Below are 72,089 nucleotides of genomic sequence, written 5' to 3' on the forward strand. Positions count from 1 at the left end.
TGCCACATCCTTCTATTTATTTATTTATTTTATTATTTTAAGATGGTCTCACTAAATTTCAGAAGCTAACCTCAAACTTGACATCCTCCCTTCTCAGCCTTCCAAATCATTGGGATTACAGGCATGCACCCCTGTGCCTACCTTGTACTTACTATAAAGACGAGGAAGAGTGGTAGAAGTTAGAATTTGTGCTGAATGTCTTCTGTTTACTCCTTCAGATCCGCTTGTCTCCACCCTGCTGTCTGCCTCAGGAGTTCAACCTGATGTTCTGCGTCAATGGCTCCCTACCCATCTGGTTTCTGGGTGAGTTCGGACAATCAGTAATCCCAAAAGGACAACTGAGGGAGGAAGGGGAGTGAGGTTCAGGGTGTCTGCTTCCCTTGAGTTCCTTCTGTGAGGCTGCCTTGAGTTGGCCACGTTCCTGGACCAAAGGTCCTTTTTCCTTCTGGAAACCTCTAATCTCCCTCGTCTCTTCAGACGAAAGAGTGGTGAGGGCTCTGTTGCTGTAGCCCAGGCACCTCCACCATCTCACGCTCAGCTCTCCCCTGTCCACACCTACAAGCTGTCTCTACACACAGCATTTGTGTCTGCCTCCCTACCTCCAGGCCCCCATCCTCACAGCTGCAGAGGACTCACAGAAAAGTGGGTGCTCCCGCTACAGAGCCGCACTCCTGCCTGTTACAGGATGTGGAGAAGCCAAAGGAAGGAGTCCCTAGAAAGCTAGAGGAGCTGTGGTCCCAGCAGCTGCCCCTCACCCACAGGATGAGTCCACAGATCCATGAAAATGTGCATCAGCTGTGGGAGGTGCTGGCCTCCACCGGTCTTCAGAGAGGAAACACGGCCACCTCCTGCCAATTTCCCCTGTGGCCCACCCTGACTAGAAACATCCTAGGAAGGGAAAATGTAGTTCAGCTTTGTCAAGTTGACACATAAAAACCACCTCAGGAATGCCACTGTTATTCTTGCAAGTTTCCTCATGATATTTCTGAGGTACCAAACTAAGTTGACCAATTATAGCTAGGAAAATATTTGGTTTTTAGCAAAATCATAGAATTGTGAATGTTCTGACCGGAAGATGCCAGCTCCAGAGGGAAAGCTCCTGGGATAATAACTTTTTGAGCCTCAGAGTTGAATCTGAATTTTACCTTAGGACAACAAAAAAGCCAATGCTTATTTGAAAAATGTCATCCACTGACTTGAGGAAGTTGTAAAGAAATTTACTATATGTGTGGGCACATGGGGAGGGGGGAATCACCCATGAAAAAATAAAAACTGTGCACATGATGTCTGAGTGTGTCTATTTGCACAGACTGTGAAATTCGAGCCAAGAAATGAAGAAGTACACTGAGCCAGGGCCCCTGAAACCACTGGAGTTCTTACTAAAATAGTGAAAGATTTTCTTAACCTAGTGCTTTGGGATTCCAATGGTGGGGGCAAATGATATTGACCAAACATAATTACAATTAAAAACTTGCTAGCCAAAAGAGGAAATCATTCTCTAAGAAGGAAACTGAGCAAATACCACAAATAGAAGACTAACATGTTGATAGTTTGAAAAGCAGGATCATCTGAAAGAAATTATAAAACAGGCAGTTATGGTGACTAATTCACTTTCAGAGGATTGTAAATTTTAGACTAGATTCTATGATAAAAGAGTTGAAAAGAATCAAATAGAATTTCTAGAAATAAAGTCATTAAAAACAAAAAAAATCAGGGCATGAATTAAACAGCATATTAGAAACAGCTGAAAAAAATGTAAGGTTAAAAATGAAAAAATCATCTTGAAGGTAGTACACCAAAATACATTAGGTGAAAAGATAAATGAAAGGTAGAACTAAAAAAGTGTTTACGAATTACATTTAGCAGGAATTCTATAAAAGCTTGGAGAAAATGGAGAAAAGCCATTGGCTAAGTTTTTTTTGAAAGAAATAGTATGTAGCCTCAATTTGAGGATGCATATTAAATTCTCAAGTACAATGAAACCAAATTCACACAAAACACATCATGGTGAAACTTCAGGCCGTCAAAGATGAAGAGGAAATAATAAACGCAATGAGAAGATACACAGGTTACAAAGGAACATGAATCACGTGGAGAACAGACTCGTGTTAACAACAGATCCAGAGGAGCAATGTTAAAGTGCTGAAGTGAATATAGCTATCAGCTGAGGAGTTGGGCATGGTGGCACATACTGGTAATTCCACTGATTTGGGAGGCTGAGGCAGGAGGATCACACGTTCAAGACCAAACTCAGTAACTTAGTAAGACCTTGTTTCAAAATTAAAAATAAAAGGTCTGGGGACTTAGTTTGATTGTAAAGTGCCCCTGGGTTCAATCCCCAGTAACAAAAATAAAAAAATAAAAATAAAAGGTTGCTAATCAGTTCACCTGAGATAGGGAGGTTACCAGTGACACCCATGTCAGACTTCAGACATCCCCAAGCTGGGCAGTGATAGTTGTGTTATTTTAATTCACTAATTTGTGGGGGGGTTTGTTTGTTTGTTTATTTTTTTTTAATGAGTGAGGGATTTTTAAAATTTTTTTTCCACAGCTTTCATTTTTTTTTATTTGTTTTGGGGGTACAACTTTTCATTTCTATGGTTGTACACAATGTAGATTCACACCATTCATGTAATCATACATGTACATAGGATAATACAGTCTGTTTCATTCTGTCTTTCTGTCCTCCACCCCCTCCCACCCCATTTTCCTCTACACCATCCAAAGTTCCTTCATTCTTTTCTTCCCCCAGCCACCCTCCCTCATTATATATTGTCATGCACTTATCGGAGAAAACATTCAGCCTTCGGTTTTTTGGGCTTGGCCTATTTCACTTAGCATATTTTCCAACTTCATCCTTTTTTCCAGCAAATGCCATGATTTTATTCTTTATGGCTAAGTAATTGATTTGTGGTTTTGTTACAGCAGCAGTAGGCAACAAATACACCTTCATTTGCACATTATCACTGCTTCGCTAGAATAGTGCTCCATCCTTTTGGAAGATACAGCTTTTTGAGGACACATCTTGCCATGGTATTCTTGCTCCTTTAGCACATGCTAGTCAAAGCAGGAAACCTGCTTATTTCTGGGGTGTAGTTTCTATTCTTTTCATCTGTTTTGGATGCAGCCAGGTCTGAGATAGGAATTTGGGGGTAGAGTAAAACAAAGACAGACTGAGTCTCAAAAGAGAAGCACCCTTGAGCCCTTAGAATGCAGCTTTGAAAGGGGACCCAAGCCTAGGGAGCAACCCAGTCTATGTCCTTATCCCACACCCTTGACCCATGCTCTTGCCTGCAAAAAGTAACAGGAGGGCAATGAATGAGTTCTAGAGAAACTGGCAAGAAATTGTGTAACTCCCCGGGACGACTACTAGGGTCCAGCCCCTGGCTACCCTCCCTCGATATATATCAACTCCCCAAACCAACCAGTTGCTGTCTCTCCCTCTGGAGATGAACCTTATTCTCCCTTGAATAAGTACTCCTTGCTTTACCCCACAAGTTTCTCACTCTCAAGATGACCCTCTTCTTGAATGTGCATCTGCTTTCCTAAGTAAATCTGTGTCTCTGGCACCCGCTGAAATTCTCTTTGGACAGTTAGGCCAAGGACCCCGCCTGCCCTGATTCGAGTTCCCTCTCTCTGGGAACTCCTCCAGTAATGAGTCCAAAACAATGGTTTGCATTTGGTGTCATTGCACATGGGAATTCCAATATTCTCTAAAATAGCTGGTAATCTGATTTTTTTTTTTTTTTTCTTTCACTCGATCACCACTTTTAGGTAGAGCCGTATTCTTTTCAGAAAGCACAGTCCTTCTGCGGTGTGCCAGAAAAGGGTAGAGGGACGAGTGACCCGAGGTGCCACGGAGCCTGGAGGTAGAGGCAGACGGTTTGTGGTCTGGGCTCTTCGCTACACCCAGCATCCGGTCTGATGCAACTCTGACGCGGTGTGAAAGGCACTGCGGCAGGAGGCGCCGCCTCTGGTGACCTGCTTCCTCATTCTGAGCTTAGTTAGGGGTGGGACCCTGGATGTACCATCAGCACATATAGTCTAAGTACATAGAAGCCTCAGCGCGCAGTGACACAATACCATGACGACCACTGGCCTTGAGTTTATGTTGAGAGGAGAAAAAGCGCAGTGGGGCTGAAACTAATTCTCCCGCACGCAGACCCACGTGCTTCGCGTCACTGCGTCTGTCTGTCGCTCTCAGCTTCTCTGGATCACATGCCTGAGCCTGAAGCTCTAGCTGAAAAGAAGAGGAAGGAACCGGGCAAACTTCTTTCTGGTTCCTCAGAGTAAAGAAGCTGTTCCTTTTTCTGGAACAAGCCATGAAAGTGCGGGAAAGCGGATACTTTTAGCTTTCTCTTTTTGAATGATTTTTTTTTTCTTTTCTTTCTTTTTTTTTAAGTGAAACAACCCAAGACCAATTTCAGATAAAATAATAAAGTGCTTATTCTTTATATTTAGAATCTGTGCCACATTTGCTCCCTTCCAAATTCAAAAGGATCACATAATTAAACCATCAGAAAAACAAGGAATTTAAAACAAAGAATTAAAATAATCACAATAAGATCCTATTTCCCTATCTTGAGTGAGTAGGTGTTGTGAAAGTTGATCTTTGACGTTTTTGTGAGTGTGGGGCAGTAAGGATGAAGATGTCACCTGCTGGGTATGTATCCTATTGGAAGCACAGTTTTCCCAGAATTTTTTTTAATTAATTAATTTATTTATTTTTTTGTTTTTGGAGGGTTAGGGGGAGCATTGGGGATTGAACTCAGAGGGGCTTAACCACTGAGCCACATCCTCAGCCCCTTTTTAATTTTATTTGGGCACAGGGTCTTGCTAATTTGCTTAAGGTCTCACTAAGTTGCTTAGGGCCTTACTTAGTTGCTGAGACTGGCCTTGAACTTGCGATCCTTCTGGAGGAAGTATTTCATAGAGTGATGTCAGAAATACGTGATGAACAACTAGCATACTGTGTGTGTGCTCAACAATTGTTAGGCACAATTATTGATGAAAAAATAAAAACCTTTCCAGACAAAACTTATTACAGCAATGTGGCATAGAAATATAGGGTTTTGGTAACTCCCTATGCTGGAGACAACCTAAAACCTATTTGGGGAAAAGAGCCTTGACTGTGTTTGAGCCTCCCCCCCCCACTCACTTCCATTCAGTTCTTGAATAGACCTGGAAGGATGTCTGGACTTATGTAAATTGGAGGTGATTATTTATTTCAAAGATACTGTCATAAAAAATTAAGAACTTCTTTGACATAAAACCACACAGTATTTTTCTGGAATAGTCTAAGGAACATTCAGTTACCTGGAGATGTGAGTGAAGTGTGGGTATCAATCTTCCAGTGTGTACTATTGTGGAACTAAGATCTGGATCCCTGAAGGATTTCAAAGGGCTTTGAAGGTGGAACCTCACTGATTTTGTGTGTGGGGATTAAACCTGGAAGCACTCAGTCACTGAATTATATCCCCAACTCCCTTTATATATACATATATATATATATATATAACATATTTTTTTTCTTTTGAGACAGAGTATCACTGAGTGACTCAGGGCCTCAAGTTGCTGAGGCTGGTTTTGAACTCCCAAGCCTCCTGCCTCAGCCTCCCAAGCCACTGGGATTACAGGTGTGCACCACCATGCCTGTTGACATTACAGGTTCTTGAGGGAAGAGGATCCAGCTGGCTACTGGCTGGCAGTGATTGGGCTGTGGTTTAGATGAGCAAGTGCTGCTGTGGGTGGGGAGAATACAGCTGTTGGAGAAGGTGGTAAACAGGGTGTGCAATAGGAGCCCACAGAGAAGAGAGAGGAAGGAGACCCAGTGACCTGGGATGTGACAGAATTGGAAGTGCAGACAGGGATCTGGACTGGGAGGTAAACTGACAGTTAATTTATGCAGGCTCCCTCCTCTGTGCCCAGAAGCTGCCTTGAATGGCCTGTCCATCACAGCATTCACACATGTGGGCACCTGCCTCCCTCCTCCTGCAATCTCTAGACAGGACCCACCTGGGCTTCACCTGACCCTGTGCCTCACAATCTGGGTGTCCAGCAGGGGTGACCCCTAGCAATGCCATGATGTTTCTGTACAGGTACCCAATATGGATAACTTGTCACAACTCTCCAGGATACCTGTAAACCTTAAAGTGGTGTGTATTCTGAGGGAGTCCTAGTATTCTTGGAGGAACTCTCTGTGCTGTGCCTGGGACAAGGGTCTTGTCAAATTGAGCAAAATCTAGACCCTTAGATAGTACTTAACAGCATCCCTTTATGTTTAAGTCATATTCTTTTCATGTTTCTTTTATGTTTATTTATCTTTAATTCTGTGTCCAGGGAGAATTATAAATATCTCTAACTCCATTTGCTCTGTATGAAGTGAGAGGCAAGGCTTTAGAGCCAATGGTTATGACGACAGACACCTCTGTTATGATAAAGGAATGAATTTAGGTGGAATCTAAATACAGGGATACTTTGAAATTTAACAACAACAACAAAAAAATACTGTTGATCATTTTGGATCTTTTTTCTTGGTGCATTGCCAAACAGGAAAGGAAAATGAAAGTGGGAAGTCCCAATTAGGCAATTCTTTTCTATGATGCATGATGTTACAAAGAAATGCCCTTGTCTGAAGCTATTTCAAGGACTATCTATTTTTTGCTTTCTGGGTGAAGAGAATGTTCAGTTGAGGTCAATATGAGATCTGGTGCCCTGGCAGAGATTTCCAATTAGATAATGACTTTTTGCGACTCTCTCTGTATCTGGTCTAGGCCTTATGGAGACTATCGATCGGCTTCTTGAGCCAAATTTTGCATTACTATAAATTACTTGGGTAATACTTGCATTTTAGTAGCATTTTAGTACCTCACTCAAATTAAAAGTGTATGACAAAAGAGTGACCTAGGGATCACAAAGAACAATTAGTGTGCATTTCTTTTTAGTAGAAAAAATTTATACCACCCATAAGCTATATGAAATTGAGCTAGAGAAAAGTAAAAGAAGGAAATAAAACTGACTATTATCTATTATTTTTACAGTTTCACATAAACCTATGGTTCTTATTAAACCTTTTGCAATTATGGTAAGTGGTTTGTCTGAGTTCCTGAGGAATATGACAGTTGACTCCATGAAGTTTTAACTTAAGGGAAATGTATTCATAATAGTATCCTGGAGACGTGTCTGGTTTCTGCAGAATTTTCTAACATCAGTTTTCTTTGTTCAAAAAACACAGTAAAAATTTAACTGGTTTAGATTTTTCCCAGTGATCCGAAAAATTCAGTGAGTTGCTTCTGACATGGTGTTGGCGGGGAGTGGGGAGACATTTCAAAGTTCATGTGGCAGAATGAATAGATCCTGATTCTTCTCATGCTGAAGGTATCAGGAAACATCCTTCTCAATTTTCAGGTATAGATGGTTGGAATTCTCTCAAGAGGGACAGGTGTTTCCAATACCCTGGGCTCATGTATTATCTGTAGGTCATAATGATCCTGGGGGGTGAAGGGAGTGTGGATGTTTTTTTTTGAGCAAGAAGGACCCAGAGAGTGCATGGAATAAGGTGGTTCTCTGCTGGTCTTTAATACCTCTTTCAAGATTTTGTGATCTGGCATTGTGCTATTTGGGCTAGGTGGATGTTCTGAGCAATTTCGTGGGTTTCTTGGAGAGTTTTGCACCCCCACAAAGAATCTTTCACTGCTGGCCCCACCATCAGGTGATGCTTTCCTGCATTCAGTGGAATCTCTAGTAGATCTATTGGGTCTCAGAGAACCAGACCCCTAAAATATGCTGTTTTGTTTTTTTTTTCTTGCTGTTATTCTTGTTTGCATGCTGCATAATTCAGTGGATGAAGAAAGGCTCTCTAGAATTTTCTTACCTGCATTAAAACCAGGCTGTAAAATGGAACACAACTGTCTCCTCTCTCTTTGTTTGGCCATCTTAGACCAATCACCAGTCTCTTCCATTACCATTTCTCTCAAAGTGGCCAGCACCAGTGCCCTTTGTACTGGACCCTGCTCAGCACAGTTTTCTTGCTCTGCTTCTCCTTTTTCTCCCTGTAAAAGTCCTTTGTGCCCCCAAGTTCCCTAGGATGGAGCTTTGAGAAGAATATCGCTTCATCTTCTCAGAGCCAGCCCTTGAATAAAACTGACTTCCTTCCCAACTCTTGTCTACTGAGTATTGGTTTTCGAGTGACGAGCAGCCTGGACCTTGGTTTAGCAACAGCTGTGATCAGCTGTACCTGTCATCCCCCACCCCTTTACCCTCGGTCCTTCTTTACTCACCCAGTGACTGGACACAGTTTCTGAGCGTTTCAGGGTGGTGCCCCAGAGGCAAAGAAGATTAGAGGAAACTGGCACAGTCTTGTGTCACTGGCATTTCATGATCTGGCATTGGGCCATTGGAGCTTAATAGATGCTCTAGGCAATTTTGTGGGTTTCTTGGTGGGTCATATACCCACTTGGAATATGCCATTTCAGCTCCCACTATCGGGTGATGCTTACTTTAATTGCTACTTTCCACCCCCTCTCTTAAGCCCTGCTCCTTCAGTAGATCCTGTTGCAGTCATTCAACCCCACTCCCAAGTACAGAGTCGAGCTCACCAAATAGAACCCTTTCACCAGAATCCCCAGCTCAAAGCTTTGTCCACCTGCCTCAAAGGAAAGCTCACACGTCTTTTTCCCTGTCTATGGTCTGTAATGTGCACCTGATCTGTTCTGCCTCCTTTCTCCACCTTAGATCAATAGCCAGTCTCTTCCCTTCCAGTTTTGAGAATCCCATTTTGCTACAGATGCTAGCCAGTACCAACGATAGCTTAGTAATCTGATCAGAGTTGGTATCAAATACATTTGTACAGTACTAACATGTAAATGTTATATTGACAAAGATTCAGAGGCAGGTCAGGGCCTAGAAGGCAAGAGTGTTAGGATTGATTAGGAATGTCTGCAGTGAGCTGAGCAGTATGCTAATGTGAGGCTAAAAATCTGCCATCCTAGTGGATGTTGGAAGACTCAGTAACAAACTGGATTTGACATGCTGTCCCCAGGTTTTCCTGGCTTGCTGATTTATGACCTTAAAAAAAATTGGTGTATACAGAGGTACAAAAAAGGAAAATAATCTGACTAGAAGTCATTGATTTTCCTGCCAGTGTGTCCTATAGAGCAGCTTTGGTGGTGAGGTGGGAGGACCTGGCTGTCTGCCTCTGAGTGGATAATAGGCAAATCAGTTTGCTTAGCCTTTTTCCCAGTGCTGCATACAAGCCTGACTAAATTTAAAAGGTAGTTAAGAAAATCTTTAAAAAGAAAAAGAAGTGAGCTAACTCCCTCTATTAGAGGGAATCTGATTCTTCCCTGGTACAGCTGATTAGCATCTACATCAAATTATGTTAATTAGGATGATTTGGATGGATATATTTTAAAAAAAATATTAGTGGCTAAGGCAAGCTCAGAATTTGATTTATTTCTCATATATAAGGTAGGCAATTCCTGATCCAGTTTTGGTTTCATAGCGTCATTGGGACCCAGGCTCCTACTTCTCTTTGCAAGGTAAACTCATGGCCCAAAATGGCTGCTGAAACTCTGGTCATCCTGTCTACATTCTAGGCAGAAGGGAAGATCAAAGACCACAAAGGTTTTCTCTCAAATCAGTCATCTCTTCAACAGCCTTCTTGGAGTTTACCCCAACACTTTTGTTCATGTCTTACTGACCAGATCTGTAGCTTCAAGAGAGCTCAAGAAAAGTAGCAACTCAGACAAGGGGGCAATTGTGCCTCTAGTATTAGCAAAATCAGGATTCTTCTCTTAAGGAGGAAAGAGAAAAAGGAGATATTGTGGGTAATAAGAGTTCTTTGCCACACAGGTAATGTTAGAAAAGCAATGGCTTTAGAAGTCCTCCTTTATGTTAGGAGAGGAAAGTGCTTTGCAAAATTTTAAAATGTGGGAATATAACCTGGTTTATACTGATATGTAAGAGTTTGAAGTGATGCAGCAATATACTATTTGATGACAGATTAAGTGAACAAAGAAAAAGTATTCAAATCCTCATGACTTTTTCTCCTAATAAACAAGTTTAACATTGTGACCATATACCTGAATGTATTTCACAAAATGAGAATAGACAGTCTGGCATCTTATCTGAATCTGACAATAGATCAGAATATTTGAAATTGGGAAGTCATTTATGCAATATATTATTGGAGTCACTTTCTGCTATTTTGAGAATTTAATCAATTAAATAAATATATAGAAGGTGCTTGCTATGTGCAAAACACTGTACTAGAAGATACCATATTAGTCAACAGAATAGAAAATACCATAACTTATCTTTAAAAAGGTAAAAGAAGGGGCAATCCATTAAAATGGAAATTCCATGTGGATAGGATTTTTTGTCTGTGTAATTTACTGCAGTTACTAAAGCATGTAAGACAGTCTGGCATAGAACAGGAAGTCAGTAAATATTTACTAACTGAATAAATTAATGAATTCTAGAAAATACTGACCTTCCTCTAAAATTTTTTGGGAAAAAAAAATAAACCAATTTGAAAGTATGTACATACTGATTTTAGAAAATAGATAAGTTTCTGTGGAGCAGGATATTAATTCATATTTCGAGCTGACAGTTTGAAGATGTCATATGAAGGTTTATTTCATAAAACAGAATCCTTTTTATAAAGAAAATTTTCTCTTTTTTGTTTGTTTGGCAAATCTTGATTTTTTTAAAAAAAAAGTCACATTTGCATAAAGTAGCCTCGACTCTACCTCAGTAGCCCCAAGAGAATGGAATGTGAATTAAAACCAACATACAATTTTGCAGTATGTAGTATAAACTACCTTTTTATGGTGATGATATAGGCTTGGTGAATTGATGCACAAATTTTTTTTTTCATATTTCTTCCTCCCATAAAATATGTATGGAGGGAATTATTCTAGAGGGAATTGTCCCCCTTCCCTCATGTTCAGCACCCAACTGGCCAAATTTATATTCCAATAATTTCTTGGAAATTCTCCTTACCACTACCATCATGCCTTAAACATCTTCTCTAAACTTCTTCTGTACATGTATCAGACCCGTCTATTTAGAGTATGTATGTTTTAGTCAGCTTTTTTGCTCTTTGACCAAAAGACCTGACAAGAACAATTAGAGGAGGAAAATTATATCTGGGAGCTTATGGTTTCAGAGCTCCCAGTCCAAAGGAGGCCAGCTCCATTTCTCAGGGCTTTGGATGGCAGAACATCATGGCGGAAGAGTGTGGCAGAGGAAAGCAGCTGAAGACATGGCACCAGGAAGCAGAGAGAGAGAGAGCAAGAACTCCTCCCCACTACAAAATATATACCCCTAGGGCAGGCCTCCAATGACCCGCCTCTTCCAGCCACCCTCTATGTGCTTTCAGTTACCACTGTTAATCCCTATCAAGGGATTAATTCACTGGTTAGGTTAAGGCTCTCATAACCCGATAAAGTCACCTCTAAACCTCCTTGCATGATCTCACACCTGAGCTTTTTAACAACATATCCATTGTATTATTCTTCTCTTAATCACCTTGTCCTGACTCCTTAACAGCTGATGACACTCTTCACCATGGCATGTGAGAATCCTATGTCCCTGGCCCTGTTTCTCTAGTTTTATCTCCTGCAATTCTCTGCATACATTTTATAACAGAAACACTTTTATTTGGTGGGAATAATGTGTCCTAGGAAGTCTTCCTTGAGTCCCCAGAATTGGCTCTGTGCTGTGGATCTGTGTCCTATGGCGTGATGGGCACACCTCTGTCATAGGACATTCCCCATGATAACTTTTCCAAAGGGCCTAGCATAGTGCCAGGCATTCAGTAGATGCTCAGTGATCACTGGTAAATTGAACTAAGCTGACAAAATGTGATCTCTGGGGAACACTAGTTTGAAAGTTTTACTCAATATGGTTATTATTTATGTTCTTTCTTCTACTACAAATCAACTAATCTCTTGGTATCCCCAGAGGTATGCAGCAAAAGGGCACCCTGAAGGAACCCTTTTGATACTGCTCTTGGAAATTGGGAACGGGTCCACTGTCCCCAGTGTTGAAGATAAAACACCTGAGAAATGCCAAGGCAATGGTAGAAAGCAAGTTTTACTTAAGAAAGGGACAGAGACAGACTTCTCCAGAGAGAAGTGGGCCTGGAGCTAGAGGCCTGCGGGAGGGGGGATATCTTGCTCTTTTATAAGCCCCCAGACTCCTGCATGTTTTCTTTCTTCTCCTGATGACTAGGGGCAGGAAGGAGCAGCACAGGGTAATTGCTTGTGTTGGGATGTACAGGAGGTTGAGCTGGGAAGTGTGATCCAGAGGTTAATGGTTAGAGACCCATTGTCTTTTCTTTGGTAACCAGCCCTCCTCTTCTCAACTCCCATCATTCAGTACCTTCCACCTCCTGCCTCAGTTTGTTGATGAATGTGACATTTCCTGTCCCCTCAGGCCTGGTGGGGCTGCAGGCAGATTGCAAAGAAAGCATGTGGGGAGTCAGTACAGGGCTCATTTTATAGAATTATTCTCTTAACCTTGTGTTCTCCCCATCCTCATCTATTTGTCCCCTTACATTTTGATTCCACTACACATATGTCACCAACAACTGTTTTCTGATCAAACACGTAGCATTTATTATTGGTGAAAAACAGAACTTGCTAATATGCTAGAAAAGAGGTAGTCAAGATGAATTGGCACTCCTGTGGATGTATGGATTTCTGAGATTAATTGCCTTTGCAACATTTGCATTGCTCGGTAGCCAAAGTAATCCTATTGAAAGATTAGAAGTGCTTAACTAAGCACAACTCGGAGAAAATAGAAAGAGGAATCAATTCTGCCAATGGTCACTACAGCCTTCCCCTTCCCCCCAAATGAAATGCAAACAATAAGTGAAAAAGTCACAGGGTCCTCAATGACATTCCATTATTGGGAAAGGTCTTTGTGTTATCATTTAAATAGAAAAAAATTGGAGAAATGTATGTCTAAAAATCTATTTAAAGAAACAAACCATAATGCCCTTGAAGACAGCTATCATAGTGTAGGAAAAGAGAGACTTGGCTTGGCCTGAGCAGACACCAGTCCTCATATTTAAAATAAGAGCTGCCATTTTGAGTCCCTGCTCTGAGACTAGCCTTGCACCAGGTGCTTTATCAGCCCTATAATGCTCTGAGGAACATTGTGCAAATCATCTGACCATTGTTTTTCTTTATTGGAAGTGAGGACCCTGGAAGTAAGGGTTCTGGGAGGGGAAAGAATCAACTCCCATCCCCTCTCCTCTGTATCCTGTGGCAACTGCTCAGGTTGAGTTGTCCACTCACTTAAAGAACTCCATGTGTATAAGTGACCTTGAATGAGGCTTTCCAACTGGGGGGTCAACCTACTCTGTTGAGAATCAAGAAGAGAGAAAAGTTTGGGAAGGATGGGGTCTCGCCGCACATCCCGTGTGGGTGAGGGAAAGGGTTCCTGTTGGAGGGATGGGCTGGCTGTAAATTAATCACTAAGAAATGTATTTAATAGAAAAAAAACACAAGAGACAATTATCTTTTGAATCAGGGGGCTAGACGAGTTGAGCCATGCTAAAGGATCTGGCTCTAACAACATGGAGGAGCCTGAGCCTGGTTTATTTATAGAGGTACAGATCAAAGGGGGACCAGGAGGAGCTTCTTGGGTGAGAAACAGGATGGGGGGGAGTTAAGCAGGCCATTTCGCTTTTGCAGGTCATGGACACATCTAGGGCCTGCAAATTCCAGTGGTGAGCCACTCTGCACAGAAACCACATACTCCAGGCAATCTGGAACAATATTTCATGATTGCCAGGTCCTGAGAACCAGATTCCCGTGTCTGATGGCTCAACCAAGCCTGGTTTTATTTGCAGCCCATGTATGGTGCTCCGCAATGGGGCACTAGTGGAGAAGAGTCATGGGCCCAGAGAGATCATGGTCAGTACTATGGAATGGGCAATTCATGTGGCCCTCTTGTGCAAGCAGACTGCAGGACTTAATGCCTGACCTCCTGAACTCACAGGAGCCTCATGGCTGCTGTGCCAGCCTGGGCTGGAGAATGTTCTGGTGGCCTTGGTTGAGGACTGGTTCTTCCCCATCCTTACTTGCCTATCTATGGTAGGCAGTGACACCAGATAATATCTTCAAATCATCTCTCTGGAAGTATAGTAGGAAAGGCAATTTGTGGGAATCAGATTGTCAGAGTAAAGGCTCAGGGTCAGGATGCATGAAGTCAGATATGTAAAAACAAAGCACTGTCTCTGTGGGTGGGTTAGAGTTCAACCATGACACCAGAGGGCTCCTCGTGGGTGCCTGCTGCCCATGTACAAGGGATGTTACCTAGTTCTTCCCTTAGGTTCCAAGCATGAAACAACAGTCCCTAGCAAAGAGGGCTTAGAATGAGATAGTGATTTAGGATAAAGACAGAGACATACTGAGTCTTAAAGAAAACATCCAAGAGCCATCGAGAGGCAGAAAGAAGCCCAGTTGTAAATCTTGAGCAATGGGCAACATGGCTTTGGCCCCTGCCCTTGTAAAATGAGGAAAATACAAAAGCACAGGGAAACTGGCATGAAATTGTGCAGCTCCACCCCAGTTCCACCTCCAGTCTGGCCCCTGACGACAACCTTCTATAAATATTGGACCCCAAACCCAAGGAGGGGCTTCTCACCCTCAAAATAGCCCACATTCTCCCTTGAACATGTATCTACTTCCTACTATGCCTTTTGTCTGGCTCATGATGAAATTCTGTCATGTATGCCAACCACCCAGCTGGTCCTGAGTTAGATTCTCCTTCCCCTCTGGGAATTCCTTGGATCCTCCTCTAGAAGCTTCTCTTCTCCAGGACAACACCCTACACCTCCATGCCTACTCCTTGCCTGCCACCACAGTCAGCTGAGAATGCTGATTCCATGGAGAAACCTGATGCTGGCCAAGAGAACAAAGCAGGGAGACAACAGAATGGCACCCAGCCTTCCAGAGCAAGGCACTAAGTTCTATGGAGCTGTACAGCACTTTTTGAGAAAGTGCCTAAGCAATTATATTCATAGTTATAACTCTGAAATAAGATGCAGACCAAAAACTGCTGACCATTGTTTTCACTGCAAACAGTCTGAATTATACAGAATGGAATGCCTTGCTGGCTGGATTATCACCATCATTTTTATTACACAAATGAAGTTGCACAGTGTGTTCCTGAATGGGAAGACTCCATCTTGTGGATGTCAACTCCCTTCGAACTAAAGTAGTTCTAACCAAAATCTAAAATAGTGAGCTTGTGGGGGAAAGAGAGATAAAGTAATTTCAAAGATGATAATGATTATTATAGGAAAAGAAAGGCATAAGAATAGTAAAAAAAGATTTGCACAAAAAAGCAATGAATTAGAATTGATAATCCAGATATTTTGAGGATGTAGTTTCTTTTAAAACAGAGCAGTATTGCCTATTAAATAGACAAGTTTATGGAACAGGATAGAAGGTGAAAGAAAAAAAAAGACCTAACCATGCAAGAATTTAATGTATCATAAATGCAGGTATCTCAAGTTGATGGTATAAAGATTGAGTAGATAATGACTGAGGGCACGACTTCCCAGCATTCTAGAAAGATTTGAATGCCTCACCATACTAAAAAATTCTGAGTGAGTCAATGCTTAAAATGCAAAGTACATGAAATACAGGTAAACATTTATGTAATCTGGGGAGTAAGGATGGACTTGCTAAGTTTAGTAATAAAAACTAAGAACATAAAGAATAACTGAATACATTTTATATCTTAAAGTTTAAGATCTTCTTCACATAAAAAAAAAAAATCCCACATCAAGCTGGGCTTGGTGGCTCATGCCTGTGATCCCAGCAACTCAGGAAGCTGAGACCAAAGGATTGCAAGTTCAAGACCAGCTTCAGCAACTAAGAAATAAAAAATAAAAAGGACTGGGGATGTAGCTCAGTGGTAAAGTGCCACTGGGTTTAATCTCCAGTACAAAAAAAAAAAAGTTAAAATTTCATTAGTTGTAAACTGTTGAAATAAACTGCATATGTTACTAAATGGAATAATATGCAGCTATAAAAAAACAAAAGCTAATAATGTACTGATAAGGAACTACCTCAATGACATAATGTTGAATGGAAAGGTACAGAGCAGAATATATTTTAGGATAATATTATATAAATAGGAAATAAATACATTTATATTAGCTTTCATGTACATAAGCTATCCTGAAAGAATACAAAAGAATTTATCTCAGTAGTTACCTCTGAGAGGGAAATAGAGGAAGGTTTTCAGTTAAAGAAAGAATTTTTATGTTATGCTCTTTTGCCCATTTTAAATTATGTGATTATATTACCTAGTAGATAATTTTCAAAACATACACATTTGATAGACATCTTTCCATGTCAGGAAAAACAGAGTAATATTTTTAGATGACTGAATGATATTGCTGTGTGTGGATTTACCATTTTTAACCCATTTTCTATTGATGAAAACTTAGTTTTCAGTTTTTCACTATGTAAATAATCTCATGGTGAATATCCTCGACTGTGTCTTTGCATACATGTGCAAGTATTTTTGAGAAGAAAATTCTTAGAATTGTTGTGATAAAAATACATTTAATTTTAGTCATTATAGCTATTTAAATATTTAATCTTTTAAAGTTCCTTTCATTACTTGTAACAGTTTATTGCATATTAAGGTTAAAAGTCTCTGACAGTTCTGGATTTTAGGGACCCCAAATACTTTTCCTTTCCCCAATTTTCATTTCCAGAACTCCTCTATCTTATGGAGAATCTATTTCTTTTGTTTGGGGAGGTGCTAATCCTGCCTTTCCCAGTTCCTGATATAGGCATGTGATTCAAGCCCAGTCAATCAGAGGGTTCCATCCATGAAGCTATAATGACTTGTTTATATGTGGTTATGTAACCCACGCTGAGCCAATGAAAATCGTCCCTAATATATTTTACGTTAACAGTTGTGATAGATGACGTGCTTTTCTCTGAGGTTCCTGAGATTCTGAGTACATGAACCTGGGATTATCAGTAGCCATCCTTATTATCTGGCTATGAGGGAAACTTGAAAATATTACAGGAGGATAGACTGATGAAAGGAGATAGAGTAGATAGAAAAATATATAATGCCTTGATGACACAGTTTGAACTCCTGAATCAGCTGTACCTGCAGACACGTGCACAAATGAATATATGTGATTTTTCTTATTTTGTTGTTTCAACCAGTTCAAGTGAGTTTCTGTAGTTTATAATCATGATTCTTTGGCTAATAGCCTACATCTTCTTGGTCATATATATTATAGTTATAGTCCCTAGTGTGGCTTGTCTTGTAATTTTATTTATGGTGGTTTTGGCCATACAGACATTTTATTTTATTTTTTACATAGTAAATCTGTTTGTCTTTTCATTGTAGTTTCAATTCCTGGTTAAAAAGTTACTTGTCATTCTGATTTTTTAAAGTTCCTATTTATTTCTTTATATTTATATTTTCAATTTGAACCTTTAGGTCTAGAATTGGAGATGTGGTATAAGGCAAGGTATCATTTCTCTCTCTCTCTCTCTCTCTCTCTCTCTCTGTCTCTGGTATTGGGGATTGAACCCAGGGGAACTCTATCACTGAGCCACATCCCCAGTTCTTTCTATTTTTAATTCTAAGACAGGGCCTTGATAAGATGCCCAGGCTAGACTCAAACCTCAAACTTGTGATCCTCCTGCCTCAGCCTTCTGATTTGCTGGGATTACAGGTTTATGCTACCAGGTCTGGCTAGGCAATCTCATTTTAAAAACAGCAATACATTTCATAAATGTAAGAATGCACACCAACACATGTCAAAATTACTGTCTGACTTTCACTTGGTGGTGGAGACTTTATGTTGAAATGTTGAAAATGTTGAAAATCACACTACAAGTACTTTTGTGGAAAGTATTGGGTATTGAACCCAGTGGCACGATACCACTTAGCTACATCCTCAGCCTTCTTTATTTTTTATCTTGAGACAGGGTCTTGCTAAGTTTCTTAGGACCTCACTAAGCTGATGAGACTGGTTTGGAAATTGCAGTCCTCCTGCCTCGACTTCCTGAGTGTCTAAGATTAAAAGCATACACCACCATGCCTGGTTGTATATGATGAGTTAATGAATTAATTTGTTATCATGGTATAAATATTCCCTTATGGATTACATGTGTGATATGGTATATATAATTTATTTTGCTGGAGAATGCAGTTTGTGCTCCTCAGGCAAAGTTTGCCTATTTTCTGCTTAAAATCAACTGAATTTCAAGGAAAAGAATATAGGCATCTCGATTTATTTAATTCAGTTGTCAGAAAAAATATTTTGCTTCATTAATTTACCTTTAATTTAAATAGTATTCAATGATATGCACAAACCCAACCTACTGTGTATTTTCTGACATTCTCTAATGATATCTGTATGAATTTAGATCATTTAGTGTCATTAAATTCAATGAACCATATTTTAGATTTAAATTAACTGCAGGTAAAAAACATGTCATACATGAAACAATTCAATGCCATATAAGATTGTTATATCAAAATGCTTTCCGAGTTTCCTCTTACCAAGAATTCTTAAAGCTTCAAGTTTTACCCTAGCTGTATGTTGCTTTGTAATGCAATCTTGTTTGTTCTCTTTTTATCTTGTCAGATTATCACTGAAAGCCTTGGTAGATGTAGGGCTGACCTGGGGAATTGGACCAATCTTAGCATCGCAAGAAAAGGTAACCATTGGAGATTGTACCAGTTTTCTAAGAGCTTGGGAAATGAATTCAAACAACTAAAAACCAGTCTAGAATTCATCCTTTATTCGAGAAAGCAAACCACAATTGAGATGATTGGCACTGGACAGATTTCCAAAGAAATACACAAACAATGAGAATTTGGGTTGCACAACATTGAAGCCATATGCAGCACAAACTTCAGGAATGCCTTTGAAACGCTACCTTATCACTTACTAAGGATGCATGAAATGACCAAATGCACAATTATTTTTGCAAAGCACAGGAGCATTTTTCTTTTTTATAGTAAACAGGCTATGAGAGAAATTTTCTAAGTCTTTGTTGAAATCCAAAGGCCTTTACTAATCTTTTTTGAGTAAAATTATTCTGCAACAATTTCCTAACAATCACTTACTTTGACAAGAAATTAGGATTACAGAGAGAATTCATCTGAGAAGACACTCCTGTCAGAACCTGGAATTTCTAATACATAAACTTTACCTGCCTTTACAGAGGGAATGGTAAACCACTGTATTATCCTTCTTGCTCACTCCAAATTTTAGTCTGTATTATCATAAACACTACTTTCCCAAACAAAACCGCTTTCCTTTATTTTCCGATAACAGGAAAGAGAACAGACATGAAACATGACAGGAAGCTCTGCTGCTCCAAAAATATTGTAGGATTGGATGATACGAAAACCTTCACCATACTTGGGACCAAGACACCATTCACACCTGGATGTGCTGAAATGGAGAAACATCAAGTCAACATGTAATAAATTTCTACCAAAGTAAACACACTTGATGCCTTGCGAGATCCAAAGTACTATAATATACAACCCTTCTCTTCATTGAGCTTACCATCTAGCAGTGACACTTATACTCAAGTGAGAAATTATATGCTGCAGGGTGCTATGACCCCTGCCTGTAATCCCAGTGGATTGGGAGGCTGAGGCAGCAGAATCACAAATTTGAGGCAAGTCTTAGCAACTTAGTGAGGCCTTAGGTAACTTAGCAAGACCCTGTCTCAAAATTAAAATAAATAAATAGGACTGTGACTGTGGCTCTGTGGTTAAGCATCCCTCGTTTCAATCCCTGGTACCAACAACAAAAAAAGTTAAATGCTAAAAGAGTCAAACAATGAAGTATATGCATGTGTAAAACAATATTACTTTTCTTAAATGAAAGTGTTATGTATAGTTTCTTAGACAACTTTCCAAATTGATATATTTTGTTTTACTTCATTCCAACTAGTAGCATCACCACTTTCGATAGTTTGGATAGGCCATAATTTATCTTACCACTCTCTTTGTGATGCACATTTAGGCTGCATCCCTGTAACAAACTTTGTGTCTGCAAGTAACTACTTCCATAAGGCAGAATCCTAAGATTTAAATTGCTGTTTAAGGGGTAAGTAATAAACTCTCAAATTGCTGTCCAAGAAGCTTTTAGCAGTTTACAGTTACCACCAATGGTACCCAACAGCCCTGTTTTCAGGCATAGAAAGCCAACACAATATCCATCTTTGAAATGTTGATGAGACAGGTAGGTTAAAAAAAAAAAACTATTGTTCCTATTTCACATTGTGATTCCTTGATTACTGTGAGCTTAACATTCTTATCTCCTATCTGTATCATTCAGGAATTAATTGCATATTCCCATTACTCACTTTTATCTGGGTTTTCTCTTTTCTTATTGATTTGTGGAAGATATACATGCTTCAACTTTTCATAAGCATTGACATATTTCAATACATGATTTGTTGTTTTAATTTCATTGATGGTATCTTGTATTTGTAGAAATAACTCTCTTAGATCAAATTCATGAAACTCTGCTTTACTGTTTGCATTTCTGTGGTTTGTTCAAAGTATCTTTTCCCATATGCCATGAAATCATAGGTAGTCTCCTGTACTTGCTTCTAAAAGCTTCAGAGTTTTGGTTGTCATACTTAAATTTTTAATGCTATTGGAAATGATCTTGGTAAATGATCTTTGTGAATGATGGTGACATATGCTAGCAGAAATCTAATTTTATACTTTTTCAGTGAAGATGAGCAAATGTCTCAGCAACATTTATTGAAAAGTCTCTCCTTTCCCTCTGGATCCACAGTACCATTTTGTCAAATACTGAGTTGTCACATATCTAGGAAAACAAAATGACTGGGCTACCCTTTCCCTTCCATCACTAAATGTGTCCTTTCTTGCACCTAATACCAACCTGTAGTGCTTTCTTTAACTCTGAATATAAAGTCTTGCAAGCCCAGTATGTTAGACTTCTTTTCCAGGTTTGTTTTGGCTACTTTGAAGCCTCTGCTTTTCCATGTACATTTTAGGATCAGATCATCAAGTTCCTGAGAGAATTCTATGAGGATTTTGACCAAAATTGCATTGGATTTACAGCTGTATTTGGGAACCTCTTATGTATCTTTAGTATTGAACTTGAATATATATCCCTCCCCTTAAATTCAGACTTCTTTACTTTTTCATTGAAAATATATTTTGCCCTTGGAGAATTTTAAAATTTTTTCTCATGTGCAATAAAATCTCATGAGCTTTGAAATATCAGTATATTAAAATTGAAAACTTCTTGGCTTGGTTCTTTTTTTTTTATAGACAGATATTTATTTCTTTTTGTTTTTTAAGTTTCTTTAATGGTTGCTGTGTTAGTTCAGCTTGATTACTGTGTTAGCTTTGCATCACCATAACAAAATGCCTGAGATAATCAACTTATAAAAAGAGAAAAGGTTTGTTTTGGCTCACAGTTTTGGAGATTCCTGTTCATCAATAGTCTCAGCCCTGATGATTAATACTTAAGTAAAAATGGTTTCATACCATCTGAAGGAAATAAGAAACAATCTCGAGTGGGCTATAAGTGGGTGGGGGTTTGAGAACACTAGTCCTGAGTAATGACCCCACGTCTGGTCATGGATACTGGAGGAGCACAGTCACTCCTGTGTGTCAGCTCTATCCAGGTCTCTACCATGGTAGAGCAAAACATTTTCCCTGGGTGAAGGAATTTTTTTTTTTTAAGAAACCACTTCTATGTACTTAATAACTCATAGAAAGGAATTTTTAAAAATTTTCTCATGTGCAATAAAATTTCATGAGCTTTGAAATCTCAATATATGTAACAGTTGTATAAATACTGTCAATACACCTCAGCAACCCACCCTTTATATTGGTTCTATGTAATAACTTGAGAATATTAGAAAATGGAACTGAATTCAGACTGTATTATTATCCCTGAAAAGCTGGAAGGGCAATTTGAAGAACTGCATATATACTTTTATGTGTGTGTGTGTGTGTGTGTGTGTGTGTGTGTGTGTGATTTACTAAAACTATTATTTGTTAGTTGTAGATGGACAGCATGCCTTTATTCTATTTGTTTATTTTTATGTGGTGCTAAGAATCAAACCCAGCGCCTCACACATGCTAGGCAATCGCTCTGCCACTAAGCAGCCCTTAATGACAACATTTTAGATACTGAAAGGTGTCCTTTGGTCAGAACTGCTTCAGAATTTACTCACCAGACCAGTAACCTTTGAACTTTGAGTGGGATCTCATCGTAAGGACTAAGTAGGTCATTTTTGACAATGAACAAAGCACATATGTGAGTAAGTCGCTGGGGACTATTCAGAGAATTCTCTGGCCAAAAACTACGATGAGTGAAAGTATTCTCAAACTGGATTTTTGTCAGGTTAAGCTTCAAAATTCCAGGTGGAAGAAAAAACAAGTAATTCCCATCAATAATCAGTTTGTCAAGTGATCTGCAAATAAAGAAAATCTCATTTTAAAGATATTTGTGCAATTTAAAATATTGATGTCAAATTCTGCCTCCATTGTTTTTATAAACTGGCAACAAACTTAGTAGCAAGAAAAAACACATGTGTATTTAAGTATTTCCTTAAAATCAAGAGAATTTACATATGAAATGACTGAACTAATATATTATTATGCAAATAAGTGCACTTTGTGTGCTCCCTTGTTGGAAGGTCTTTGAACGGAGTCATCATTGGTATGAAAAAAAGAAATAATGTCCACAATCACAGCAAGACTAACAAGTGTTCTATAATAGAGTATAATGACATACAGAAAAAATGTTATCATAGAAAAATTGAACATCAACACATATTTAGTCATTCAACCCTAAGGAAACCAGTGAAATTTATGCCATTTGAAATGTACCATGTGCAATGTTATGTTTTGACCTTGCCGATGCCCAAGTCCCCTTAGTTTTCACTGTGTTCATTGCTTTCAATAATCCTTGGTCCTTTATTCAGAGAACCAGCATGACTGATTTTCTCATTTTCACTTGTCTCAATAGTGTTTTCCACAGTCACTAATTTCCTTTCTAATTAGTGCTGGAAGCAGACATTAAGTATCTGTTCATAAGGGACATATAAAAATCAAAGTAAAAGGCCAACAACATTTCACATGCATTAAAGGTGAACAGGTTGAACAATGGAATTTAGGCAGTGAGCTAGGGGCTTCTGAATTGTCATTGACAGTCTAGTCTCACATTGTGACCCTTAATATCAGTATTAAAATGTGGTCAAAAGGTGGTATTTAAAACAAAAAGAGGCTAGGAAGATAGTGAACAGAATCCTTCCAGTTTGACCTTGTGCCTCCAGTGGTCTGATACAGGTGAGCGAGATTCCAGGCTGTTTTGGTCCTGAAGGAGTGTGGTCACTTTTTCCTCTGCATAGATTACAAGCCTAAGGGTGGGCCAGCAGCAGAGAATCTAGCTGTGATCTGAATGTTTATGTCACCCCTAATTCCTATGTTGAAATCTTTATCCCCAATGTGATGGTATTTGGAGGTAGACCTATTAGGAGGTGATTAGGTTGGGGTGGACAGCCCTCATAAGCAGGATTAGTACCATTATGAAAGAGTTTTCAGATGGCCCCTCTGTCATAGGAGGCAGAGGGAGAAGATGGCCCTATACAAGGCAGTACACCCTCCCCAGACTCCAAATTCACTTGCATCTTCATATTGGGCTTCTGGGCTTCCAGAACACAAGAAATGAATTTCTGTTATGTACATGGTACCTAGCCTACAGGATGTTGTTGTAGCAGCCCCAGCTGACCAGGACAAGTCCTATGTGGACAACCAGAATGAGTGCAGCACATACAAGGAAAAGGCCAGCAAATGTTCCCAGAGGACCAAGAAGTTTGGGGGCCCTCTTTCCTTCAATGGGTTTTGGGGAACTAAGCTGGCCAAACAATATTCAAAGCTGGAAGAGCCCCACATCCAGTTTCAAAGCTGAGTACTTTGTGGGGCAGAGGAGTCTCCTGAGGCATCACTGACATTCCTGCTGTCCTGAGTGGTGACATTCTCGACTGCCGTTGGGCAAGCAGAAGAGCTGCCAGAAGAGAAAAACAGACACATTGCACAGGACAGTGGTCCTGAGGTAAGCACACTCTGTGGAGAGACAGATAAGAAGTGGGTGGGAGCAGGAGAAACAATAAGAGTCAAATGGGTGCTCACTCAAACACCCAAATGCTTTCTTGACCCCAACTGCATGATTTGTGAAACAAAAAGATTAAGTGGATAAAGAGAAGAACATGACCTTTGTGGAGATCCAAATCAGAAGCAAAGTAGAAGGCATAATTCAGAACACAGCAAAAATATAAAGAAAAACCATGAGGAAAAACATAGGTGACATTGAAGATAGATCCAGTAGACCCAATATATAAATGATAGGCATTTCAGGAACAGAAAATGAAAAAGATGGAAAAGGCAATAATTTAGCATATTTTCTTAAAAAAAGAAAGAAAAGAAAAGAAAGAAGTGTGAGCTGACTGATTAAAAGAGTTCACCGAAAAAAAAAAAAAAAGAGTTCACTGAATCCCAGGAAAGACAGATTTTAAAAAAAGAACAATGATATCCTCTTAAGCATAATCTTATAGACTTGCTGAAGATCAAAGATAATGAGAGAATCTTAAGGCTACTCAGATGAAACAAAGAGCCACTTACAAAGAAAAAGTAAACTGTCATCAGATGCCTTCCTGGAAGCTGGGGAGGATGTACTAATGGAGAAGGTCTGCAAGACCAGATCTTCCACCGTTGAAGATGTCCTTTTTCTGTTAGCGTCAAGACTGGGAGAAAAACTACCCAACCAAGAAAAGATCTACAGGAAAACTCTAACCAGGCAATGACTTAAAACAGACACATTTCCAGATTCAGGAGGAGAGGAAAGAGGAGAGAAAACAGCAGCAAAAATGACTCTTGAAACACATACGGTTAAAAATCAATGGAGAATGCCTGAGAATATTGTGAGATTTTAAATATTCAACAAATGTTCTGAATTAAGAGAGATGTAATGCAAAGGAAAATACCAAGGAGTTTCTAAACCATCTCCATAAAATCTAGAGTTAGATAAGGGGCAGGTAATTTTGGAAGGAAAGTAGGAAAATAAAAGTTTTCTAAGTCTCAATTAGATGTCAAAGACAGCAGTAGGCAGACTAACTTATGTAAAATATTAAGGAAAATGTGTTTCAGTCTGAGTTTTGGGAAGGAATTAGCAAAGAACAGTAAAATGCCAAAATTAACAAGGGAGGTAAAAAGGAGAACAAATATTATGCTGACCAAATCAGAAGAAGGAGAAGGAAAAGAAGGGAAAAGGGGAGGAAACAGGAAATAAACTGTAAATACAAACTAAAACAGAAACAAAAAAATAAATACATCAGTCCTTAACAAATATAGACGGGTGGAATTCTCCTATTAAGATAAAGAGATTGACACAGAAAATTAAATAATTAGTATAAATATTTAAAAATCAGAGAAAAGAATAATCTCCTTTGCCAAAAATCATGCTCCTAGAGGACCAAAGGAAAGCAATCAGAACTAACGAGAACTTGATTTACATAGCTTGATTTTAAGTTAACATAAAGAATACATAGTTTTTCTATACTAGATATAGCTAAAAATAGAAATAAGAGAAGCATGACATTCATAGTAGCAACACAATTATAAAGCACTTAGAAGAGGCTAAGAAAGATACGAAGTGAGTCAGAAATTTGAAGAAGATCATCAAACAAGACCTGAAAAAAAAAAAAAAATATATATATATAATGTGTTTTGGAGTGGAAAATTTTATTACTATCAAAAACATAAATTCTTCAAAATTTTATGTAATATCAAGGTGATGGCAACTTAAATGCCAACTTTGTGTTTATGTATACTGAAGGAGAAGTTGGGAATTATGTAGAATGATTTAAAGAGAGTAGTTAAGAAATTATTATTGAAAAATAAGCTTCCTATGTTGTATTAGATTATTCTAAAGTAATAATCAAAACAGTATGATACTGACCTAGAAAGACACAGGAACTTCAGACTTCTTGTTTTATTAACATGAGAATCAGAGTTTAACATTAAAACTACATTGGGTATTATGAAGCATTTTGTAATGTGTACTTCCTTATAAAAATGAAGAAGAGTCACAGGTATTCACAGAAAAAATTAGCAAAAGTAGCTATTTTTTCTGTTAAGTAGTCCTTGTACTATCCTCCAAATAATTAATTAAAATGTTATATCTTAAAAATACTGTATGCCAATTATTCAAATGACATTTTCTGTGAACTTTGTAGCTCACACATCACAATTTACATTGCTTAACTACTAAATAAATGAAAGGACTCAAATTTCTCCATCACAATCATTATCAAACATCTTTAAGGGAAACATGACTTTCTTGTAACTACTCCCAAAATACCTGAGTCTCTGGATTTCATTCGGAATAGAAGTAATTTCATTGTAGGAAACATCAAGTTCCTCAAGATAGGCCAAGGAAAATAACCTAAAATAGACGGAGAAAACTAATTGTAAAGTTAGACTATCTCTTTGTCATATCTGGGAATAAAAGAATCAAATATTTACGTAAATAGATGGTAGTACAGAAACTGTACCTTGCTAATATCTTAACATTTATATAAACTTCTTTTCATTAGCTATAGGTCATTCCTAAAAATTATTCATCTATCCAGTAAGACTTGTGTGGGGTGTTTGGAGTGGGTAAAGCCCCATTTAGAAAAAGGCACCTGAGACATTTTTAAAAGCATTTAGAACTCTCTCTCTCTCTGTGTTTCTCTCTGTCTCTGTCTCTCTCTCTCTCTCTCTCTCTCTCTCTCTCTCTCTCTCTCTCTCTCTCTCTCTTATTTTTCTAGGTTGCTATATTAGTGTCCTCAGGCTGATTTAACAAATTAGCACAATCCACATGGTTCAAAATTACAGAAACTTATACTTCTGCAGTTCTGGAGGCCAGAAGGCCAAAATCCAAATGTCAGCAGGCTGATTCCTCCTGGAGGTTCTGAGGGAAAAACCATCCCTGGCATATCTCTCAGCTTCTAGTGGCTGCCTGCAGTCCTCGGTGTCCCTTGGCTTCTAACAGCAGAATTCCCAGCTTTGACTTTGCCTTTCTACAGGTATTAAGGTCATTGGATTTAGGGCCTACACTAATTCAGTATGACCTCATATTAATTTAACTAACTGCATCTGTGAAGACCCTATTTCAAATAAGGTCACATTCTGAGTTTCTGTATGGACATAGATTGTTCAGGGACACTATTCAACCCAATTGCTTTAAGACTTTCATGGTAAAATACCTTTGATCTTTCTTTCCATTGAGTTAAGTACCTACAAGTAAAAACCAAAGAATGCCAAGACTTTATAACACCACTATACAGTTATAAGAACTGAAGAATACTGTTATTCTGCCATAAGCCCTGTCTCTTGGGGTTTGGGAGTGGGAATCACTTCTTGAAGATTGGAATCAAATGGCTCAATACATGATATTCATCAGAACACCTAGTGAAAATCCCCCTTTCTATGTATACTATCCTCAAATGTCTTCATGTTTCTATACACTTAAAAAATATAAAGTGATTTGCATGATTATTAACTAAAGCATCCATGAACACATTGTTTCACTAACTTCCTACTATTTTAGCATAACATATCAAGGTCCTTAGAACCTGGCTCCAGATTACTTGTCTATCTCACCTTTCACTCTTCTCCATTGCTCCTGTGGTCCAGAATTTATTTGCTAAAATTCTCTGCATTAACTAGTTCTCACATATCTCCAAATACCACATGTAATTTCCCCCACACTTGACTCTTAAGATTATTATCTTTTCATGTTTTAAGTCTTGGCTCAGATACCAGCTCTTGCACTGAACTGCTTCTGAATCTTTCAGAGTGTGTAGCTTTCTCTTCCTTGTGTCTCTGCTTGCCTCTGTCATAGGACCTATAGCATTGTAAAATAAATACTTGCCTCCTAAACTCACAAGTTCCTGGAGGCCAGGGATTCCATTTTTGCATTTCTATATCTACTGCCTTGCACAGTGCCTAGTGTATTAGAAGGGCTGAGTAAATAACAATCAAATGAAAGGAATGGTGACTCCAGTTAATTTAAAATTAAATGCTCTGAGAAATTAAGATTGACTAGGAAACTGGGTATGGTGGTACTTGCCTGTAATTCTGGGAACTCAATAGACTTGGGCAGGAGAATTGCAAGTTTGAGACCAATGTGGGCAATTTAGCAAGACCCTGTCTCAAAATAAAAAGGGCTGGGGATGAAGTTCTGTGGTAGAGCTCTTGCCTAGTACGTACTAGGCCCTGGGTTCAAACCCTAGCACCATGAAACAGAACAAACAAGAAGATTGAATTTCTTATCACCTCTGTAAAGAATATGATAATAGGGGCATCTAAAATGGTGGACTAGAGGGAGGCTGTGTTCCTTGTCGCTCCGTAACTCCGGTTTCAAGCAGAGGATATCTGTTTCTTGGTGAGGCAGTTTTTGCGGCTTATCGATTCCCTGGTGTTTACCCCATTTGTCGGCTGTGATGACCTGCAGTCTGCCAGCATATTGATGCCTTTTTTGAGTGCAGATTACTCACTGTCAGGCGCCTATCATCTGCCATTTGCCTGCCTCTCACCTGTCCATCGCCTGCCTTACACCTATCCATCATCAAACGCATGAAGTTCACCTCCGGATCGTCTGACAACAGTCAGCAAACTGATCGCCAACCACCAGTGGAGCACCAGGTGCCTGCTGTTGTCTAGAACTTCTCTGTCACAGTACCTGCAGGTTTGATTACACGTGGCTGCCGCCATTTTGAGACAACAGCCAGACCCCGTAGGACCCCTGGTGGGACTGACTGAGCCCTGTCTCTAGGATCCCTCAGCCTGACTAAGCACTCCCTGCCTCTGGGGCCCTCACATCAACTGACTACTCCCTGCCGCCAGGACCCCCAGACCAACTGACTGCGCCCTATCACCTGGACCCCAGACTGACTGATTGCACCTGGCCTCCAGGATCCCATAACCACACAAAACACACCGGACCTCTAGGACCCCTGCCTGACCAACCGCATTCCGCCTTCAGGACCTCCTGCTGACCACGGCCACACCCTGAGCTGCAGCTCCCCATTTGCCAACACATTTGGAAGCCAGAGCGGCCATCTTGGATAACCCTGGAAGTCATAGCTCTGATCTCTAGGTGGGGCAAATCCCATCCTGAGATGCCTGCTGGAAACTTGAAGCTCATTGTCAGGTACCTCTCATGCATCAGACTACTGAACACTGGAGGGTTCATTACTGTATGACTGTTATACTGTAGATTTTCTTTTTTCTCCTTATAGAAAAAATTTAAGTTTTTATTTCCTTACTTTTCTTGCTCTCTTTTCCTTTTGCTTACCTGTTCCCTCAGAGTCTCTTTCTCCCTTTTTCGCATGCTAACATCCAATTTCTTTTCATTACACTCTCACCTTTTCTATTATCTAGAACTTCTGTATAATCTTTTCTTATCCCATTAACAGTCACATTCTACATCCCTCTGGATCCTCTTTATCCTCCATTAGAAACTGCAGAACTTATTGCAAATCTACTTGTTTTATTGAAGATAATATTTGAACTCATTCTGTTTATGATGACAATTTTGTTATTGTCCTCATAGGGGCTATTTGGTCTAGGATTGCATACTGTCTGAATTGGGCACTGCTAATATTGATCTCCCCTTAAAAAAAAGGACTTTGGAAACCTATAGGTCCACTATAAGCCTATAGGGGGAAATCTGCAATACCCCAGATCTACACTGCTAGAGGGGAAGATACATGAACAACATGAAAAAACAAGGGAAGAAAATGATCCAAACAAATCTAGATTCTATATTAATAAAATCCAATGACAGTATGTTAGAAGAAATGTCAGAAAAGGACTTCAGATTATACATGATTAAGATGATTCATGAAGCAAAGGATGAGATAAGAGAGCAAATGCAGACAATGAATGATAATACCAATAAGCTGAAAGAGCAACTGCAGGAAGCAAAAGATCATTTCAACACAGAGATAGAGATTCTCAAAAAAAACCAAACGGAAATCCTTGAAATGAAGGAAACAATAAACCAAATAAAAAACTCAATGGAAAGCGTCACCAAAAGACTAGAACACTTGGAAGACAGAACCTCGGACAATGAAAACAAAATATTTCATTTTGAAAATAAAGTTGTCCAAACAGAGAAGATGGTAAGAAATCATGAACAGAAACTCCAAGAACTATGGGACATCATGAAAAGATCAAATTTAAGAATTATTGGGATTGAGGAAGGCACAGAGATACAAACCAAAAGAATGAACAACCTATTCAATGAAATAATATCAGAAAATTTCCCAAGCCTGAAGAATGAAATGGAAAATCAAATACAAGAGGCTTACAGAACACCAAATGCACAAAATCACAACAGATCCATACCAAGGCACATTATAATGAAAATGCCTAACATTCAAAATAAAGATAGGATTTTGAAGACTGCGAGAGAAAAGCATCAGATTACATATAGGGGGAGACCAATACGAATAGCAGTCGACTTCTCAACCCAGACTCTAAAAGCTAGAAGGGCCTGGAACAACATATTTCAAGCTCTGAAAGAACATGGTTGTCAACCAAGAATCCTATACCCAGCAAAACTAACCTTCATATTTGAAGATGAAATAAAATCCTTCCATGATAAACAAAAGTTAAAAGAATTTACAAATAGAAAGCCTGCGCTACAGAATGTTCTCAACAAAATATTCCATGAGGAGGAAATGATAAACAACAATGTAGATCAGCAAAGGGAGGAATTACCTTAGAGAAAAACCACTCAAAGGAGAAACCAAGCCAACTTAAAAACCAAAAATAAGCCAAATGACTGGGAATACATATCATATCTCAATAATAAACTGAATATTAATGGCCTAAACTCATCAATCAAAAGACATAGACTGGCAGAATGGATTAAAAAGAAAGACCCAACAATATGCTGCCTGCAAGAGACTCATCTCATAGAAAAAGACATCCACAGACTAAAGGTGAAAGGATGGGAAAAAACTACCACACACATGGACTCAGTAAAAAAGCGGGGTTTCCATCATTATATCAGATAAAGTGGACGTCAAGCCAAAGTTAGTCAGAAGGGATAAAGAAGGACATTTCATACTGCTTAAGGGAACCATAAACCAGGAAGACATAACAATAGTAAATATTTATGCCCCAAACAATGGTGCATCCCTGTACATCAAACTAATCCTTCTCAATTTCAGGAATCACACAGACCACAACACAATAATTCTGGGTGACTTTAACACACCACTGTCACCACTAGGTAGATCTTCCAAGCAAAAACCAACCAAAGAAACCATAGAACTCAATAACACAATCAATAACCTAGACTTAATAGACATATATAGAATATTCCATCCATCAACGAGCAGATTCACTTTCTTCTCAGCAGCACATGGAACCTTCTCGAAAACAGACCATACGTTATGCCACAAAGCAGCCCTTAGGAAATGCAAAAAAATTGAGATACCGCCTTCTGTTCTATCAGATCATAATGGACTGAGAGTAGAAATCAATGACAAAATAAAAAACAGAAATTGTTCCAACACCTGGAGACTAAATAATATGCTATTGAATGAAACATGGATAACAGAAAACATCAAGGAGGACATAAAAAAATTCTTAGAGGTCAATGAGAATGACGATACAACATATCAAAATCTCTGGGACACTATGAAAGCGGTACTAAGAGGAAAATTCATTGCATGGAGCACATTCCAGAAAAGAATGAAAAGTCAGCAACTAAATGACCTAACATTACAGCTCAAAGCCCTAGAAATGGAAGAACAGAATAACAGCAAAAGTAGAAGACAGGAAATAATTAAAATCAGAGCTGAAATCAATGAAATTGAAACAAAGAAACAATTCAAAAAATTGACAAAACAAAAAGTTGGTTCTTTGAAAAAGTAAACAAAATAGACAAATCCTTAGCCACACTAACAAAGAGAAGGAGAGAGATAACTCAAATTACTAAAATTCGTGATGAAAAAGGAAATATCATGACAGACACCACTGAGATACAGAACATAATGAGAAGCTACTTTGAAAATCTGTATTCCAACAAAATAGAATCTACCAAAGACATTGACAAATTTCTAGAGACATATGCTCCTCCCAAACTGAACCAGGAGGACATACACAATTTAAACAGATCAATATCAAGCAATGAAATAGAAGAAGCCATTAAAAACCTACCATCCAAGAAAAGCCCAGGACCAGACGGATTCTCAGCCGAGTTCTATAAGACCTTCAAAGAAGATCTTATTCCAATACTTCTCAAAGTATTCCAGGAAATAGAAAAAGAGGGTACCCTACCAAACTCATTCTATGAAGCTAATATCACCCTCATACCCAAACTAGGAAAAGACACATCAAGGAAAGAAAATTTTAGACCAATATCCTTGATAAATATAGATGCAAAGATCCTTAACAAAATTTTGACAAACCGTATTCAAAAGCATATTAAGAAAATCGTGCACCACAATCAAGTGGGGTTCATCCCTGGAATGCAAGGATGGTTTAACATCCGTAAATCAATAAACGTAATCCATCATGTCAATAGACTTAAGGATAAGAATCATATGGTTATTTCAATGATGCAGAAAAAGCATTGGACAAAATACAACACCCATTCATGCTCAAAACACTAGAAAAAATAGGGATAGTAGGAACATACCTGAACATTGTAAAGGCTATTTATTGCTAAGCCCATGGCCAACATCATTCTTAATGGAGAAAAACTAAACCATTTCCTTTAAAAACTGGAACAAGACAGGGGTGTCCTCTTTCACCACTTCTATTGAACATTGTCCTCGAAACTCTAGCCAGAGCAATTCAGCAGACTAAAGAAATTAAAGGGAATGAATAGGAAAAGAGGAACTTAAGCTGTCACTATTTGCTGATGACATGATTCTATATTTAGAGGATCCAAAAAACTCCTCCAGAAAACTTCTAGACCTCATCAATGAATTTTGCAAAATAGCCGGCTATAAAATCAACACGCATAAATCTAAAGCATTTTTATACGCAAGTGACGAAACAGCTAAAAGGGAAATGAGGAAAACAACTCCATTTGCAATAGCCTCAAAAAAAATAAAATACTTGGGAATCAATCTAACCAAAGAGGTAAAAGATCTCTAAAATGAAAACTACAAAACAGTGAAGAAAGAAATTGAGGAAGACCTTAGAAGTTCGAAAGATCTCCCATGTTCTTGGATAGGCAGAATTAATATTGTCAAAATGGCCATACTACCAAAAGTGCTATACAGATTCAATGCAATTCCAATTAAAATCCCAATGATGTACCTTACAGAAATAGAGCAAGCAATCATGAAATTCATCTGGAAGAATAAGAAACCCAGAATAGCTAAAACAACCGTTAGCAGGAAGAATGAAGCAGGGGTATCACAATAGCAGAACTTCAACTATACTACAAAGCAATAGTAACAAAAACGGCATGGTATTGGTACCAAAATAGAAAGGTAGATCAATAGAGGTACAGAACAGAGGACATGGACACAAACCCAAATAAATACTATTTTCTCATACTAGACAATGGTGCCAAAAATATGCAATGGAGAAAAGATAGCATCTTCAACAAATGGTGCTGGGAAAACTGGAAATCCATATGCAACAGAATGAAACTAAACCCATATCTCTCAACCTGCACAAAAATCAACTCACAATGGATCAAGGACCTCGAAATCAGACCAGAGACCTTACATCTTATAGAAGAAAAAGTAGGTCCAAATCCTCACCTTGTTGGCTTAGGATCAGACTTCCTTAACAGGACTCCCATAGCACAAGAAATAAAAGCAAGAATCAACAACTGGGAGAGATTCAAACTAAAAAGCTTTCTCTCCACAAAGGAAACTATCAGAAATGCGAACAGAGAGCCTACAGAGTGGGAGAATATCTTTGCCACTCATACTTCAGATAGAGTGCTAATTTCCAGGATCTATAAAGAACTCAAAAACTCTACACCAAGAATACAAATAACCCAATCAACAAATGGGCTAAGGATATGAACAGACGCTTCACAGAAGAAGATCTACAAGCAATCAACAAACATATGAAAAAATGTTCACCATCTTTAGTAATAAGAGAAATGCAAATCAAAACTACACTAAGATTCCATCTCACCCCAATTAGAATGGTGATTATCAAGAATACAAGCAACAATAGGTGTTGGAGAGGATGTGGGGAAAAAGGTACACTCATACATTGCTGGTGGGGCTGCAAATTAGTGCAGCCACTCTGGAAAGCAGTGTGGAGATTCTTTAGAAAACTTGGAATGGACCCACCATTTGACCCAGCTATCCCACTCCTTGGCCTATACCCAAAGGACTTAAAATCAGCATACCACAGAGATACAGCCACATCAATGTTCATAGCTGCTCAATTCACGATAGCCAGACTGTGGAACCAACCTAGATGTCCTTCAATTGATGAATGGATAAAGAAACTGTGGTATATATATACAATGGAATATTACTCAGCTATAAAGAATAATAAAATTATGACCTTTGTAGGCAAATGGATGAAATTGGAGAATATCATGCTAAGTGAGATAAGCCAATCTCAAAAATCCAAAAGGCGAATGATCTCGCTGATAAGCGGATGATGACACATAATGGGGGATGGGAGGGGGGCAAGAATGGAGGAAGGAGGGACTGTATAGAGGGAAAAGAGGGGTGGGAGGGGTTCGGGGGAAGGAAAAAATAACAGAATGAATCAAACATCATTTCCCTATGTAAATGTATGACTACGCAAATGGTATGCTGTTAGTCCATGTACAATCAGAAACAACATGTATCCCATTTGTTTATAATAAAAATAAATTAAAATAAAAAAGAATATGATAATATAATTTGATAAAATATGCAATTCAAAATATATTTTATTTTCTTGCCTCAGGCAGTTTCTTAACTCATCTTGTCCTTCCCCTTATCCTAGTTTCAGGCTTTTAGGGGGATGATATGTCCTGATGACTGGGAAGTCCAATAAGGCTTGTAGGCAGTCATTGAGGAAGCAGCTTAGGTTTCAGAGTGGGATTGACCTCATCTGTATGTGATTTTGGAAAGCAAATAAGGTCTAGACAGCCTCATTTTGATCAGGTACTCTACGCACCATTAGCACCAACTCTGTCACTTTTTTTTTCTTTAAGATGTATTTAGTTTTTAACACTTATTTCATTGCTTTATTTACCAGCACATTATTGGGCAACAGCTGCTTAGAGCCCTGCTGCTAGCTTGGAGGAATAGGTTATTAATAATTGCATGTTGTAATGCTGATGATCAAATAATAAATATCATTTGCTAATAACATACTGTATGTTCATGCCAATTTAGAATGATCTTTCCCCATATCACTGCGAGATTGTTATTGTTTTTAAAAGATTTTTTTTTAAACGGAAACTACATCTAGTAACACATTTAAGATGAACCTAGCTATAGCTATCCCTTATCTTCAGCTATGTAGAAACAAAGAAACTTAATCCCCCTTTTTAATCAATAACAGTATGGGAAAACAAATGTATGCAACTTCAGTTGTTAACACAGAAAAACCAGCTGTTAATACAGGCTCTCAAGTTAGTTGTCAGGTATTTTGCTCTAAATAAGCTTCTCTTTCCCAGAGAAACTGCCTGTTCATTGAAGCAAACTGTATCAGACAAGGAAGGCAAACATTTGATTCTGGTAGTTAAAAGTTGCAATTTTCTATGTCACTTTTCTTCTCTATTCACTGAGAAAAAGATAAGGACTTTTTTTTTTTCTTTCTTGAACCTTTGTCATAGTTATTTCTGCATAACCTCAGGGTTTGAGTCCCAAAAGTTGTTTTTGTAGCACGTAGTGTTTATTTATGAAATATGTGTTTTTCTCTGTTCACCTAAGGTTGTAATGACATCACCAAAACATGCCTCTTTCCTTTTTTTCTTTCCTTTTCTCTCTTTCTTTTCTTCTCTATCTAAAAGTTTGGGGGAAAGAAAAAAAAAAACAACTTTGGATTTCCAAAGTGATTTATTAATCTTTATTTTATAAACCTTTCGAAAAGACAAATCAAAGAGCTTCTTATGGTTACAGTATTTCAAACATGACATGGGAGAATTGATTATACATTGATAGTCTCTAAGGGGCATGGCTGAGAGGGCAGCCAGGTTCTTTCTGGCTCCAAAACGTGGGCCTTCCTCCCTCCATGTTGCCGCATACCAGATGCCCTAACCAGGTCACAGCAAAACTTCAGAAACAAAAATCCAGATCTCCGTGAATTGGTGCTTTTGCCAAACAGACTTTTTTTCCTCATTCACTTTTAATCTGCCTACATTGAAACAGTGAGCTGTTATATAATTTTTAAAATGTTGGATAGTTTTGATTTAGAAACTTAGGTCAAGGGAAAAAGAAAAATCTGTCAAAATAACTGAGAGAATTTAAAAAGTAATTTACAAGATTTCCTTATTTTCTAACTTCCAGATAGAAACTAAAGTTAAGGTTAAGGGGCAAAACTCGCCTCTGAGAGTCCCTTGCTTTTTTAATGGTGTCATGATGTCATGTTGAGTCTCATGAAAGCAGAAAGACCTCGTGAGGACTAGAAAGACAATAGTGAAAGAACTCCATCACAGTTCTACAAAGAGTTTAAGTGACTTAAATAATATATCTGAGAAAAATGTTGTTTAACATACCGAAATCATAAGAAAACTTAGACAATGATGAAAAGACTAGAAAAAGGTAATCTAAATATTTTTTGTTGTTGTTAATTTTTGGTTTTGTTTTTTTTGTTTGTTTGTTTGGTACTGGGGACTTAACCCAGGGATACTTAACCACTGAGACACATCCCCAGCCCTTTTTATTATTTATTGTGAGACAGGGTCAGGCTAAGTTACCTTGGTCCTGGCTAAATGGCTGAGGCTGGCTTTAAACTTGTGATACCGCCACAGCCTCCCAAGTTGCTGGGCCTACAAGTATGTGCCACCAAGTCTGATGTTAAACATATTTTATATTAGATAAATATAGAAAAAGTATATGTCTTTTCTTTTTGGGGCGGGGGGCAGACTGGGGTTGGAACTCAAGGGCACTTTACCACAGCCCTTTTTACTTTTTATTTTGAGACAGCATCTCACTAAGTTGCTGAGGCTGGTCTCAAACTGAAAATCCTCCTGCCTAGCCTCACATGTCACTGGGATTACAGACATGAGCCACCTAGCCTGGTGAAAATGTTTACATCTTAACTTAAATCCTAATGCTGTGGCTTCAAATTAGGTAACAAGTATTTTATTTAATAAAGTACTTTTAAATTTTACTTGAACTGCTAAATATACACTACTAACCCTACACTTTGTTCAAATGCCCTTTTTAAATAAGGCCTACCCGAATGTTCCATTTAAAATTTCACTCACTTCCTTATGCCATTCTATTTTTTTTTTCATATCACTTACTACCTTCTAAGTTACTCCGTTTATTACCTACTAAGTAATTTACTTACTACATGTATTACTTATTGCCTGTCTTCCTCTATGAATATGTGATCCAAGTGGTTTTGTATTAGCTTTCTATAGCTGTCATTTAAATTGCAACATCAACTTAGTGCCTTAAAGCAACATAGATTGATTTGTTTTACAGTTACATAGGTCAGAAGTCTGGCAGAGTCTCACCAGACTAAATGAAGGCTTCAGCCAGCTGTATTCCTCTCTGGAGAATCTGTGTCTTGCTCATTCAGGTTGTTGGCAGAATTCTGTTCCTTCTGGCTATAGCACAGAGGTCCTTGTTCTCCTGCTGGCTGTAAGTTAATGGTCCTTCCCAGGTTTTATAAGCCACCACATTCCTTGATTCATGGCCTCCTTCTTCCACTTTCAAAGCAGCAAGAGCAAAGCTGCTTCCCTTCCATTTTTAAGCATTTATGGGATTAGGCTGGGTCCATTTGGATAATCCAGTATAATCTCCCCACTTTTTAAGATCAGTGTTTAGAAACCTTTTCATCTGTAGTCTAAGTTCCCCGTCTACGCCTTGTAACATGTCTATGTTTTGTGGGGATTAGGATGCAGACATCTCTAGGAACAATTATTCTGCTGATCATAGTCCATCCTAGATTCACCTCTACCCCACATACAGAATATCTTCAATGATCCCAAACTCCCCTAGGTTTTATCCCATTACAGCGTCAACTCAAAGTTCAACATCTCATCTAAAACGCAAACTCAAACTTCATCATTTAAAGAAGTTGGAGGTGAGGCGCCAAACATAATCCATCCAGGGACATAATATTTTCTCTATTGGTGGCCTATGAAACTAAGGCAATGTTATCTTCCTCTAAGATACAATGGTGGGGCAGGCACCAAATACCAGTTTGAGACATTCTGGTTCAAAAGGGAGAAAATGAAAAGTTAATAAGCAGTTACCACACCCAAGCAATTTTGGGATCCAGCTGGGTAAATTCCATTTGCTTTCAAGGCAGGGAATAATCATCTGCAACTCACAGCTCAACCCTCTGGCTTCAAGGTCCTTCCCTCCTGGCTCCTGGCTCTGCCCTCAGGAAGCAGCGTTGCTCTGTTTTCCATTATCTCAATTATCTCAATAGCAATACTCAATCATTAAAAGTGTCTTCAATTGTCACTCTTCATACACTCAAAGATGGTCTTAACTCAAGTCATTTCAGAGTAATCTCTCTCAAGTGACACATAATGGGAGCTAAATTTTTTTGTTGTTGTTAATAAATGAGTTTTCTGATTTCGCACCCCAGGACTACATGCGTTCCACATTCGTTCTTAGGGCCTGCATCCAGTTTCAGGAGGTAAGGATCGTTCCTCCTGTTCAAGGCCAGGGTCTCCACCTGTGCCTGTGACTCCTTTCCCTTCCACCTCCTTTCCACGTTCTGTACCATCAGGCCTCCTTCCATATCACCAGGCTATTTTCTACTGGTTCCTTTCCCTCATCCTGTGAATATGCCTGAATCTTTAAAAAGAAAAAATACTAACAAAAATGTTTCTAAGATCCCATATTCTTTCTATCTTTTATTGAATTTCTCTCTTCCCATTGCATCCAAATTTCTCCAAAAGGTGGTCTTGATACTCATTAGTACCAATTTCTTCCCTCTCCTCTCTCTTACCCCAGTGCAAACTGGCTTTTGTTCCTACCATTCCACTGAAACTGTTCTCAACTTTAACCTGAGTTTTTCTGTTGTACTTGATATCATTGATCATTCTTCTTTTCTGAAATAATCTGACTGCCATGATACTCCTGGTTTTCTTTGGGAAGTTTGAGAGTTTTTTTCCCCTTCCATCTTCAGAATTTCCTCATCTGTCTTTAGCTGAAATCCTGATGTTTCTCCAGCCATGTCTCTTCAGATAATTCTTCTATACAATCTCACGGCCTTCAATTAGTATGTACTATTAAATGAAAATATCTCCAGCACAAAACTCTTCTGTGGTTCACTATGTCTAAGTCCAATGTTGGGATGGAAAACAACCTAAGACCAACATGCTAATCTAAAGCTAAACACATTATTTTCCACCCTTCAAAACTCCTTTGCTTTAATCTGGCCATTGTTTTGTTGAAAACTAATTAAGGGCTTCTCATGGCACTTCAATTATACACTTCTTCAAGTGACCTCCAAAACTTCAGGGGATGTAGCCATGGTCAAACTCTTGGCCACACTCTCATGATCCCTGAAGCCAGCCTGGCTTCCTGGTAGACTCGCAGGGTCAGTCTCTCACCTACCTTATTCCCACTGCATGAATATTCTTTTCTCTGTTCTTGGCCTGAACTCTGCTTAATGCCATTTCCTCAAATAATGTTTTCTTAGCAACTCAATTTAACTCATATCCTTCTTCCTGTTCTTTTCATTCATAACCCTTAGAATATTTATTTATTTATTGCAGTATCTATTAAAATTTCCATGTCCTCCTTCAAATTCTAAGCACCTAAGGGAAGGGATCATGTCCCTTTTGGTCTACTAATCTAAATCCAACTATTAGGACAGAGCCCACTATTTAGTATACTTAATAAATAAATTTCACATGATTAATTTATTCCACTCAAGGTATTTGGGAGTCACATTTCATTTTTTTTTAACCTTGATTCCTCAGTTTCTTCCATGCTGAGTGTCTCATCAGTACCAAATCTTGCAAATTATACTTTATTTCTCAATAATATATTCCTTCTCTGCGCACACTACCATTTCCCTTGTCCAAATTTTCTTTATCTTTTGCCTGAACTATTGTGATAGCCCTAAAACTGGTCACCTTGAATTCTGCTTTGTCCCTCATATCCATCCCTCTGTACTGCCACCAGTGTGACCTGAAATAGACTCCACATTCCCCTGTAATGTATTCTCATTGCATACAACATAAAGTATAATTTTTTAAAATCTTGAATCACAAGGCCCCTGGATAATCTGTTTCCCATTATCACACTAGGTTAATTTCTCACCTCTTGACTTTTCTTTAAAAATAGCTTACTCCTTGTATTTCCCATCCCATATTTTATATGTTGCTTCATATCTCTTTTCCTTAAGCAAATATCCATCCTATCATTGGACCAACTCTCCCTGGCTCTCTCCAGACCCTGTAACCCCATGCTCATGACCATCCTTGGATCAAACATCATCTCTTCCAGGGAGTCATCTCTCATCCTCCAGCATGAGTTGCATGCCACTCTATGGAATTCACAAATCTTATGATTCATATCTCTATTATTGTATCCAACTGTCTGCCTTCCTTATAGGCAGTGAGCTCCTGGGAGCACACAGTAGATGCTTCCTGAACATCTGCTGAAATACGTACAAGAACAAAAACAGCATGCCAAATGCATCAGGGTAATTACTTTTGACAGTAATAACATTCAAAATTCAAAATTTATATGGAACTGGAACTATCTCTAATATGTTGCATAACTTTGACTCACTGCATTTCACTCCATTTTATTCAGTTAATGCTCCCTAAATCCTACCACTCGACAGCAGGTCATTTTTGCTCAGCAAGTTAGGATTCTGATGACAATAGTTCCTGAGTAGATACAGTTCAGCCCTTTCCCTCACTGTGCAAGCACTCTCTTGGTGAGTTTTCATTTAACAACCCTGCAAATAAACATATCCACTTATGTCAGATGCTGTTCTAAATCTTCTCTGAGGTTAATAGAGTTTGCCCATTATGTTTTTCATTCTTGGCTTCATTATGCTGTCAATCTTTTCTTGATGTGTTTAACCAAGAGTTCATACTAATGTGCCCAATCTCTTAACAATGAACAAAATGTTGAATCTTTAGTTATGATCAAAGTTTTGTTGCTTTAAAGATTTTTACATTTTTAAAATGATGGTTAGGATTATCTACAATATGTAATTATGATTACAGGTTATCCAGCACAAATTCATGTCTAGATGGTGCATATGTAGTTGCAAATGTACACAAATATTCCTATATATTTCTCTGTATATATACAAATATATGCAATTATGTGCATATGCCTATATAAAAAATATAACACGTATATTTTTATATATAATGTCTTTAACCTACATTCAATCTGTTAAACTGGAATCAATAGAAGCATCTTGTTTGGGCATTTGGTTAAGGTTTTGGTTCACAACTTTAATTAAGAGCTAAATAAGTTCAGCCAGGTGGGCACTGTGGCACACACCTGAAATCCCAGCAACTGAGGAGGCTGAGGCAAGAGGATCACAAGTTCAAAGTCAGCCTCAGCAACTTAGAGAGGCCCTAAGCAACTTAGCAAGATCCTGTCTCAAAATAAAAAGAATAAAAAGGGTTGGGAATGCAGCTCAGTGGTTAATAAGCACCCTGGGTTAAATCCTCAGAACCAAAAAAGAAAAAAATAATTAACAAGTCTTATGTAGAAAGAAGTCCATCTCTATATACCCAAATATCAGCAGTATTATTAGAGTTAAAAAGATCTTAGATAGCACATAGACCAATCTATTTAGTTTATACATTAGAAAATTGAGACCAAGAATGGTCAAATTACTTCCTGCAGATAAAATGGAAAATTACCATCAGCTTAAAAATTAGAGGTGTAGATTTCCAAATCCAAGTTCAGCTCTTCCCATATCCAAAAGGTTATGAAAGGTCGGGTGCAAGGTTCTTACCTGAATTGTGTTAGAGGACTCGAGTTCATTTACTCCATAGTCAGTAACAGATCTCTAGATGAGTATTCACTACACTCATATTAATTGCCATTTACGCAGCTGGTAGGATTAGTTTTAATACCATAATAAGAAACAAATCAGTTAAATAGAAAAGATTACTAAATAGCAAAAAAGCTTCTAGCTGCTTCCAAAAGAGAAGCTGATTCCTTACTAAATTATAAAATAATTTTCTATGTTTATAAATTCCAGATAATCAACCTTACCCATATGGAAGAACATGAATATAATTAAAAGCAATGCTGAAAATTCGGAGGTACTTAAGGTACTGGATTTCAGAAGGAATTTCTTTGATGGGATTATTTCTCATTTTCAGTATTTGTAAATTTTTAAGACAAAGTATCTGGGGAATAGAAAAGAGAAACAAACATGAACAGAATAATAAAGTATGCAAACTCCTGTTTGTTATCTTTTATAAACTCTTTGAACTAATATAATAAAATCAGTATGACAACACAACTTGGCTTATATCTTTCAATAAATACTTTTAATAAACCTTTAAAACAAGTGACCAGCATTAATATGTAAGATCTAGGGAGACAGAGCAACTAGTATATTCACATGTCCTTGACTCAAGAATAGTCTTTTCGGGCTGGCATTGTGGCGCAGTGGTAGAGCACTTGCCTGGCATGTGTGAGGTTCAATCCTCAGCACCACGTAAAAATAAATAAATAAAGCTATTATGTCCACCTACAAATAAAAACATATTTAAAAATAAGAAGAGTCCTTTTCTAAATGGGAAGGTCATCCTTCTTGATCAAGCTGAGGGTTTCATGTGAGGCAATCATGGCAAGATGAGGGCCGGAGGAGACGGCTGCAGAACTGGAATGGTAAGTGGACCCAACCTCTTGGGGGACAGTGGATCAGCAATATTCAGATATCAGAGCAAGACTGTTTCACTGAGATATAACAGTAATTTCATTTTAATACCAAAGTTAAAGACATACCATTTAACTCCATGATCTTTACTTAATATAAATTTTGCTTTCTGCTCTCTCTAATGAAGCTTGTTTTTGTTTTTTCTTGTTTCATTTTTTGGTTCTAAGGATTGTTCCCAAGGATGCTCTATTACTGAGAGACATCCGCAGTCCTTGTTTTATTTTATTTTTTTTATTTTGAGACAGTGTCTCACTAAGTTGTCAAAGCTGGCCTTGAACTTGTAATCCTCTTGCCTTCACCTGCCCAGTGTCTGGGATTACAAGAATGTGCCACCATGCCGGGCTTTCTAGTGAACATTAAAAATCACTTTAAATTAGTCCTTTTTAATATTATATGGAGCCTTTAATTGTTATAAAATAACTGATAGAGTGGAGAATACTAAATCTTGCAGCCAATTTATTTATAGTATTCTCTTAAAATCTCTTTTTATAAAAAAAAATATGTAAGGTCAGGAGTGACCTTTCATTCTTGATTATAGTAACCTGCGTCTTCTGCTTTTTTATTCCTCCATCAGTCTATGCAGGTTTGGGAACTTCATGGATCTCTTCAAAGTAATAACTTTTGGACTTGTTGACTTTATTTCTATTTTTTTTCTACTCTATTTCACCAATTATGGTACTAGTTTTTATTATTTCCTTCTTTTCATTTTCATTCTTCTCAAATTTTTTTTTGTAATTTCTCTTTTGGTTTCTTCTTTGACTCATTGGTTAACAATGAGTTGCTTAATTTTCACATGAGTGAATTTTCAAATCACAGCTTTTGATTTCTAATGTCATTCCACTATAATAAAAAAATAAACTTTTATGATTTTTAATCCTTTTAAATTTGTTCAGACTTCTTTGCGGCCTAACATATGATCTATCCTGGAAAATGAAAATTTGAGAATTTTTTTCCCTGTGGCTATTGGTTGGACTGTTTCACAGATGTCTTTGAAGTCTAACTGGTTTACAGTGTTATCCAAGACTTCTATTTACCTGTTGATTTTCTGCCTAGTGGTTCTATGAATTATTGAAAGTGCATTATTACAGTGTCCAATAATAATCATTGAATTTCTTATTTCTTCCTTTCTTTCAGTTTTTGCTTCATGAACTTTGGTGTTTTGTTGTAAAATGCATGTATGTTCACATCATCCTGATATACTGAAAAAATATCCCTCTGTCTCTAGTAACATTTTTTGTTTTAAAATCTGTTTTGTTTAATACTATTACAGTCACTCCAGCTTTTTTTACAGGGGTTATTTGCATGATATATCTTTTCTCATGCTTTTACTTTCAATTACTTTTCAGCTTTCAAGCTTAGGTGTGTCTCCTATAGACAGCATATCACTGGACCTTGTGTATTTTTTAAAGCCCAGCCTAACAATCTGGGTGTTTTGAATGGATCACTTAATGTATTCATACTTAATGTTATGACAGACACGACTGGATTTACATTTGCTATTTTACTTTTAGTCAAATTAATAAAACTGGTTTCATGAATTAGAAAAAAGCAGTTTTTCCTGTTAAAACTAAAAACCCAGTATTATAGCTCCCTTTCCCTTCTACTTTATTTTTCCTCAAAGTTCTTATCTCCATAGGACAGATCACTCATGAAAATGTATATGCACATATGCTCTCATCCCACTAAAGTATGTGCTCCATGAAATAGGCATTTTGTTTGTTTTTCTGGAAAAGATGTATTTTTAATACTGTATATTTGAAATAGGAAGCAGGTCAGTTTGCTAAAAATAGATTAACTAAAAGTCAATATTCTGAAAGTCAATTCACAAAAGGATCAATTACTCAGTCATTGGTGAGGCATTGACTAAAGACACTATAAAAAAAAAATCTGCCCTAATTGTTAAATCTTCCCTAATGTCTTGTTTATTTAAAACAGCATTAAATTAGGTCAGCCCGTATATGATTATCCTTCATATATTTCATTGAGTAGCCTGTGGTAATTAAACTTGCTAAAACATCACCTGATCACTAACTTTGCTTTCAGCATGGGGACGTGTTTATTATAGAATTTATTAAGAATTAGAGGAAATCTCTTTTATGCATTGAACAAATTTTCTACATTGAACATATTGGAGAGCCTGACCGTAGCCTTGCCTTGAGGATTATGTCAAGGGCTTCCCAAGAGAAGTGTACCATACTTTTTGTATGTGTACAAATAAGTCTTTTCAGATGCAATCCAAAATGTTTTTACTTTATAGTAACTTCAGGGCATCGTGTCTATTTTTATTACAATTATTCACAATAATAAATTTTAACAATATATATATACACAACAGTTACATATATACAAGAATTAAATGGACTCACTTCTAAGGGAAATTGACGGAAGTCATTATATGATAAATTAAGATATATCAATTGGAAAGCCAAAGATGACAAGTCTGGACAGTGCAGGAGAAAAAATCCCTAAAAGAAAGTGAAGAGGTAAGATATTAATTCTTAACAAATAAATTCTCCCCATGACAGTGTTCCATTTTTAATTTCTAATGGCAATACCATAACCTCACTAACACTGTCACACTTTTTCCAATCTGTGAGGGGAGAAATTGTTTCTCTTTGTAGTTTTAAATTGCATTGTTTTTATTTTGAGTGAGGTCAAGAACTTTTCATATTTAGGAGGGTAATTTGTTTCAGTGAACTATTTGTTCATTTGTTTTCCCCTTTTTTTCTGTTGGATGCTTATCATATCATAAATGGAATTACTGTCTTAATTTCCTTTACTGGTACACAGAAACACAGGTGATTTTTTGGTGTTGATCTACTCTGTAGCTTTGCTGAATTTGTTGATAAGCTCTAGTAGCTTACTTATCAATGCTGATCATAACTCCAAGCCATAATCTAAAATGTTGAAATGCCCAAAGATAAATTCCCCAAAGTTCAAATTCTCTAAGGATCAAAATCCCTCAAATCAGGATCCTGAAAGATTAAAATCCTAAATGTTGTAACCCTGAGAACTGAAATCCCCAAATCCCAAATTTCCTTTGAAAAGAAGTCTATATAAGAGGGCCAGAAAGCTGAATTCTTGGGAAGGGATTGGTGTGTTTTTTGTTGTATGAAGTAGAGTTGCCAATTTATTCCATTAGGTACTACTTCCCATTGACACATAATGCCATGTTTGTCTTCAAGTAACTCAGAGCACAAGAAGAATTTGAGGAGTTCAGTGACCTTCTGAAGCAGATACTTACTGATTCAGAGGTTTCTCCAGGGTTACAAAACGCATTGTGTGGTGAGTTCTTCTTGGACAGAACTTCTTATATTTACCACTAAATCTGACAGAAAAACTAGTGCATACTTCCCTTTGGCTAATGAGTGGCACTTTAAAAGTGGCACTTTGTTGTTGATGTTTTTATCAAATATATAGATTTTTTAGGCCAAAGAATTCTGGGTTTGAATCCAAGCTTGCTTACTCTGTAGTTTTGTGCAAGTTACTTTCATTGAACCTTGGTGTTTTCATATGTAAGATAAAGATTATAATACCTACTTCGCAGAATGCTAAATTTTAAGAGTAGCATGTGCTTGGAACGTAGTGCTTAATAAATGGTAACAAGTATTACTGTTACTCATCATATTGGGTTTGTGTTTGTTGAAAAGCATTTGATTTGACCCAAGGTCCAAAGATTGCTGATAACTTAAAAATCTGATAATTCTGAGTTCCACTTCTCTTATCATGCCACATAATGCAAAAGACACTCTTACTGTTAGGATCTGAGCAGCTTTTCGAACTTAGTTGGGGACTGAAGGCAAATGAGGACAGATAGGTTTAGAGATACGATTTGACTATGTTCCTGGGAAATCTCTATTGCAATAGGAAAGATTCCTTTAATTCCAAGAAAACTAACCTCCCTCAGGAGACTGAAAGTAAAAACGATTGATAAGACATTGTTATTAAAAAAGATCTAGGATACCTTAAGGTTAAGTGCATTTCTTCCATGTACTTGGCAAATTACTACAGCCATGTTGGCCATTGCTACTATTGTTTCGTATTGTGTTGCCTCAACAGTCTTAAAACCTTCACCACGTAAAATGTTCTCTGATTCTGTTCTTTTATATCTAGAACCACCTAAATAAAGAAAGCAAAATATAACATGAAATTTAAATGTTATTTTTTTAGAGTGAAAGCTGAAGAGTGTTTATGCTATAAGACTGAGTCACCACGGGGGCAAGTTGTCCACATCTTCTGGAAGGAATGCCCCCTATCTTTCTTCTACCCAACCTTGGTTGATTCCTCTTTTCCAGATGGGTGCTGTTTTGTTTTTTAAAAGTGAATAGCAGAATTATTTTTCAAACAAAATGATATGCTCATAGATTTTTACCTGGATAAGTTAAGTTCCATCAAGCTCAGTCTTTTCATATTATACCTAAAATATTTATAAAAATTTTACTACAAATCACAGAAACAACCTTTTGATCCACAAAATTAAAAGGCATCATAACTCAGATATCACCTCCCAAGGGGCATCTCACTTTCCCCCTAACATCACCTTGATGCATGATTCAAGTGCTCTACATAACTTAACTCTTTCCTGAGGTTGTAAATTTCACAGAGGAAAGGAAAGAAGACAAACCTTCATCCCAGGAGTTAGCCTAGCAAAGATCATCTACATTTAAATTTATTTTATCATGACCATTCTGGGGGTCACTTTCCATCAAAAATGGCCTATGAAAATACACACCAAAGTGCAGCCAGAAAATATTTTGAAATTTTGCAAAATGTATTCTATATTTGCAGACATTTCTTGCAGTATTATTTGCAGGAACACATTTTACAACTGCAATATTTGAACCAGTTGTGCAGCTGCTTCTATTGCCTAGTTTCTTTCTACTGGTTTTCAGACATTTTATCTTGTTTTTTAGAATATTTTGTGACTTAATGCTGGACTTTGTGGAGGAGTGATTTTAAGGGCTCTGGATAATTCTATCTCTACCAAGTGTTAGGTTTTCTTCATTAGGCAGAAAGTATCACTTTGGTTTATCAAGGATTGGGTTTGAATTTTTTAACACTAGTGTATTTTTGTTTTGTCCTCTCTCCCAGAACATCATCCTTAGTTCTAAGTCCATAGGTCCTCCACATCTTCAACCAGAAGCCCTACACATGGCCAGAGCTCGAACTCCATTATCTGTTTCTTATGCAACTGCAAAAATCTTCGCTTACTTCCTTGGCTTTTTAGATGATGTTCTCTGCTGTGTTTCTAGGTCCTCTCCTGCATATGCACGGCTTAGAAATCAGCCAGTGACCCCAAGGGAGTTTGTGTACAGATTCTTTTATTCATTTCTCTTCACTTTTCTCCTCTCCAAGATTTTGCTTAAGTCCCAACGACACTGGCAACTCTGAGGTCTGACTTCTATCACCTCAATCGGTGAAAAATACCAATTTCTACCTGTATGTATTCTCCCACACCACAAATGTCCACAAGTGAAGAATTAACGTAAGGGTAGAGCTAACTCAAGAACTGCCCATCTAGAGATTGTAGTCACTCAGGTTGTGTCTGCATTGGTTGCTTTCCAGTGCCTTTAATAGTTATTTTATGTACATTTGGCAGCTTCAATAGTTGGTTTTGGGAGGAAGATTTGTCCAATAGAAGCTACCCAATCATGGACGGAGCGGGAAGTCATCAGATTATTTAAAAATCTGTGCCTGATCATTCTTATACCTAATGCTTTTAGGGGTTTGTTTCTACTGCTTGTTCTTCCTGCTAGTTCTTAATCATTTTGACTTCCTTCTTTTTTGCCTGATAATTATAAACCATTTGCCCTACACTCTATTTGTGAGATTGTTGGTAGAGATGAATGCAAGGTCTAGAACGGTGTAATCTTTGTTTAGAGGTTTTTCCATTTGTTTCTGCTAGGCCAAAGCACTAGCAGAATTGCACACACACATACACAAACACAAAAAATCACCAATACTTTTACAGAGAGATAATCATGTATAGTTTCTAAAAGAATGGTAATAGGCTTAGCATTTACCTTCAAGTAGCCTTGGAACACTTTCTTTCTTTCCACTTTCTAATGCAAGATTTTCTAGAAAAAAAAAATGGGAGAGCTTTTGGATACTTGCAAAAATTAATTTGAGGATGTTACAACTTCATTATAGTTGTTCATTTAATGACCTGTTTTTATCCATTGGAATACATCTATGAAGCCATCCATTGGCATTGGTGTTCTATTTCTGGAGTGTGTTTATATCACTTTCTAAATCATCGTTCATTCTTTTTTTTTTTTTTTTTAAGGAAGTTGCTAAAACCGTGGTAAGGTAGAAGCATCAGAACCCCAGAGCTCCAAAAAGAAGCCTGAGGAGATAAGGGAAGCAACTCTTCATTTCAGGAAGAAAAATACACAATGAATTTAACCCAGAGAAAGTGTCAACTTGTAAATTCACAGAGCTAAGGAGGCAATATCAACAACATCCACCTTTCACAAAGTCTTAAGCAGACAGGGCTGTGGGTGGGCATAAGAAAGGGGTAGGGCGGTGGTCAAGGAGGAGGTGTGGAAAACCGGACAAAATGTCCATTTCGCCAACCCAGCAGGCTAGATAAAACAGGTACTTGAGTTATTCCTCCTTGAAGCCATTTTGAGAGTCTCTCGTCGTTCATTCTTGATGCTCCTTTACATTAATTTTTCTGATCCTTCGAATTTCCCTACTGGTTCCCACCACTACCATTGGAGGAAGTACCCCTTTGGGGCTTGGAGGATCTGCAAGGTCAGGATTTCTGGTTTTGCCCTCTGGCTCAGGTATTAAATGTAAACACAATAAATAGTTGAACACCCAGGGGAAGGGGTACCATTTATGTTTCTTTACTCCCCTTTGCTCTAACTGACCCCATTACTAGAGACCATGTTCTGATTATACCTACCTATGAGAGATTGTTTTTGAGGTTTTCTTGGTAAAATCGGTGTTGGTAGAACAATGTTACTTGGAAACTGAGTAATGCTTAGCATCACTTTACTAAGGGTTGCAACCTTGCTTGAGGCACTGGCTAGACGCCTTGGAAATACTGCACTTCTTGTAGTGGATTCTGAACTTCTTGGAAAATGATGATGCGAGTGTTTGGAATCCAAGAGAGGAATGCTTGATTGAGAGAACTTTGAAGAAAGAATTAAAATATCTTCTAATTTTTTATCCATAAAAATATCTTCTACTTTGGGTAGTTTAGTTGTGGACTTTTCTGAACTTTTTTTAATTTTTCCTATATTTTTCTTGAAAATTCGAGCTGAAAGTAAAACATAACTTGGAATAAATAAGGATCTAACATCTTTAGTAGATTTTTGGGATGTTGAAATTTCAGTGACTCTTTCTTGTACATTATGATCCAAAGAGATGGTTTGGATGTTGATAGGTGCTTGTGATTGTTCTTCTGCAGAAACATCAGGTAAATTAGTTTTTTTTTTAACTGGAGTGGTTTCACCTTGAGTGAACTTTACATGGAGTGGCTCAATTTCCCGAGTCTTAGCTATACAAGGAAAAAAAAAAAAAAGAGCAAAGTTGAAAGACAATTATCACAATGTCACAGATGAAACTATAATGTCTTAACATTCATATTTTTTTCTTTACCACTCACCCTTCTCTCACCTAAAAAAGTCTCTATTTATGTTTGCTCAGCTACCAGGACTTTTGTCAAGCTGATGTGGATAAAGTTTGAGCAAACAATTGAAGTAGACAGGCTAAACTGTATTAAACTTAGAAAGGTAGAAAGTTATTCTTGGAAAAACAGAACTGATGGGAAAAGAGTAAGATAAAGGAGAAATTTCTTTATTATTATTTCTTTTTGATTCATTGTACACAAATGGGGTACAACTTACATTTCTCTGATTGTACACAAAAGAGTAATCATAATCATACATGTACTTAGGGTAATGAGGTTTGTCTCATTCTATTATCTTTCCTCCCCCCATCCACCCCCCTCCCCACCCCACATTTCCCTCTACACAAAAAAAGAAGAGATTTATGAGCAGCTGCTAATAAAACTCTGGTAATACTAATGGATAAATGGTTTTGATGAAGTTTTGCTATTTCATCATTAACTTTTTCCTCATCTGAAATTTTCTGAGCAAAGCTTTGCATTTCTTTTCAATGTTAGGTGAAAAGAATCATTGTGTCTTTGGACATGAGAACATTCTGATACCAGCCACAAGGTGCCAAAAGTTTATTCAGGTTACAACAATAAGCATTCTCCTAGTTCTAGAAATACACTAAGCCTGCATTCTTAGGCACTTCACTGTATCAAATATGCCTTTTTTTTTAAGTGACAGAATATCACATAATGTAATTATGTGATAATGTGATTAATGTAACATTTTATGTGACATTTTTCTGTGGTCTGAGCTGAGTAGAATATATAGCGAGGACTTCTATATTCGAATGAGGAGATAATTAGAATATTATGCATGTACCTACCATCATTAATAGCATACAAAGAAAAGTTATCACACCTAAAACCACCACAAGTTTATTCAGGTTACAACACTGGGCTTCATCTATTCATTCTTTCCCCTCTCCTTGAAATCTTGGCAACCATGGATATTTTTCTTGTCTTTCTGGTTTTTCCTTTTCCAAATGTCATTAGAATTACAAAATATGCATTTTTTTTTTCAGACTGGCTTCCTCACTTAGCAATATGTAGCTAAATTTCCTCCATGTCTTTACATGGCTTGGTAGCTCATTTCCTTTTAGTGCTAAGCAATATTTTATTGTCTGGAAGAACTAGTTTGTTTATTCATTCACCTGTGACACTGCTTCCCATTGGGGAGATTATGAATAAAACTGATATACACATACATGTGCAGGTTTTTGTGTGCATTTTTTTTTTTTAAATTTCAATTGGGTGAATACCTAGGAGTACAAATGCTACACTGCTGGCTAGAGTGTACTTAGCCTTTTGCAAAATGACCAAACTGTTTTCAAAAGCGATTGTATGATTTTGCATTCTCACCAGCAACAAGTGACAGTTCCCATTGCTCTTCTTCAGAATTTAGCGTAGTCAGTATTTAGAACTTTAGTCATTCTAATATGTCTGCTATGATATCTCATAGTTTTAATTTGCAATTTTCTAATGACATTTAATATTGACCAGCTTATCATGCTTATTTGACATTTGGATTTCTTCTTTGGTGAGGGGTCTGCTCTGGTCTACTCATTGTAAAAACTGGGTTGTTTTGTTGTTGTTGAGTTTGAGTCCTTTATCTGTTTTGGATACAGGTCCTTTATCAGATATGTTTTGCAGATATGTTATCCCAGTCTGTGACTTGTCTTCTCATTATTTTAACAATGCCTTTCACACAGAAGTTTTCAATTTTAATGAAGTTCAACTTATTCTTTTTTTCTTAGGTTGTTCTTTTGGTGTCATATGTAAAAAGTCATCACCAAACCCAAAATCACCCAAATTTTCTCATATGTTATATTGTAGAACTTTTGTAGTTTTGCATTTGTACATTTAGGTCTAAGATTCATTTCATGTTAATTTTTTTTAAAGTTGTAAGGTCTGGTCTAGATTCATATTTGTTGTTTCAATTCCTTCCCTCCCTCCCTCCATCCCTCTCTCCTTCCTTCTTTCCTTCCTTCTGTCCTTCCTCCCTCCCTTTCTCCCTCCCTCCCTTCCTTCCTTTCTTCCTTTTTTTCTTTTTGAGCTAGGGTCTCACTCTGTTACCCAGGCTAACCTCAACCCTCCTGTCTCAGCCCTCCTGACTAATAGGGACTACAAGTGCCCAACACCATGTCTAATTTACATTCATTTTTTTTTCTGCATGTGAATGCCCTGTTGTTCAGTACCATTTGTTGAAAAGATTATCTTTTCTTCACTAAATTGCCTTTGCTCCTTTCTCAAAGATTAGTTGACTGTATTTCTGTGCATCTATTTCTTGGTTCTCTATTCTTGCTATTGATCTGTGACTACTCTTTTGCCAACACTGTACTGTCTTAATTACTGTAGTTTTACTACTAGAGTCTTAAAGTTGGGTATGACAATCCTCATACTTCCTTCTTATTCTTCAATATCATGTTGGCCATTTTAATTGTTTGCCTTTTCACATAAACTTTAGAATCATTTTGTACTACCCACAAAGTAACTTTGGAATTACTGGAATTACACTGAATCTGTAGAGAAAGTTGAGAAGAATCGACATGTTAACAATATTGAATCTTCCTATTCATGAACATGGAATATCTCTCCATTTATTTAGATTTTGTTGGATTTCTTTCTTCACAATTTTGTATGTTTTCCTCATACAGATCCTATAAAAAACATGAACTGATTTATGCCTAAATATGTCATTTTTAGAACAGTGTAAATTGTTGTGTTTTAAATTTCAAATTCTAACTGCTCACTGTTTGTATACAGAAAAAGAATTGATTCATGTATTAAGGATGATGTTAGCTGTAGTTTTTTGGTAGATATTCTTTATCAAGTTGAAAAAGTGTCCCTTTATTCCAGTTGGCTGAGAATTTTTTCATGACTATTTAAAACTGACAAATGCTTTTTTTACCTCTATTGATATGATAACATTACTTTTCTTCTTGAATCTACTGATGATGGATTAACTGATTTTGAATGTTGAACCAGCTTTGCATATCTAGAATAAATCTCCCTTGCCTTGCGGATTATAATTATTTTTGTACATTGTTGGATTCAATTTACTAATATTTTGAGGAAGAATTTTTTGCATCTATGTTCATGAGAAATATTGGTCTATCAGTTCTTCTTCTTCTCTTCTTCTTCTTCTCCTCCTCCCCCTCCTCCTCTCCTTTTCCCTCCTCCTCCTTCTCCTCCTCTTCTTCCTTCTCCTCCTCCTCCTATCTTTTGTTTTTGTGTTAAGATATGCTGCTCTCATAGAATGAGCTGGGAAGTGTTCCCTTTGTTTTTGTTTTCTAGAAGAAACTGTACATAATTGATATAATTTCTTCCCTAATTCATGCAAACCTAGAGTTGTTCATAACATTCTTTTTTTTATTAAAATATTTTTTATAAACACATTTTGATTCCTTTTTAATATCCATGGTATCAGAAGAGATGACCCCTTTTACATTTCTTTTTTTTTTTTCTTTTTTTTTTTTTTTGTGGTACTGGGGATCGAACTCAGGGCTCTGTGCTTGTGAGGCAAGCACTCTACCAGCTGAGCAATCTCCCCAGCCCCCCTTTTACATTTCTGACAATAATTTATTTCTTCTCCTCTTCCTTGGTTAATCTGTTGAAGTTTTAATGATTTTATTAATATTTTCAAAGAACCAACTTTTGGTTCATTGATTTTTCTCAAATGATTACTTCAATTTCAATGATTTTTAATGTAATCTTTACTTTCTTCCATTTATTTTAGATTTATATTGTTCTTCTTTTTCTAGTTTTCCAAGGTAAAACCTTATTTACTTTAGTTCATTCTTCCTTTTTAAAGATATGATTTCTATGCCAGATAGACCTTCTAAACCCTTCTTTGGCTGTTTGCCACAAATTTCAATAGGTTATATTTTCATTTTCACTTATTTAAAATACTTCCAAATATCTCTTGTGACTTCTTTGATCTGTGATTTAATAATTTGTTTAACCTCCAAATATTCTGGGGCTTTCATCTATTTTGTTAGTGATTTTTAGTTCAACTTCATTGTGTTCTGAGCACATAGTTTGTTTGATGTTTATTCTTTTAAATGTTAATATTTGTTTTATGTTCCAGAATGTACTCTATCTGGTGAATGTTCCATGGGGTTTGAAAAGAATGTGTATTCTGCTGTTGGTGGAGAAAATATTCTACAAATATCAATTACGCAGTTGATTGATGGTGTTCAGTTCAACTATATTATTACTGATTTTTCTGCCTGATGGATATGTCACTTACTGATGAAGGGGTGTTTCTTTATCAGTACTATAACAATAGACTCATTTCCCCTTTTAATTTCATCAGTTTTTGTTTCATATGTTTTGACCTTCTCTTAGATGCATAATAGTTAAGGACTATTATGTCTCCTTGAAGAATTGCCCCTTTATCATTATATATTGTCTCAGATTTTCCTTGACAAAATTTTCTTGTTCTGAAGTTAGCTATTTCTGAAATTAATATAGGTACTTCAGCTTTCTTTTCATTAGTGTTAGCATGGTATATCTTTCTCTGTCCCATTACTTTTAATTTGCCAGAAGTTCAAAATCAGTATAACTGAGCCAAAATTAAGGTGTCAGGGGGGCCATGCTCCCTCTGGAATCTTTTGTAAAAGAGCCATTTCCTTGCCTCTTCTGGCTTCTGGTGACTGCTAGTGACCATAATCACTCCAGTATTTAAGGTCATTGTCTTCAAATCTCTCTTTGCTTCATCTTCTTATCACCTTCTCTTTTGTGTGTGTGTAATCTCACTCTGTCTTCCTCTCATAAGGATACATGTGATTGCATTAGGGCCCACTGGATAATCCAGAATAATCTCTCCATTTCAAAATCAGTGATTTAATCATATCTGAAGCTCCATATAGCCTTCCCTCTCCCCTAAAAGATGACATTCATAGGTTTCAGGGATTAAGGAGTTGATATATTTGAGGGTGGAGTCATTTGTCAACCTGTTCGCATCACAGTGAACAACATATTCAACAAGAAAAAACTTATAGGAGGAAAAGTTTATTTTAGGCTCATGGTTTCAGAGAGCTCAGTCCATAGAAGGCCGACTCCATTGCTCTGGGCCCAAGGTGAGGTAGCACATCATGGAGGAAGGGCACAGCAGAAAACTGCTCAGTTCCTCCAGTCACACCTCACCTGCTTACAGTTACCATCCAGTGAATCCCCTCAAACTAGGACGGATGGATTAGGTTACAGCTCTTGTAATCTAATCATTTAATTTCTGAACATTCTTCCTGCATTAATGGGAACTTTTGAGTGACTCCTCATATCCAAATCACAATACACATCTCCCATGTGCATTCTTCACATTTAACACATCCAATATAGCTCTGACCTCAGGGCTTTATTCAAACAATGTAACAACTGTAGAGTTTCTAATTCCCAAATTCTAATGCTCCCCCACCAGCTCATGTACACCTCAAGGGAGCATACTCTCCTTCTATCTCCACCATAAGAATCACTTAAAAGTTGAGCTTTTCTTCTGATGGATTTATATCCTATTCTTATCTGGGTTAGAATAAAAAACTAAAAAAAATTGAAAACCAAAGATGAAATTGAGTTCTGCTGTTTCAGAATAGAAAGATAAATTTCATTGACTAAATGACATAAAATGTTTACTAAAGCCATACATTACTTTAGTTAGAATTGAGACCAGAATTTAGATCCCTGGACTCCTGCTGTAGAGCATTTTGCACTGTTCACAGTTGCTGCAAACAGGAAATTATTATGGACCAAGTGAGAGTATTACAAATAACATCTTAAAAGTAGACAGTAATTTTATAAAGTGCTTTTATACGGGTATTTGAAACTTGATCCCTTCTCATTCTCTCTGCCATCCTCCTACTCTACAATGGCTTAACTTTCTCCTGAGTTTCCTGAGAGTGCCAATGTTTTCACTGACTTAATCAGAATCTTCATTGTGATAACTGAGATATAAGAATCTATGTAGTTGGGCATGGTGGTGCATGACTATAAGCCCAAGGACTTGGGAGGCTGAGTCAGGAGGATTGCAAGTTCAAAGTCAGCCTCAGCAATTTAGTCCCAAAGTAACTTAGAAAGACCCTGTTTCAAAATAAAAAATAAAAAGGGTTTGGGATGTGGCTCAGTGGTTAAGTGCCCCTGGGTGCACTCCCTAGTACAAAAAATAAAATAAATAAATAAAAGAGAAGAAAAAGAAGAAGAATCCCTGTGATCTGGATTCATGAATTTCATGGACTCACTTCAGGCTTACCATGTCATGACTTATATTTTCCAATGAGAATCCTCAGTTAAGTTAATTACTACTGATAACCACAAAGGCCAGGCTGCTCATTAATAATTTCATTCATAGGTTGATCACACTGCAGGGAATACCTTCTCTTAACTAACCAATTTAAATTGTTTTCTTCTTTCAAAGTTGACCTTATATAATGATCTTTCTTTGACAACTACAACTTGACTTACTATTCTCATCAATTCATTGAACGCACATTAACACCTACAATATGTGATGCCAGTTATACACACAGTGCTGAGGGTACAACAGTACAAACTTTACTATCAGCAAGGATCTCACAAATTAGTATAGAGACCAGACAGGAAAACAGCAACAATGGAAAATTATAAGTGCTTGGCAGGAGTAAGTATAGGCTACTGTGGAGAAGAGGGGAAGGTAGTCTAACTGGATGAAAAGAAAAGAGATGCTTCAAGAAGTCTTCCCAAACAAGATGGTGTGTCTTCTCAATTCTGTACTTCCCTAGTTTTTTGTCACATCTCACCATGATTCCTGATTATTTTCTAGTATGTATATTTATTCTAGTATTCTAGTATATATATTCTTAAATTTCTACTTTTCAAGTACTTTATCATCAAAACTACCCAGGGTCTCCTCTATAATTAAATAATTTCATTTCACTTTAATCCCTCAAATATTAGTTCAAGTCCTATACTAATCCCAATGCGCTCTCGCTCTCTCTCTCTCTCTCTTTCTCTCTCTCTCTCTCTCTCCCTTTCTCTCTTGATACTGAGAATTAAACCCAAAGGTACTACCACTGAGCAACATCCCCACCCCTTTTTATTCTTTTATTTTGAGACAAGGTCTTGCTAAGCTGCTGAGGCTGGGCTAGAACTTAACATTCTTCTGCCTCAGCCCCTCACAAATAAAAATATATTAAACATTGTTACAGTTTGGTTATATCTCATGTGTGAGACAATGCAAAAATGTTAAATGATGAAATGATAATTGAGTGGTAGCTGTTGACAGGTAGGATGTAACTGGAGAAAGTAGGTCCTTTGGGGCATGACTTTGGGTTTATTTTTTTCATGGTGAGAGGAGCTCTCTACTTCCTGGTTGTCATGTCCAGAACTGCTTTCCTCTGCTATGCCCTTCTGCCAGGATGTTCTGCCTCACCTCAGGCCCAGAGCTATGGAGTTCACCAACCATGATCTGAACCTCTGAAACTGTGAACCAAAATAAACTTTTCCTCCTCCACATTGTTCTTGTCAGGTCTTTTGGTCACAGTGATAAAAAACCAGACTAAAACGAACATTTATTAATATACATCATTAATTCATTACCATTGAACTTACAGCCAACAGTGCTGTACATGAAGGAAGAGGCTTACCTAACACATTGATTGCTCTGTGTGAGGCATATCACAGCCTTCTTGTGCTTAGGAACATTAGAATGCATTTATGCATTATGCTTAGGGTCATTTTAAATGGTGACATTACCAACAAAAAGCACAAAAATTCAAGAAGCCTGGCACTAAATAAACCAGGAAAGGGGCACTTATTTACAGTACGGGAGCAGAAAGTAGAAGGCAGAGATAGCCCTCTTCCATTTCAGCTGGGCGCACTGTGTGTTGCACAGTTCATATTTTCACTGATCCACAAATGACTGGGAAAGTGCTAAATTACACAAATAAATATTACCAATGAGTAAATTCATACTTACCAAATTCACAAATGAGGAACAATGTCTACGCTTATACAACGTTACCTGGATGTTATCATCTTACAACAAACATCTGTAAGTTATTATTAGTGTCCTTAACTAATATTATTCTGAGCTATGCAAGACAGAGAAATTCAATGAAAAATACCTAAAGGCTGATACAAATATCTGATTAATACACATACCTGTATGGATTTTCTTTTTATATAAAGGCAGCTTAGGGAGTTTGGGAGGTAAGGGTCTTCGAAGGAGTTGTGGATATTGTTGCATTTTGGTGATTAGTAAACCTTGTTTTTTCATAACTATTGGTTAAGGGAGAATGAAAAGTTTTTAAGCATGTTGCTGAAAAGCAATTTATTAGAATTTAGATTACATCTTAAGGAAACTCACTCAATGATACTATACTGAGTCCAAGTAGAATTTCTTTATAAGAAAATGAGATTAAGAAAATAATTCTTTAAAACTTCTATGCTAAATATTTAGGTTTATAATTAATGTACAATTTAAAAATACATATACAATTATCAATAAAGCTCAACCTAAAATTTCCCAAGTTAGTACAAAAATCTGCAATAAATGATTTTTCCAAACTGTAGAAATGACTTTTCTTTCACTATAAAATGTCATCAGTTTATATGGAAGAATCTTTCAAAATACAAACCTCTGAAGACGCACCACATCTAACTATTCACTAATTCATAGTTTTCTTTCTATAACAATGACATTTTAAATTCCAACTACTACAGTTGGGTCATAACTACAAAATCCAAAAATAACATGGGCTTTCCCAGGATTGCTGGTAATCCCAATTAGTACTGTTTAGGAATGATGGGAGAAGATTCACACCCCTCCTACTCCCGCAAATGTGCGTCTAGTTTGCAGAGCAACATCAAGAATGCCTGACATGCCACTACTTTCGTTGACAGCCTAGAAGGGAACCTGCAGCTGCGCAATTGGGCTGTTTACCCTTAAAAGATAATTCTGCACACAAGCTCTCAAGGTTTGCTCGCTGGCGGTAAGTCCAACTCGATGCTGGAAAACTTCCTTTGTAGTAGCCGAAGAGATTGCGAGAAGAGTTGAACTCCTACACTGTTCAGCTGCTTCTTAAATCAACTGACTTTTGGTCTTCCGTCTCCTTTTCCTGGGTCTCTAGCCAGTCAGGTAGAAGTATAGTGAGGTCGCCAGTCCTTCGGTAGGATGCTGTTCCCAAAGAAGCATCGAGACTAGCAAAACGCGTTCAGAGGCCGCAGAGAGAACGACCCCCTAGCCACCAGCCACCACCTGAGACGGGTAGAGCCCGCCCCGCCCGCAGGATGCGCAGGCGCCGGAGGGCAGGGCGGGTGGGAGTGGCGGCTGGGCGGGGCCGGACGCGGGCGGGGCCGGATGCGGGCGGGGCGCAGCGCGGCTCCCGCAGAGCCCCGCGGAGGCGGCCCCGCCCCTGGCGCAGCGCGCGGTGGCCGCTCGCTCTGCTGGGGTGTGGTGTGGGCTTGCTGGGGAGGCTGCGGGCGGTTGGGCAAGAGGAGAAGCCGCTCCACGTGCAGCTGCTGTACGGAACCCCGTGGTGACATTGTTATTACTATTCTTATTCTTAATGACAGTGACCACTGTTATCTATTTACTTTTCTCGTTGACACGTTGCTTAACTTGGGTGGAAGAGTTTGGACTTGTATTCTTTAACGATGGACTTTTGCGCAGCGGGGTCCCCTTGATTATTTGGTAGTGTCCTGAAAAGGAGACATTCTGCTTTTCTTCTCTTTGATGCAACCTGTTTTGTCTTTCTGATCCTTTAAAGTTCCAGGGAGGAGGAGCTGTGTAGGAATAGGAGCATTAGGGAGGAATTCAAGCGGGCTTTAAAAGAAACCCATTTCTCACTGTTGTATGGTAACTTGTCTCTTATTCAGTCATGGTGTTGATGAACCTGTTTGTGTAGCGGTAGATGCATCGTGTATTTGCATGTTGTTTCTCTGGAACTTAGAGGGAGAAAGCACCAGAAAGAACTCACTATGTAGATGGGGAAATCCCAACTCAGAAAGTAAAGTAGATGGAGTTTCCTTCCAGGTTGATTAAGTACAGGTGCAGGAAACTTAGGAACAGGTTTTGAAAAATGAGAAACTTTCATATAAACACCTTTCTGGCTTTGGGAAGCTTTCAAGATTTATTCCCTAGTCAAGTCTTCCTTACTCTGCCTAGGAGCAAGCCTATATTTTAACACAATGAAAAAAGTGGAAAAGTAGAATCTGACTCTGAGAAACATTGTGCAAATTGTTTTCCTTTAGAGTATTACCATGTGATTTCTTTTCTTTTTAAAATTACTTTATCCCAGATTAGATGACTAGACCATGAATTTATACCACTTTTGCCTGTGTTTACATCATGGATTTATGAGCTTCTCAGAAAGACAAGACAGCAGAGAGCAAAAGGCAGATCTACTGGCCAGACGTTCCTCTGTTTGCAAAATAATATGCATATTGTACATCACAACATGTACAATATTTTGCAAATGTGAAAAAAATGTTTCTATAAATTTAAGCACAAAAAATGTATGTATGCCATTACATAAATTGAATCAGGTTCTTATACTCTGAAAAGTGGTTTGGACCATGAGAACTACTGGATTTCAGTTTGACTGACAGATGCTTGGTCTTTAAAAATTCATGCTTAGTGTTGCATAGTCAAAATCAAGGCAATGTATTTCTCAATATATTTTTAAAAATGCTTTGTCACACATGGACTGAAGAGGCATCAGGCTGCATTCCTTGCACATTTCTTTTAGGAAGTACTAGGACAAAACCTAGGGTCGTTTAGTATGTAACCTTCTCAGGTGTTGACATTTTGTTTCCTGCTATTACTACCACTTAGTGCCAACCATTTAGGCAAATGATATAGTCACTATGAAAACTAAATCCATTGCTTGGTATGTTTGATATGTATATATTAGTTATTTTAACACATCTTACATACTTTACCTATGGAATTGACATACAAATGTAGAATGGGTTTTGAAAAAAAAATCACATTCAATTCTGATCATTTTACTATTTTTAGATTTATTATTTTTGAGACTATTATTAACTCAATTTTCTTTTTTAAAAAATAATTATTATATGGCTCTTTGAAATCAGGTAGCTCCCTCTTTGAGCTTAAGGTTTACTTTATCTGATGTACAGGACCATGTTCCTGTTTATTTGTCTCATCTGCTTTGCAGTTTGGCAGAACCAGTGAAAGAAGCTTGTCAAACAAAACCACAATGCTTTCACTCAATCAGCAAATTGTATTAATGGTGTACACTAAGGTTGTAGACAACTGCATCATTTTTTAAAATGTTGCTAAAATGAGATAAAGCAAAAAGCAGTCCTAGGTACTGGTAGATAATGCTACTTATTTCACAATAAATGGGTTGGGGGTTGATTGGGGGGAACCTTAGATTTGTTCTTGGTGAAAGAATATAGTACTGTTGGAATGAAGTAAAAAGTTGCTAGAAATCTTAACTATTTTCCATAGACTTCTCTCCTATTATTTTCCTTTTAAACAGAACAGAAGTTGCTAAACAGTTGGGTCAGCATCGATTTAATGTATTTTATCATGTGGAAATATAACTGTAGTAACTTGTGGCTATATGCTCATATTAATTTGTTTGTTTGTTTGGTACCAGGGTTGAGCTCAGGGGTACTTACCACTGAACAACATCCTGGACCCTTTTTTGTATTTTTTTAGAGACAGGTTCTCATGGAGTTGCTTAGGGTCCCATTAAGTTGCTGAGGCTGGCTTTGAACTTGTGATCCTCCTGCCTTAGCCTCCTGAACTTTAAACTTTTTTAAAGCAATTTATAATAAATCATTTGAGTCTTTATAATTCTGAATACTAAAATGAAATTTTAAATAATTTCCAAGGTTTTATTTATTTATAATTATAGCTATTTGAAGTTTTATTTTTTAAACAATTTGTTATTATTTTGCTTAGGTAGAATAGTGATATTTATTTACACTATCTCAAATACTCAAAACAATTTGTATTTTCTTAGATGCAGCAGTCATTTTAGACTATTTGCAGCCAGCTGATGTTAGGTATCTGTGTATATTGTGTCCTTTAACAACAGCAACAAAAAAAATGTTAATATTTGTGTCCTTGTTAATTTGACTAAGTAACACTGTCCTCATGCTGTGGGTTGTGACATATCTGGTCTTAAGCATGTGCAATGTTTGTTCCTATGTGGAAGACACTATACTAATTGTTGACTTTATGTTTTTTCTTATGCCCAATTATCACTTTAATTGAGAATTCTAATATTTGCATCAAATTTCAATCAAAGGCAACATAGCATATCTCCACTTGTCTGGGTTCAAATCTTCCTGCTGCCACCTGTTAGCTCTGTACTCTTGGGCCAGCGGCCCAACCTCTCTAAGCTCCTGTGGTTTCCTTACTTCTAGAATTGGTGGGGAAATGATACCCAACTGAGGGCTATTGAGGATTTAAAGAGATAATCTGTGTCCAGAGTTTAATTCTGTGTCAACCATAGAGAGAGTGCTTAGTAGATGTTTGTTAGAAAACTAAGAAAGCAAATGTCCCAGGTTTCTGTCTTTATGTCCCTGCTTTATGGGATAATAGTTGATATTCACAGAAATCACAGGACTAGAGGATAAATGCTGGGCATCTCTCCATCAAGTTTCACATTTAGTTTGCTGATGTCTCTGAAAGTTAGAGGACCTAGTTTACAGTGCTCAGTGACACACAGTCTGTGCCCTAGGAAGTGGCCTACATTCTGTTATTGGTCCTTGATCCCTATACTCTGAGTCATAGAGGAATAGTGGAACAGCTGGTATCTGAAAGAGTCCAAGTACAATGAGGTGTCTAGGAGGCCTTGACCTGCCCCTCACATGAGTGGAGTCTTGCAGCAGCACTGATCCAGCTGGACTGAGTCCATGATGAATTTCAGCCAGTCAACCTGAGGATGAAAGCCGCTTTGTTCCCAGCCTCCTGGGCCTGCTGGTGAGCTTAACAAAGGTGGAGAAGGCAGAAGGGCTGCAGTATGAAACTCCTTTGAACAGCCAGAGAAAAAGGTGTTACAGAAGCACAGAAACTTCCTAGGGTTTCTCAGATGGGCACACCAGACTTCAGGAGCTGAGTATATTTGAGGTCTTGGGCTCTGCTAGGAGTTTGTCCTAAACTTACGGAGAAGATGTAACATGCCTTAAGGCGACTGAGCTGTGTGGCCTCAGTTGAGCCCTCAGCAAACACCTGTAGCCTTTAGAAATGCTTTTGAATGGCTTATTCTTCATTATAATGCAAATAGCAATTGATGACCTTAAACAGCAGATACAATGATTTATTTTTTAAACCTATCTTTCTGCTTTATGCTCACTGTCCTGATTGATCATGTTTTATTCATAAGTATAATGAAGCTACAGATTGTAAAGGGCTAATGGTGGGGATGAACAGGCGTTGCCTGGACATGTTGTGGTGCATTGTATTCTCCATGTTGAACTTGCATTTCTCATACCACAGCTGGACATCTGGAACTGCAGTGTGTGTTTCAGCACCCCGGGGTTTGGTAGGCTTTGACAGTTCTGCTACGTTTTCACTCTCACAGTGTGTTTTGATGTCAGAAACTTTTATCAGGGTTGAAATTATCAGAAGTCCCAAGGCACCGCTTCTCTCCTCACCCTGCCTCAGGAAGTCACTTGCCATGATAGTATGGAGGAAACCCCTTCATTTCCTCTGCCAATCACTCCAGGTGATGTAATACCCAGCAAAGGAAGAGGATTTGGTGTCCAGCTCTACTAGAAAGACAGCAGCTCTGCTTTTATAAGTTGGACATATTAGACTTTCCTGAAGACTCACTTTAAGAATAGGTTCTGTGGCTACAAGAGATTTCCTTGTAAACAACCAGGCTAGATGTTTTAGGTGTTTTCAACCCTGAGACTTAGCCTACACCTGCTTCTCATTGGATGGTACCTCACCCTGAGTCATGGGAAACTTGCCTGGCTATTGCTGGGGGTACCTTCCTTGTGCCCAGGAACCCCACATGCATCATTACTTCCCAGTCCACACAGAATCAGACCAATAAGGCACCACTGCTCTCTATAGGCACAAAGGAATCCAGAATGTTCCCTTCCTCCCCACTTCCCGCTCATGGCATTAAAGGATTGCTTCAAGAGGATTTGTAACTTGGCGGATCACTATACCCAGGTGTTCCTACTAGGGAGGAAAAAAAATGGTCTCATTCTACATACTCCCTCACTGTGGATGTTTGCAGTACACATTTGTGAGCCACTTAATGTCCCAGGTGAAGGTGAAAAAAAGAATAAAGGAAACTAGTACTGCTGGGGACAGTGATGATACCAGCATTCTGAAGGGAGCTAAAGCAATAGACCTCAAAGACTGAACAAAGAACCATGAATATAATAAATCCGGTTTGGCACTACTTGCTTAGGAGAAATTATTTAGTTAGGAACCAGAAGGGCTGGTTTTCTAATCTGGTATGGTGAACTGTAAAATGAATTGGAACAGCTGGGATTTTTTAGACCCATACCTGAGGACTACTACCTTTGGCTGTGTTTCTTAATAAATGTCGTTCTCTTATTTATACTTATGTTCGTGGGGTAAAGAGTCATTTTCAAAGAGAAGTGTTTTGTGTGAGGTGCAGAAGCATTTGAGCGTTGAAAGGCTCAAGAGCTTCCTACAGTTGGTGGAGATGTGGATTGTGCATGAATTGACAGGTTCTGGCTGCAGATGAAGGAAGCACAGAGGGGAAGGGCTCCAGCAGAATTGAAAGAAGCCCTTATCTCCTGTGTGACCTCTAGACCCCCTCCCCCAAGTGACCGCCAACCTTCAGAACCAAATGCACAAAGACTGGCAGGTACCTTTCTTCCAGGTATCTGATGGTGCTTCTCTGAAGCAGAAGGGACAGATTTTTGATGGAGACAGGGTGAAGCACAAGAAGTCCATACCCTCTGGAGAGGTCACAGCCCTGAGTCACAGACAAGATCCAGGTTTTTTTTAAACTAGGAAATACTCTCTAGAGTTGTTTGTTTTAAATAGTGGGTGCTTTTCTTAAAAGTACAATCATGAGGTTCACATAAGAAGTTAGAGTCAGTATAGTTCTCCTGAAAAAGGATCTGAGGAAATTATAGGGCATTGACATCTGCTTTATCAGTTTTAAATGTATAGCCGCAGTTGGTTAACCTCTGTGAACCTGGTTCCTCCTCTTTAAGGATCTTTCCACTCTCATGTTCTGTGATTCCACTGCTAGTTTCTACTCGTAAACTAGTATTATTCATTACACGTAGCGTAAATAAATAATGGTTGAATATGTTGGTAGTTTTCACATATGCTGGTCTTAGAGTACACATGTCTATAATTCTGTTTGATTTTCAACTACTAGACTGGGTGATTTTTTTTATCATTCCATAATATCTGTCAAGTGTTGGTTGATGGAAGCATTTGAGTTTGGTATTTCCATGATTTAGTGAGCAAAGCCATGTGTATAATTCATGGTGTTGACCACTTTCTTCTCCAACTTTCTTATTTTTAATTGAGTTTAATTTCAAAGTAATTCCTGCATGTTGGAGAAAAAATTATAAGGTGTAGGAAGCAAAATTCTTCTCCATATTCTCCCCAGCTCTAAATGTTTGGTGTGAAACATTTTGGAATTTATTTATACACACACACACACACACACACACACACACACACACATATGTACACAAATGTATGTATTATGTATGTGTGTATATGTGTATGTACAGTACATATATATAACTTTTATATAAAGAGATCACATTGTGTTTTTTTGACAACTATTTTTTTCTTAGCCACTCTCTTTTTCTTTCTTGACATTTTACTTCAGACATCCTGTGTTAGTCAGATTTTTGCCCCTGTAACCAAAATACCTGATGAGAACAACTTAGAGGAGGAAAGATTTATTTTGGCTAAGGGTCTCAGAGGTCTCAGTCAGTCCAGTCCACAGTCAGCCGCCTCCGTTGCAGAATTGTCATGGCAGAAGGCTATGGCAGAGGAAAGCTGCTCAGCTCATAGCAGCTGGGAAACAGAGAAAGGGGCCAGGGACAGATGTAGCCCCCAAGGGCACACCCCCAGTGACCTACTCCCTCCAACCTTGCCCTACCTACCACGGGTAACCAAGCAGTAGTCCATTCACATTATTACTCCATCAAGTGGATTAACGAGCTAACGAAGTCAGAGCCCGCAATATCTAATTATTTCCCAAAAACCTCACCTCTGAACCTACCTGCACTGGGACCCATGCTTTCAAACATGAGCTTTTGGGGGAACATTCCAGATCCACACCATAACACATCCCATAGGACAGTAGGGTTGGGTCCACCTTGCTCTATCCACTTTCAACCTTTGATTGTATAGGCTTATCACCTTGACTTTCCGTCAATCCAGTTATTGTTAAACACATACACACACACACAAAAAAAAAACACATAACAAGGGGTGATGAAATTTGTAGAGGTTTATTGTGGAAATATTTAATTTAATTGAGTTTAATTTCAAAGTAATTTCTGCATGTTGGAGAAAAAAATAAGGTGCAGGAAGTAAAATTCTCTGTATTCTCCCCAACTCTAAATGTTTGGTGTGAAACATTTCAGAATTTGTTTACATATACACACACATATATATACACACATATGTATTATGTATGTATGCACATGTGTATGTACAGTATATATATATATATAAAACTTTTATATAGAGATCACATTGTGTTTTTTGACACATTATGTTTTTTTGACATAATTTTAATACAGAGAAAAGCAAAATTTCCTGTGCTTATCTCATATAGAGATAACTAATGTTAATATTTTCATACATATACTTAAATCTATTTATACAGCTACAAATGCACATGTGCACTTAAATATTTTCAATTTAAACATTTTCTGTTACATTGCTATTTTGTAAACTATTGAGAATAGTTAAAAATATGAGAAGTTTTCCCAACATGGCATAAGTATTTTAAAGCTTTTTGATAAAATATTCCATATTTGTCCTCCATAAATCTTGATTTAAGCTTCCACAAGGTGTGTGGAGTGTTCATTTCCCTTCACGCTACCTGATCCTAGAAATTAAGCAATTCTTTAATCTTCATCACTCTGAAGGGTAGAAAATTCCATCTTGTTTTAATTAGTGCAGCGTTTGATTAATAGTGAATTCAAACATCCTTTCCTGTGTTCATCACTAGATGTATTCTGTTTGTAATGACTTACCTTAGTGCCTTGTTTATTTTTATGTTGTAATGCATCTTGTTCTCCCTAGTGATTTTTAAGGGGTCTTTTTACATTATGGATACCTAAAATGCCCAATTTGCCTCAATTTAAGATGAGATATAAAATGGTTACATATGAGGGCCCTAAAGTCAGAGAGACCTGGTTTCAATATGGACACCGCCATTTACTAATTATATGACTTTGGTTGAGTTACTGAAGCCTGTAAGTAAAACTGGGACAATAATGCACTGCTTTATGTAGAGTTATTGTGGAAATTAAATGAGAACATCCTCAAAGTTTGGTGACTGTCAACTATTATTTTTTTCTCAGTGATTCCAAAGGAAATACCATACTTATTACTCCTATTATTATTATTACATATAACTGACTCTGTTGCTAAATTACATGGAAATGGCATTGTATACTTTTGAATGAAGTTATTTTACATTTAAGCACGTGTAGTTCTTTTAGTTAGAAGTTAATGCTGGAACTTTCTGTGTGTCCACCAGCACTAATGCAGATGGCCTCCTGCCCACCTCAAATGCATAGAAACGCCATACATGGTTGAGATGAACAGAAAAAGACATCCTGGGTATTGCACACAAAAAAGATGTTAATGGCAATGATGTGAGCTGTAGGTGAAGTCATGGTGGTCCACATGGATGTCTGACTTAGACATGGACTTTCAGGAGGTGGATGCTGGAATTGTCCCACCTCCATGAAGACATGCTGTCTGTTCTACGCAGCAGGCACCTAACTGAAAGAAAATACTCTGGATAAAGCCGAAATTCTTAAAATTGAGACTCTCTATGAAATAGGGACTTGAGAATCCACATCCTGTCCTACAAAGTGTCAAGGAAGTCGATTGAAAGGCTGGTGAAACAATATGTTGGGCAAAATAAACTCTAATGGGTTCACTTTTATTTGGTTGATTGATTGATTGAATTGCAATCCTGGGGATTGAATTTAGGACCTTGTGCATGCTAAGCAAGTGCTATACCACTGAGCTATACCCCCAGCCTTAATGGGCTCATTTTTAAGGATACACAAAATATGATTCATCAAAATGAATTGCCCATATGAAACTGCCTGTACCTTATAACTTCTAAATACATGAAACACAAATTGACAAAATATCAATAAGCCCACTTGTAACATGGGAATTTTTAAACTTTTTTTTTTTTTATTTTGTAAAACATATGTCTCTCAGAAAATAAAAGAGTGAACAAAAAATGTCTAGGGATATAAAATTTTTTAATAACTCATTAAACGTGATCTGAGAGCCATATATGGATATCTGTGTCCAATAAATAGAAAGCACACATTCTCTTCAGTATACGTGAAATATTTACCAAGACTGATCAGTTGGCCACAAAGGAAACCTTAACATATTCCAAAGCAGGTATCCCAGTGTAACTAGAGAAAAAGTTGGGTAGGTAAGCGTGGACATGAAGGTCTGGGAGGAACTTATGTATTAGGGTATTGACTGGCAGAGAGCCACTGACACATTTGGAGTAGAGAGGCCATGGAACCTGTACTGAGATGAATCTGGAATTAAGGCCAAATTAATCCCGTAATTTTTAAGAGCTAATGATAAAAGAAGTAGTTCTGACTAAATCAAGAGTAAGTATAATGTGGAAGGCCCATGATGTTCCTGAAGATAGTAGTGCACAGACAGCAAAGAAGTGCTGAGCTGGCACAGAGTGCATCGGAGGGAGCCTTGGTGCAGAACCTGGCCTCAGGGGTCAGCATCAGGCCACGGGGCTAAGCATGACAATTCCCGAAAATCACCACTATCCTTACTAAAATACTCAGTTTGGTTTGTGTGTGTGTGTGTCTGTGTTTATGTGTGTCTGCGCATGTCTGTGTGGGTTAAAATTTAATTTTAAGCTTATTTTGGATTTTTAGTTATAACTGCATTAGCAGCTTATACCAAGTTTTATGTTTGCTTGTGTAATAGAAATAGGTAAACACAACTCTGTAAGTTTGGGATAATTGTATGTATTTACTCATGTTAGAGAAATTCTAGTCTGGTTAATTGTCCTCAGTTCTGGAAAATGAAGCCCAGAAAGATGACTAATAATGAATGACGATGCAATGCATTATTAACACTGGCTCTTCTGTACTACGTGGTGTGTTGGCTGTAGTGCTCACCATGCATTTCCTCATTTATACCCTGCAGCTGTGCTATGAGGTAAGTGCTATGTTCTCTTCCTCTTTTGCCTATAAGGGAACTGAGGCTTAGAGGCATTAAGAAGCTTGTCCAAGGTCACTTAGATCATAAACCCAGGACCAGGTTTGGAAACCAGGTCTTTGTAACTCCAGGAACTAAGTCCTTAATCTGGTCTGTACACCAGCTTGAAACAGCCCCAAGTTGTAGTTCAGCCACATTTAGATCTAGGATCTTTCTCTTTTTTAAGTTTTATTTCCAAAGGAATCAAATAATTGCTTTCTAGATAACAAATTATTATTATTATTTTACTTCTTTTTTTATTTAAAAATATTTTTTCCATACATGTGTATGGGGTAATAATGTCTGTCTCATTCTACCATCCTTCACATCCCTACTGCTTTACTCCTCCCCTCACTTCCATCTGCATAATTCAAAGTTCCTTCATTCTTCCCTACCCACCCCCAACTGTGGATCATCATCTGCTTATCAGAGAGAACATTCGGCCTTTGGTTTTTGGGATTGGCTTATTTCACTTAGCATGATGTTCTCCAGTTGTATCCATTTACCTGCAAATGCCAGAATTTCATTCTTCTTTAAGGCTGAGTAATATTCCATTTTGTATATGTACCACATTTTCTTTATCTGTTCATTAGTTGAAGGGCATCTAGGTTGGTTCCATAGTTAAACTTTTGTGAATTGAGCTGCTGTAAACACTGATGTGACTTCATCACTGCAGTATGCTGATTTTAAGTCCTTTGGGTATAAACCAAGGAGTGAGATAACTGGGTCAAATGGTGGTTCCATTTCAACTTTTCTGAGGAATCTCCATACTGCTTTCCAGAGTGGCTGCACCAATCTGCAGCTCCACCATCCTCACCAACACTTATTATTGCTTGTATTTTTTTTTTTTTTTGCAGTGCTGGGGATTTGAACCCAGGGCCTTGTGCTTGCAAGGCAAACACTCTACCACCTGAGCTATATCCCCAGCCCGCATATTGCTTGTATTATTGATAATTGCCATTCGGACTGGTATGAGATGAAATCTTAGAGTAGTTGTGATTTGCATTTCTCTAATTGCAAAAGATGATGAACATTTTTTCATGTTTGTTGATCAATTGTATTTCTTTTTCTGTGAAGTGTCTGTTCAGTTCCTTAGCCCGCTTATTGATTGGGTTATTATTTTTTTTTTTTTTTGGTGTTAAGTTTTCTGAGTTCTTAATATATCCTGGAGATTAGTGCTCTGTCTGAGGTGCATGTGGTAAAGATTTTTTCCCATTCTGTAGGCTCTCTCGTCACCTCTAGTATATTTCCCACCTTGCCTCAGACCTTCATTTTCTGCCTTTCTTTGAAAATGTATAGCTGAAGAGTGGTTTGAGATCTCATTCTAAGAAAAATAGTTCGGTACATGTGTATTAGAAAATTCAGATTATTTAATCATATTTCCACTCTCATTTTTATTTGATTGATTGCAGTACTGGGGATTGAAAACCTGACCTTTCATGGAGTCCCTAGGATGTTTTAATTAGATATTTGACACTACTTTTATATTCTCTGTTACCTACAGCACATACCAAGTGTTTTGGACCAGATATTGGTCAATAAATATTTGTTGGATAAACAAATAAAAATTTAGAACCTCCAGTCTACCTATGAACAGATCAGATTTCAGAAGGCTATTTTCAAGAACATTTGTGTATTAGTCTAGAGTGACTAAAATGAATTCAAGAAGTATTTCTCAGAAGTTCCCAGAAGCCTTTCCTATAAAGATGGGGATAAGTCAGTTCTGTGAAGCTTTAAAACTAGATTTGTTTTTCTCATTTGAGGTTATACACAATCCGTTCCTTGCATTTTCTATAACTGATTGTCTTGGTCTCCACTGGTGATCAAGAGGCATTTACCCTCCTCTTTGATAATCTGCAACTGTTTTAGGTTTCACCTTATCTAAGACACTCATTTGATAAACCACAGTATTAAAGCAATGCTCTA

At 37.8% G+C, this 72,089-nt stretch overlaps 1 protein-coding gene across 1 annotated transcript; it reads right to left on the reverse strand.

The window, feature by feature from the left end:
* Positions 1-3,753: 3,753 nt before the first annotated feature.
* On the reverse strand, positions 3,754-59,000 carry Lrrc63 (leucine rich repeat containing 63). Its single transcript, XM_047554299.1, has 11 exons — positions 58,886-59,000; positions 50,036-50,632; positions 49,149-49,202; positions 47,090-47,244; positions 45,492-45,590; positions 42,453-42,589; positions 26,438-26,521; positions 22,251-22,490; positions 19,318-19,468; positions 4,084-4,240; positions 3,754-3,863 (listed from the first exon to the last, which is right to left on the reverse strand). The coding sequence occupies exons 1-11, from the start codon at positions 58,998-59,000 to the stop codon at positions 3,754-3,756; spliced, it is 1,899 nt and encodes a 632-aa protein (XP_047410255.1).
* Positions 59,001-72,089: the final 13,089 nt, after the last annotated feature.

This window comes from Sciurus carolinensis, chromosome 5, assembly GCF_902686445.1.
Source record: "Sciurus carolinensis chromosome 5, mSciCar1.2, whole genome shotgun sequence".
Lineage (NCBI taxonomy): Eukaryota > Metazoa > Chordata > Mammalia > Rodentia > Sciuridae > Sciurus > Sciurus carolinensis.

Excerpts from the sequence above, each read along its gene's own strand:
- Lrrc63 (XM_047554299.1), bottom strand. The coding sequence starts at position 59,000 with ATGAAAAAACAAGGTTTACTAATCACCAAAATGCAACAATATCCACAA. Across the intron at positions 26,522-42,452 it reads ATTCATGTTCTTCCATATGG|GTTATTTTCCTTGGCCTATC; the intron begins GTAAGGTTGATT and ends CGTCTATTTTAG. Across the intron at positions 22,491-26,437 it reads AATGAAATCCAGAGACTCAG|ATCACTTGACAAACTGATTA; the intron begins GTATTTTGGGAG and ends CTTTATTTGCAG.